Source organism: Camellia sinensis, chromosome 3 (assembly GCF_055761805.1).
Source record: "Camellia sinensis isolate YWXY chromosome 3, ASM5576180v1, whole genome shotgun sequence".
Lineage (NCBI taxonomy): Eukaryota > Viridiplantae > Streptophyta > Magnoliopsida > Ericales > Theaceae > Camellia > Camellia sinensis.
This window is the reverse complement of record NC_138963.1, coordinates 141,836,408-141,908,496: the sequence shown is the minus strand read 5'-3', so window position 1 is coordinate 141,908,496 and position 72,089 is coordinate 141,836,408. Positions and strand designations below refer to the sequence as shown.

At 35.5% G+C, this 72,089-nt stretch overlaps 2 protein-coding genes across 4 annotated transcripts in view; both read left to right on the top strand.

Annotated features, from left to right (window-relative positions):
• CCP2 (ubiquitin-fold modifier) overlaps nucleotides 1-974 on the top strand; it is a 5,781-nt gene extending 4,807 nt beyond the window's left edge. Inside the window, exon 4 of the mRNA XM_028215528.2 lies at nucleotides 706-974. Within this exon, the coding sequence (XP_028071329.1) occupies nucleotides 706-773 (68 nt within the window). The 3' untranslated portion in view covers nucleotides 774-974. The remainder of the gene's footprint in view (nucleotides 1-705) is intronic.
• Nucleotides 975-23,227: 22,253 nt separating this feature from the next.
• Nucleotides 23,228-46,211, top strand: LOC114273724 (O-fucosyltransferase 10). 3 transcript variants are annotated; one of them, XM_028215525.2, is made up of 10 exons: nucleotides 23,230-23,631; nucleotides 34,132-34,210; nucleotides 34,654-34,721; nucleotides 37,002-37,090; nucleotides 41,508-41,705; nucleotides 43,073-43,277; nucleotides 43,403-43,570; nucleotides 44,063-44,230; nucleotides 45,068-45,258; nucleotides 45,544-46,211. In XM_028215525.2, exons 1-10 carry the CDS (start codon nucleotides 23,314-23,316, stop codon nucleotides 45,737-45,739), a joined length of 1,680 nt encoding a protein of 559 aa, XP_028071326.2. In that variant the 5' UTR covers nucleotides 23,230-23,313; the 3' UTR covers nucleotides 45,740-46,211. The 3 variants fall into 3 exon arrangements, with proteins under 3 accessions (XP_028071328.2, XP_028071326.2, XP_028071327.2); XM_028215527.2 differs by lacking the exon at nucleotides 43,403-43,570 and having other exon boundaries at nucleotides 23,228-23,631; XM_028215526.2 differs by lacking the exons at nucleotides 34,132-34,210; nucleotides 34,654-34,721.
• The last annotated feature ends 25,878 nt before the right edge of the window (nucleotides 46,212-72,089 follow it).

Genomic DNA, 72,089 nt, shown 5'->3' with positions numbered 1-72,089 from the left:
GTTTTAGTATTTCATTATTTCCTTTTAGTATTTCATATTTAAAACAACAAAAAAAAATTCATCAACACTATTGGCATCTAAATCTGATGGATCTGCTTTAAATTTTGTTCATTTATGGAAGGAATTATTACAATGCCTGTTATGGCCATTGGGCAGCCTTGATATTTTTGTCTCTTTTAATTATTGGGTTCCATTTATCTAAAGTCCTTTTCAAGCAATTGACAATGCCTGCATTGTGTATTGGGTTTGCTTTTTCTTTGAACCGTGCTGTCCTATCGTTATCATTCAGTCCTTTCAAACAAGTCACAATGCACCAAATCGTGAGTCTCACTCCCTCCACTAATCATGCTCCATGCCTTGGGACCACCAAATAACTTCTCCCGTTGTGTATTGGGTTCACTTTTGCTTTGAACTCTTGTGATATTATGGCCTGCACAATGTTGTTCTTATTCATTTGTTGTTTGACTAATTTTTATTAGGCAATACGGAATAATGTCCAAAAGAATTTTACTGGTACTTGTTTCATACATCTAATACGACAAGGTGCTCTTATTAATATCGATATAAATTTTATGTGACTGCTCCAGAAGTTGGGGATAATGTTACTATGAGAATTTGTACTTGTGATACTGAGCATCAATATTGTTTGTCCATTGTTTACAATATAAATGATTAAATTTACTCAATTTTTATTGCTTTTCCCAGGCAATGTCTTCCTCAAACATGGTTCAGAGCTACGGCTGATTCCTCGTGATAGGGTTGGTGCTTCGTGAATAATATCTTAGATGTTGCATTACTTGCAGGATGAAGAGACATTTTTACTTTTGTATTTTTAATTTTATCCCATCTTTCAAGCATTTTCCTGTATCCCGTCTCAACAATATGTGGGTGAAATTATCCTCCACATTATAATACTAGGTACATAAAACTGGAATTAATAATGGTTAATAATAGATGAACTATCTTTCCCTAAATTATGAACTCATTGAAGATTGACTCGAGTCAAATGTCTGGCACATTGGAAACATGTGTATTAATAATGGTTAATAATAGATGAACTATCTTTCCCTAAATTATGAACTCATTGAAGATTGACTCGAGTCAAATGTCTGGCACATTGGAAACATGTGTGCCGTCAATGCTATATATACAATAATGGGTTAGAGGCTCCCCAATGTGTGGAAACTTTCATTTTTGGATGGTCTGTATATGAAGTTCTTATTTTGTCCCCAGGAAAAATAAAATAAAATAAAACAAAACAACATTGGATTAGAGGCTCCCGGATGGAAATTTTCATAGTTGGATGGTCTTTTGCAAGAGTTGCTTGTATATTATTTTGTACCCAGAAAATAAAAATAAAAATAAAAAATAAATAAATAATGGAAGGAGGAAAAAAAAAGGTATGCTATTGAATTATTGTTCTTGTTCTGTTAAAAATTCATATGATTTGGTTCCTTATTGTCAAGGCCTTGGATTTTTCAAGCCAACCGTGTAGCTTTAGATGCCCACTTGGTCGTACCTAAGTCAGCCTTCCCTATTCGACCACACTAACTAAAACACAAAGCTTTGCAAGGCTCTCACCCTTACAAGTGTTTTACTCTTAGAGCTCTCTTGGATCTCCTCTCTTCTTGTCCTCTACAAATGAGACTCCTCCCCTTATATAGCCATCCTCTTCCTCAATGGATGGCTAGGATCATTTTGATCCAAGCCATAAAAATATCTAGGACAATTATCCTTCTACTACCTTCTAGAATTCTCTATACTAGCCTAATACATGGTAGGCTTCTCTATGATATTCTAGGATGTTTTAGACCCATCCAGACTCTTCTAGACCCTCCAAGGTGCTTCCACCATATTTCGGAATCTTCTAGGCCACTCCGGACCCTTCCACCAGATTCTAGAGCCTTCCAGCATATTCTAGCTCGTTCTCACACCTTCCGGAACCTTCCAGCGCCTTTGGCACACCTCAAACGCTGCTCTTTGTGTCACAGAAATTCTCAGGGCGTGACATTATACTCCTCATGGAGTTGTTTAAAGCGTGCATGGAAGCTAGCTCTAGAGCGAGTTTGCTTGATGGTGACCTCTGTTATGAGCGGTGAAGATGATGAGTTCACTGCTCCATTTGGTACCAAATCTTCTTAAATCTGGAAAAGCTCATTTTCAGAAACTTGAAGGCCACTTTACCTATTTTGTTTTAGGGCATGTTTGATTGTATGTGCTATTTTCTTTTAGGGCATGTTTGATTGGAAAGATTAAAACATGGGATTGGGATTATTAATCCGTGGGCCAATAATGTTATGTTTGTTTTGACATTTTTGTTTAGAATTATTAATTTAATGGATAATTAATCCAATAAATTTGTAGGATTATTAGTAACGGGGTAGGGGAGGGATAATTAATACTATACTAATTTTATAGAATTATTAATACTTCACTATTAGTGTTGTGAATCAAACATGGCTTTAGAGTGTATATTCCTTTTGGCATGACCCCTGAGCATTTTTGTTTCCCAAAGGTTTAAATAGTTATAGATTCCACATTTAGTTTTGATTAGTCTGTATTTTGCCACACTATTGACAGTACGTATATTGTGGTGGTTGGCTAGGCCGGTTGTGATCTAGTAATCAAACACTGCTACAGAATTGTACGACCCTAGTAAATTATTGTATGCCACAAAAGACCACACTTCCAAGTCTTGAAATGCACATAATGTATACCAGAAAATGAGTGGAAACACTAATTAGTACTATCACTAATGATGTGGCAGTGAACTCCACCAGAAATGATTTGATGTTTTGGCCTTGGTGTTGTATTTTTTTTTCTTTTTTTATCGAGTGTCATGTCATTAGTGGTCTTTTTAAACCTCCAAAATTAATGATCTCTATCATTGTTGAATGTATAACCTTGCCATCAAACACTTCCAGGGGCTCACAGAGTAACTCTTTTCTGAAGAATCTGAGTCAAGTGAAGCACTGTGGCACTGACGCTGCAAGGGTGGCCCAAAATCAATTCGTCTGTAGTTTACATGTTTGGTAGGCAGCAGCTGTAATGAGGTGGAGGTCCACCATGGCATGGCCACCATCATTACTGCCAAAAGATTGGGTTGGTTTGGAAGAAAATAATGACAAAATACATTTCAATTTTTTGGAAAAGTTATCTGCAAATAAAATACATAATTCAGATTCATTTCAAGTATAGTTTTTATCATATTTAGAATGAATTTAAATTATACCCTAATTTTTCTGTGCACTTTTTCTGCATGTATAGTCAAACAAAGGGATTCAACCAATTCATGCCCCTCTCTTAACTATCTCTTGCTTGCTCCCTGGCTAGCAGAGGGATTCAACCACCAACACCTATCCATGTCTACCTAGCCACTTTAATGTAATTTAGCATCTACAACTACTTGTCAATCTTGCTTCGTTTGTTTTAGTTTAAAAATTAAAAAATTACTAAAAAAATTAAAAAATTTGTAACATGCAATAAAAAAATTAAAGATTTTTTTTCTCTTTATTTTTTATACATTTTTTCATAAAAAATTAAAAAATCATTCTAAACATATTAATTTTTTACCTTATATTTTAACTAAAAAATTATTAAAATAATTGGTTCCAAACGAAACCCAAATGGAAAGTAGATATTGTGAATTTTGAGAAAATTTCATTTTATTCCCAAATTTTGTTTTGATGATCAATTACATCCCGACTTTTAATAATTTTAATTTTATCCTAAATTTTTTTTACAATCATATCAATTTATCTTTTACCGCCGCATTAAAATAAAATAAAAAATTAAAAAAATTACGCTTTGACTCAAAATTATAGATTGAGACTCACCCTCTCTCTCTACAACTCCGCCGGCCACACCACCGGCGGGTAGCCCTCCTTCTTTCTCTGCCACTGCAACACCTCCCTCAACCTTCCCCTCCTGCCTCTAGTCACCCCCTTCCCGCGACGATGGCAAGATCGGAGGCTACGACGACTTCGTTATCATCGCAAGTTGCAGCGACGCTCACTCCAACGACCTCTGGATCTGCAAGCTCTTGAATCTGCTTAAGAAATTGGATTACATGAAGAAGAAAGTTCAAGGCGTTTGCTTTGGCCGCCAAGTATTGTATATATATATATATATATGTATTGAGCAATGCTAGGACATCAAATTTTCTACTAAATAAATGACCAAATGTCTCACATGCTGTGGGATCCGCAATTTTGTGCGCCTCACACCCATCTGAAACATTTGATCATTTATTTGGTAGAAAAATTGGGACCTCTAGCATTTTCCGTGTGTATTTCCTTTTTGTTCTTCTATACGAGGTTTAGTTAGATGTTGCAGCTGTCCGTTTTAGTTTGACGACACATTTCTCTACGAAGTATTTTGAGGGGTTGTTTGGGATAAATTAAATAAGTGTACTTTTTAATTTTTTATGAAATATGAGTTAAGTATAAGTTGGGTTTGAAGTGATATAGTAGAGAAGTGATATGATTTAAATAAAATAATGTGATTTAAATAGGATAATGACTTTATAACTTTTTTTAGTTATGTCAAACCAAGCCTTAGAGGGTGTTTGGGAAGTGGGTTTTTATGTAGGCTTTTTTAGTTGTAGGATATTATTGGATAAAAAAATTTTAGTGTTTGGAAAGATAGTTTGGTTTTTTTGTGATTGGATGTGATGTTTGTGAGAGAAAAAGTGAAATGATTATGGAGTTAGATGTGATATTTTGTTTGTATTTATTTTTTTTAGTTTTGCAAAACTTTTGTCTTTTAATGAAAAAAATGAGAAGAAAATTTGGGAACCAAGTTCCCAAACACCACCTTAGTTTGTTTTTATAGAAACTAGGTTTTTTAAGTATGGGAATGGCTTCCCAAGATTAGAGAGTATTGTTCTATCCGAAAAGGCCTATTATAGATTCTGTTTTGATAATTTAAATCGTTTAATATTAAAACTCGTCGAGTACTATATGTCTATAAAAAATTACGTTGATTAGATATTGATAACTATTTCATTGGATCAAATTTTTATCAACTGCTTATTTTTTCATTGTCCATTTTTTTTTATACAAAACTGATCCGATCACGTAGTTATCGATATCTGATCAAAATGTTTTTTTTAAAGGCATATAGTACTCAATGAGTTTTACACATTAAACGGTTCAGATTATCGAAACAGAACTTGTGGTAGGCCTCTACGAACCCAACAGTACCCATCTTTCAAATTATCGAAACGGAAACCTGTGGTAGGCCTTCATAGACCCAACAGTATCTTCTAGTTCGATCTGAGACTAGCCAAGCCCTTTAAGTATAAAATATTTTCCGTGAAAATAAAGTCACTATTTCAGATAAGTTTGATATCAGTATAAAAAAAGTGATTTATTTTTTTTAATTATTTTGTCTTTAATAATTTTCTTAAATAATAATTTTCTTTTTGATTTGTATTTAAAAAAATTATTTGAGATTCATGTAGTATTTTTTTATTTTAAAAATATAAACATTTTAAATTAATTCATTAAAGAAAAAAAATCTCAAAATAAATGCTCATTTAATGAAATTATGTCAAAAGTATAAAATTAATTGTATTTTCACCAAATCTCAAAGAGATGATATACACTACATAGTATAATTTACATATTAATAATCAGACCATGCAAAATCTCAATAACTATGTTAAAATTGAGCTCAATTATTAACTCATCCTAAAAATTTAAAACATAATTTATATCTATATTTATCTATCAATATCTATATATTATAATAGCATAAGACTCTATAAACTTGAAAGCATTAATCTAAACTTTCTAATGGTTTTTTTTTTATTTTATTTTTTTTATAAATTTTGAAAGTTAAGAAATATACCTAACATAAAAATATTGGCACGTATAACCATATCTATAATTTTGGAATTTAAAAATCTTTATATAAAAAGTCAAAAATAAAAAAAAAAAAGCCATAAACAACTCATATTTAATTTAAAATTTAAAATTTTTAAAAGAATTGTTTAAATGTAACTTTAGTTTTATATCATTTCATAATATAAATCAAAATTTTATTTATTTTTTATTTTTTAAAACCAAAAATTACATGTGTCATGTGAAATTTTTTTAAAAATTTAGAAGACTAAATATTTACAGCCAGTTTATTAATTAAAAAGAAAATTTCAAATGTACATGTCAGAAAAAATTTAATGTGTTATGCATATTTTTATGCAACGTCTAAATATACATGTATGGTGTTTAAAATTAGATTTGATTTTAACACTATCTTTTAACTATATTTACCACTTTTATACTAAACAAACTCATTAAATATTATTATTATTATTATCTTTCCATCACTTTTAACACTATAACCCTAAACAAACTCAGCCTCAGAATTTGAACTTGAGTCAATGATTATTGGCATAAAAGTTGACTCAAATTTAATTTTTCGGTTACTTTTAATGTTTAATCCAATGTTTGCACTTTCTCTCTAACTTATGTCCATCACAACTTGAGAAATTATGATATAATATAAATATAAATATAAATTTATTATTACCAAATGTTTTAACTAATTAACCATTCAGTTTTTTAAATTAGGTGTAAGACTTGGATTAGAACATTGCCCATGTAATAATTTTAAACATAAATATAAATTTTAATCAATATGTACAAACATATACATGTTTCTTATTTTATTATAAAAAAATAAGAGCTATGTATTTACTAATTTAATAAATAGGTCCATTGGTCTATGGGTTGAGTATGGACGAGTTACAATTTTTTAATGATTAGGTAAGAGTCAAGTGGGCGTAAAGATTTATCCCACTTTTAATGTCAAGCCCAATTTTAATTCTAGAAGCTAACTCCTATTTGTTTTTGTTTGAGAATTATAATCTAAGGTAAAGTATAATTTTTATGTTTTAGTAAACAAATTTTAAGTTTTACAAAATAAATGAGGGGTGATTAATACACTAACAAATATGATTTATTATATAAACTCTAACATAGGATAAACTAAAATTAAAAAACTCATAAGATAAAATATATTTATATTTAATCGTAAATATCATTTTTTAATTTAACTTATTTTGTTTAATACCAATTAAATTATGACATGTATTTCTTATTAAAAACTTAAAACACATTAATGACAAAACAATAAAACAAATTATATAAGTCGTGAAAATAGTTAAAATCTAATTCATTCTAAAATAAATAAGATCAGTAACTAATTTCATTATTATAATTTTACAGATAAAAAAAAAACAAAAATTATAAAAAGCACTACAAAAATTCCTAAAAATTAAGAGACATTTTTTGTTCATTTTTTTATTTATTAGTATTTATATATACAACGCATACAAAATTATTCATTATTTTATACGAGTTGAGTTCGAATTTATTTGAGAATCTATACCAACTCAACTAATCTATTATCAATTAATGGTTAATCAGAATTTTAATAGCCAAACAATGGGATGAAGGGTGGAAACAACGTTAGATTAGAGAAGAGAGGTTGCTTTGGTGCGAGTAGAAGTCAACTTGGGAAAAAGGTAAGGAAGGAAAGTTAAAAGTAGTGGTGGTCGCATAATAAAGGTATTTTAAATAAGAGTCAATGTGGTCAAAAGAGTGGAGATGAAAATTGGAGAGATAATGATTGGTGAAAGTAGTTAAAATTTAAATCATTCTAAAATAAATAAGATCAAAATAAGATCAATAACTAATTTCATTATTATGATTTTATAGATAAAAAAAAGGAACAATAATCATAAAAAAGCACTATAAAAATTCCTAAAATTAAGAGACATTTTTTGTTCATTTTTTATTTATTAGTATTTATATATACCACGCATATAAAATTATTCATTATTTTATACGAGTTGATTTCGAATTTATTTGAGAATTTATACCAACTTAACTAATCTATTATCAATTAATGGTTAATCAGAATTTTAATGGCCAAACAGTAGGATGAAGGGTGAAGACATTGTTACATTAGAGAAGAGAGGTTGTAGAGGGGAGTAGAAGTCGATTTGGAGGAAAGGTAAGGAAGGGAAGTCAAAAGTAGTGGTGGTTGCATAGTAGAGATTCTTAAAATAAGAGTCGATGTAGTCAAACGAGTAGAGATGAAAATTGGAGAGATGATGATTAGTGAAGGGTAGAGACTTGATAAGGGTTATCGAAGAAATTAGTATCATGCTCCTCTTAGAAAGGAATAGTTGACAAGTCTATAAATCAATGTATAAGATAGTGTGTTGGCACTTTTCCATAAAAATACAAGAAAAATATATAAGATGAATTAAATAGAAATGACAAAACAATTATTATTATTATTTTTTATTAAGAATGAAATATACAATAAACTATAGAACTAAAAAAACATAAGAATGAACTAGATTACGCCATGGAACATATTACAAGATGGATTCAATTGAATATAAAATAATATACGAGAAATTATTTAAATTTAAATCTTTGAAGAACAAAAGATAAAGATGCAAACCGAAACTTGTGTGATACCACAGTTTCCTTAAAACAGATTCACCGCCTCCCGATGGATGCTGGAGGTATGCCAGCATCTGTCTCCTAGGATACGACGATCGAAACCAACTAATGCAGAAGCACCTTCTGAATAGCTTCGACAAATTTGATAATGGATGCACTCTCTCTAATAAGAACCAAAGAAGTGGCTAGCAAAAGAAGATAAGAAAATTTTTCTTCAGTGTAAAAAATCATCTCCAACTTTTTATCTCAAAATACCATCTCCATTTTCCATCAAAAATCTCTCCAAAATTATCCTACCAAGTCGGAGGAGAAAAGCCTCTATTTATACTATTAGGGAAGAGTCTTAGCCATGAAGGCTAACATCAATGGGATCATCAAATGTCATCAACTCTAGCCATTAGGGCTAGAGCTACAAATGTTCAAAACTCCAAAACCATTATATAAATCATAATGTGTATATAATGTATAAGTTTTGAGAACTACACTAGATGGGTTGGAAAATGGATACGGGTGTTGGGTCACAACCAGATCCAAGCCCAATCTCAAACACATGAACAAACTAAGCCCAGGACAGCTTAGCCCAAAACTCAAGACTAGGTCCAAGTCCAAGTTTAAGACCAAACCCAGTACATGCACAAGTACAAGTCTAGGCCCAGTCCAAACCAAAACTAAGTCCAAATCTAAACCCAACTTTATTGATGCCTACTTTATGAGACAATTCTCATTCACAACTCAATGGTTTCGGCTCATTATTTTTGTATTGCAATCTTCTCACTTAAGATAATACAAAACCACTCAGACCCATCTCAACTGGCGGTTGGGTCCCACTTTAATTTCAAATTAAAGCTGTCGAAAAATAATTATTTTCCAACAATCTCCCATATGAATAAAATTGGCCGAATAAATAAAAACGGACAACACTTAATAACAAAGACTCTGAGAGAGAGCACACAGAATAACCTGCATCAGAAAAGGTAGCTGTTGGTCTTGTACCTTTTGTAGTGAAAGCCTATCGGATTTACTAGCTGACTAATGAACGTGATGTCTTAAATTGTTCTGTCGTTTGTGTAAACCGAGAAAATAGACCTCACACAGGAGTTACTCCGACCATTATTCTTGTTCTCACTGGTGTGTCCGGTTTAGTCCTGGAACACTAGTCTGGTTCAGTAAATGTTTTTAAAAAGTTCAGCCTTGTTAATTCTTAAAGAAGTGGTCCCACTTCACACTCACATAGGTGACCTACAAAGAGTATCTCTCTATACCATGGTTGACTATGCACAACACTTAGGTCATTAAAAGCATCAGCTTAACCTCCTACCCCACAAGGTATCACTGTATAAGGAATGGACATGAAGATTTACCTTCACAGTGACTCATCCGTTACACGCAATTAGGTTGTCCCTTTGAACCTAGATCTTGGGATCTCCGATCAATTAGGTTGGGTTTTCCATTCCGATAACATTTGTTAAAGGCCTTAACCCCATTCCTCTTAATGACTTCTTACTAACTCTCGATTTAACCCTTAGGTTAACGGATTCGTAATATCGTCTTTAGACTATATGTAGTCTATAGTGACAACACACGAGAGTAGTTGTCGTATGGAATTATGTCTTTGACGAAAATATCTAGACCTTTCCTTCTGTGCCTTACCAATACTTGATTGGTTGTCGCAAAATATAAATAATTGATAGCACAAGTTTTGATCAACATGGAATATCCTCAAGAAATCAGCAAAGCCATTCAATTGCTTTAGTAGCTTTATCTAAAGCACTAAATTCTGATTCCATCATTGATCTCGTGATACACATTTGCTTAGAAGATCTCCAAGACATAATTGCAACTTTAATTAGAAAAAACATATACACTAATGGATTCGTAGTCTTTATATCATATATCTAGTAAGCTCCTTTGTACCCTTCTAATACAACTAGATATCAAGTGTTATGCAACCCGTAATCCCGGGTGTAGTGTAAATAATCCAACACTCGCATAATGCCCTTCTAATGAGCAGCATTAGGATTACTCGTGTATCTACTAAGCCTGTTAACTGAGTAGGTTATACCCGACCTTGTATAACTCATTAGATACTTTAAACTTCCGATGACCCGAAAATATTCTAGTTGAAATACACTTTCACTATTATTCTTGGCAAAATGTAGACTTAGTCTACTAGTGTCCTCGACACACTTGTATTTTATTTACTAAATTTCTCAAGTATTTTATCAACATGCTGAGACTGAGAAAGTACAATACTACCAGATGTTCTAGTAATCTTAATACCCAGAATCATATCTGCGAGGCCCATATTTTTTATATCAAACTTAGTGTACAACATCCACTTGGTAGTATTGAATATCTTTTCATAACTACCAATAATGAGCATGTCACCTACACACAGATACAACACAATATATACTATTGTCAATGTCTTTGACATAAACACATTTGTCAATACCCACTTGACAACGTATTGTAGTCAAATTTCTCATGCTATTATTTCAGTAATTATTTCAAATTATAAAATGATTCTCAAGCTTACAATCTTTCATCCTGAAACCGATAAACCCTTCAGGGTGTTCCATAAAGATTTATTCAACTAAATCTTCATATAAGAAAGCTATCTAACTATCCATCTTGAAGTATCTCTAGACTTCGCACAATTGCAATCACACTCACCACAACCGATGATCATGTATCAAAGCAATTCAGGTATCCTTTGATAACAAGACTATCTCATTGGCTTTTATTCACTTGCATTCTATGGCTTACTACCTATGCAAGATAAAGTTAAATTAGTAACTTATTTATAGAGAAATTACAACTTCAAAGAAGTTTTTAGTCTCACTAGCCACCATATAGGTTTAAGAAGAGTGGACAGAGAAACTTTAAAGTCCTAGGCTTTTAACATTTTCTAGGCTCATATTTTTTTTCATGAAAATTGTTTCCTCAATTCCATGATGGTATTCTTGTGTAAATTTGAATATCAGATTTGTCCACAAGAAAACCAATATGCACTACTATATTGTGCATAACCGTTGAACACAAAGTCAATGGATTTTTAAGGTTATCCTACCTACTTGGGTTTAGGTATTGCCACCTTTTGCATGACACTCCCCACATTTGTAGAATTTATACAAAGGCTTTCAGCTATTCCAAAAATTCATGCAGGGTCTTTAAACAATTTCTTGTGTCACAATGTTATGAGACTCTCATAATCATGTCACAGAAAACACATTTCCAGATTGTTATCGACCGAATTAGGTCTTTTCCGAATTCAAGGCACCAAACAAATTTGGTCCAACCTGTCACTCTGAAGCCAATAGCCTTACTATTAGGAAACACAAATCTAGTGTTCAATAGTCTACTATTCGGAACTTCATAACATAGTCAGTAGTCTTATCATTAGGAATTACGAATTTCTTAGCATGTGGTCAGTAGACTTTCTACTACTAGGAATCACAATGTCTTGACATGTGATCAGTAGTCACTCTACTACTAGGAATCACAACGTCCTGACATAAGATCAGTAGACCATTTCATTACTAGGAATTATCATGTCTTAACATATGATCAATAGACTCTTTTACTACTAGAAACCATCATATCTTAACATATAATCAGTAATCTATTTACTATTAGGAACCACAATCTCATAACTGTGTAGCTAGTGGCCTAACACTTCCTAAGAACCTCCAGTTTTCTATCTCTATGATCAGTGATCTTACACTCACCAAGAGCAAGCAAAGTCACATAACAATCATACATGCTATAATTGACACAATGATAACATACTAATTGCCTCTAATAAATTCAGAGATATCATCATGTAATCTTATGATTTCTTTCAACCAAACTTGATCTTTCTTGATCTTCCTTTAAGAACCTCGCAAGGTTTAAGGTTGTCAGGTGGAACAACATTTCATGTTGTCACCTCTTGAAGCCATTTCTGAAAAATCACAACAGAATTTCACTACTTTGTTTTTCCATAAACTAAACTTAACACTAAAAAATTCCAAAGTCTGAAATTTAATTCAAAGCTAATCTCACCACTTATCCTAGAATCGAACATGGTTAGGGAAATTTCGAGGAAGACTGGAGGGGTCATACCGGTCCCACTTAAGACCCAGTTAACCTTAGACAAAACTTTCAAGAGCATGTTGACTCCTAATCCATGAGAAACAAATTTAGAATTAAGTTTTTCAGGGAATAAACTAGATTAAAACAAACCAAGTTTACAAAATTAATAAGTAATTAAAAATTGCTATTAGAATTACACCACTCATAAAAATTAACCGGTACTCCCAAAACGGAGCCCATTATTTCTAAATAATAATCATAAATATTTTAGCTAATGCTAAAATTTGGTTTTTTTTTTCCCACAACACTTTTGAAATAATCAAATTATAACCAAAGACTTTATCAAAACTTAGTTTGCTACCACTTTGGAAATAAAAAAAGATTTAAACCCAAAGATTCCCTCTAACCACAAAGGTTTGAAATCAAATCCATCTTAGTTTTTGGGAATAATCACTTTGCTTGGTTCTAGTTTTTCAAAAACACTTTTTAGAAAATCCTACTTTTTTGTTTTTCGTATTTTTTTGTTTTTACTGATTTTTTTTAATATTTTAAGCAATTTTTTTTTTTACTTTTTAGACATACCTAACATAAATATACCTAAAAAATAAAAAAACTGTGAAAAAAACCTTTTAAAAATTCACTAAATACCAAAAATACATAAAAAAAAAACAAAAACAAAAACAAAAATTCAGTACATTTTTTTTGTATTTTTATATATTTATTAATTTTTTAAAATATTTTTTCACAAATTTTTTACTTTTTAGATACATTTGAGTAAGATGCATCTAAAAAAGTAAAAAAAAATGTTTAAAGTTTTAAAAATATTCACTAAAAACAAAAAATACAAAAACAAAAAAACTCAATTTTCAAAAAACTTAATCAAAAAAACTCAAACCATACATTGAATAAAATTAATACCAAAAACTTTCTCTAAATCCGAAGATTTATAATTTCTTTCCTTCCCCATTTTCTTTCACTATGGTGAAACTATTACAAATTAGAAATTAAAGCTACTACAAAAGGAAATGCAGTTGTTACAATTACAAATTATCTAAATTTGCAAAATCAAAGTTCACGATTGCGTTCGAAATTGTTTGTTTAGCCAAGAACACACTCCTCCACTTGAAACCATCTTTTCGGATTGCCAGCTTATCTTTGTATAAAATACAATACAAAAAATAAGCTCAGTGCTTTATTCCATGTAAAGGGGGTGTGCACAAAACTTTATCCATGTTACTGCTAAATCTCCATGCTCACTGTTCATATACACACTTGGATACAAGATGAGTTAATGAACCAATAACTCACATAATGCAAATTACATAAGTAATTTAAACTATCACTCACATTATGTAATTCAAGCAGTTATAGATGTATTGCAGTTATAAGAATGTCATGAGTTTCATAGTTATGAAATAATTACACAGATAAGACGTATTGCAGTTATAAGAATGTCATGAGTTTCATAGTTATGAAATAATTACACAGATAAGACTATTATGGTCATAACACTAGCATTCCAATCACAGAGATAGAAAACTAGTGATTCTTAGGAGGTGTTAGACTGTTGGCTACACAGTTATGAGATTGTGGTTCCTAGTAGTAAATAGATTACTGATCATATGTTAAGACATGATGGTTTCTAATAGTAAAAAAGTCTACTGATCATATGTCAAGACATGATGATTCCTAGTAATGAAATGGTCTACTGATCCTATGTTAAGACGTTGTGATTCCTAGTAGCAGAGTAATTACTGATCACATGTCAAAACATTGTGATTCCTAATAGTGGAAAGTCTACTGACCACATGCTAAGAAATTAGTGATTCCTAGTCATAAAACTGTTGGCCATGTTATGAAGTTCCGAATAGTAGACTATTGAACACTAGATTTGTGTTTCCTAATAGTAAAACTATTGGCTTCAGAGTGACAGGTTAGACCAAATTTGTTTGGTGCCTTGAATTCGGAAAAAGACCTAATTCGGTTGATGACGGTCTGGGAATGTGTTTTCTGTGATATGCTTATGAGAGTCTCATAATCATTAAGTCACATAGCAATCATATATGCTATAATTGACACAAGGATAACATACTAATCACCTCTGATTAATTCAGAGATATTAGCATGCAATCATATGATTTAAACCCAAAGATTTCCTCTAACCACAAGGGTTTGAAACCAAATCCATCTTAGTTTTTAGGAATAATAAAATTAATCTCGAAGACTTTCTCAAAACCCAAAGGTTTATAATTTCTTTCCTTCCCTTTTTCCTTTCATGATGGTGAAACTATTACAAATTAGAAATTAAAACTACTACAAAAAGAAATGCAACTGTTACAATTACAAATTATCTAAATTTGCAAAATCAAAGTTCATGGCTATGTCCGAAATTGTCTGTTTAGCCAAGAACACACTTCTCCACTTGTAATGCTTATTTTTGTGTAAAAACACATCACAAAACTCCATCCTCATTGTCGCTAAATGTCCATGCTCACTGTTCATATACATACTTGGATACAAGACGAGTTAATAAATCAATAAAGTGAATATTACACAAGTAAATTCAATTATAACTCACAATGTATAATTCAAAAGCTATAGATACATTGCAGTTACAAGAATGTCATAAGTTTCATAGGTATGAAATAACTGCATATATAAGACTATTATGGTTATAACATTGGCATCCCAATCATCTAACTATGAGCAAATAATCTTATATACAATAGAGTTAAACTCCAACAATACACAATAATTTTTGGAGTAATTCACTTGATTGTACACATCAAGACATAGAAAAACTCACAATCGAAACAACAATTAGTTAATAAAATTATAATGCAAAATTATTCCACCATGCACTAATTCTCTCTTAGAATCCATCCACCTTATAATACAACATAATCGTAAGTTCATATATAACTCTAGTCAATTAAAATAATTATGTACATGTTTAATGTGTAATAAGTTTATATATAACTCTTGCCAATTAAAATTTTTAATTTTAATTGTGAAGTTATCAATTTTATTTTGTAACTCATCTAGCATTTTAATTCATTAATTAATTTTGTTATTAAATAGTTTGCTAGATAGTTTTAAGTTTCTTTATATTGTTTGACTTGTATTTTGTTGTGGTTTTCTGCTAACTTGCTTTACAGGAAGACCTACGCGAAAGGGATTGGAAAAACAAATACAAAACCAAATGACTAGTAGTTGGGATGTCAAAACGAAAAGTATGGATGACTAACCTTTGTGATGAACAAGAATTTCTAAGCGTGGAAAAGGTTTTGAACTATACAAACTCGTTATGGATTGGTTACTCTCTTTATAATTAAAGTAATTTTTTGCTTGGGTTTAGTTGGTTTTTTGCCATTATATAAAATCAAATTTTATTTTCTTGCATTGTTAGAAGCATTTTATTTGCTTAATCATTGTTGTAGCAATTTTTTATATTGCTTGTAATTTAGTTAGGAATTTTTTAATTGCTTATGAGTTTGGAACTTGGTTTGGTTCTTGGTTTGGTTTTCTGAAATAAAAACCAAAGTGTTTAGCCTTGGCTAAAGCGTAGTTCTTATTTGTTCAGAAATGACAACTAAGACGGATTTGGTTTCAAACATTTGGGGTTTGAGGAAGTCTTTGGGCTGAATCATTTTATTCTCAAAATGTTGGAGATGGTTTTTTACACCAAAGAAAATTTTTCTATTTTCTTTTGCTAGCTCCTTTTTTGATTCTTGTTAGAGAGAGTGCATCTATTGTCAAGTTTGCCAAAGCTATTCAGAAGGTGCTTCTACATTAGATGATTTCGATCGTTGTATCTTGGGAGACAGACACTGGCGTACCTCCAACATCTATCAGGAGGTAGTGAATCTGTTTTAAGGAAACTATAGTATCACACAGGTGTCAGTTTGCATCTTTATCTTTTGTTCTTCAAAGATTTAAATTTAAATAAGTTCTCGTATATTATTTTATATGTTAATTGAATCCATCTTGTAATATGTTCCATGGTGTAATCTATTTCATTCTTGTGTTTTTTTATTTTATAGTTTATTGTATATTTCATTATTTAATAAGAAAATAATAATAATAATTGTTTTGTCATTTCTATTTAATTCATTTTATATATTTTTCTTGTATTTTTATGGAAAAGTACCAACAATCTTAAAACGGATTCACCTCCTTTTGGTGGGTGCTAGAGGTACGCCGGCGTTTGTCTCCCAAGATACGACGATCAAAACCAGCTAATGTAGAAGCACCTTTTAAATAGTTTCGGTAAACTTGACAATGGATGCACTTTCTCTAATAAGAACCAAAGAAGGGGCTACTAAAAGAATATAGAAAAAATTTTCTTTGGTGTAAAAAATCATCTCTAACTTTTTATCTCAAAATACCATCTTCATTTTCTATCAAAAATCTCTCCAAAATTATCCTACCAAGTTGAAGGGGAAATGCCTCTATTTATACTAATGGAGAAGAGTCTTAGCCATGAAGGCTAACATTAATGAGGTCATCAAATGTCATCAACTCTAGCTATTAGGGTTAGAGCTACAATGGTTCAAAACTCCAAAACCATTATATAAATCAGAATGTGTATATAATGTATAAGTTTTGAGAATTAAACTAGATGAGTTGCAAAATGGATACGGGTGTTGGGTCTCAACCCGATCCAAGCCCAATCTCAAATACATGAACAAACTAAGCCCAACACAGTTTAGCCAAAAACTCAAGACTAAGTCCAAGTCCAAGTTTAAGACCAAACCTAGTACATGCACAAGTACAAGTCTAGACCCAGTCCAAACCAAAACTAATATTGATACCCACTTTATGAGATAATTCTTATTCACAACTCAATGGTTTCAACTCATTATTTTTGTAATGCAATCTTCTTACTTAAGATAATACAAAGCCACTCAGACCCATCTCAACTAGAAGTTGGGTCCCACTTTAATTTCGAATTAAAGTTGTCGAAAAATCATTCAGTGTGTTTGGTTTGAGTTTTTTGGATTAAGTTTTTTGAAAACTGATTTTTTTTGGTTTTTGTGTTTTTTTGTTTTTAGTGAATATTTTTTAAATTTTAAGCATTTTTTTATTTTTTTAGATGCACCTTGCTTGGATGTATCTAAAAAGTAAAAAATTTGTGAAAAAATATTTTAAAAAATTAATAAATACATAAAAATATAAAAAATGTATTGAATTCTTGTATTTTTTTTTGTATTTTTGGTATTTAGTGAATTTTTAAAATATTTTTTTACAATTTTTTTCTTTTTTAGGTGTATTTATGTTAGGTGTGTCTAAAAAGTAAAAAAATTGCTTAAAATATTAAAAAAATTCAGTAAAAACAAAAAAATAAGAAAAATAAAAAAGTAAAATTTTTTGAAAAGTGGAAACTAGCAAGGTAATTATTTTCCAACAAGTCATATTTAGAATCATTTGATAAGAAGGATCACTTACAAGTTTTTGAACAACGACTCATTTTGAAATCATAAAATCCTGTGTATAGCACGAATAATATGTTAGTTTACCCTTAAACAAAATAAAATTGTGCGATTAAGATTCATCTAGTGTGTATATTTTTTATGTTTTGATTTTTAACTCTTAACATTTTATGGTTGAGACGATCTTTCAAAAGAATGCCGTAATTGATGTAAAATTAATTATTTTAAGGTTCGTTTGGGATGTAAATTAGTTTTTTTGCTATTTTAGTTTGGAGCTAAAAAGTCTCGTTTGGGATAAATTATTTGACTTTTTTGAGAGAAAAAATGAAATAATTATAATTTAGATGTGATATTTTGCCTTATGGACTTTTTGAATCTATTTTGTCTTTTTATGATTAAAATAACCTTTTAACCCCAAATTTTACTATGCCAAACGAGTGCTAAGTCAATTATATCTAGGGCAATGCTATAGACCACTAATTTATCATCACTAACCCCACCACTAGTGAGGTGGCAATTGAAAAAAAAGAAAAAAAAAAAAAAACAAGGCACAAAACACATGTGGCACCCACTGCCATATCACTAGAGCCACCACTAATTAGTGGTCTAAAGCATTTTGGTTATATCTATGGATGATGGTTTTGATTGGTGGTACTGTTGGTTTAGGTATGGTTTATTTTTGATTATTTATTTATTTATTATGAAAATACTTAAAAAAAAAATAAAGAGATGATGTGTTTAAAATAAGTTAATAAATTACTTATTTTGTGTGTTGCCAAAACAAGTCGTGAAAATTGCAAATCAATGAAGTGCTCTCAAAATAATTATATATTTATGAAAAAATTCACGACTTTAATTATTAAAATTGATAAGATATTTCACTAAATTGTAATTATTTAAAAAAATCCCACTAAATTGTAATTTTCCCAAACAAGCCTGATGGTGACAGGGAGTTAGTGGGGGAAGGGTTATCGGGAGTGGGCGATAGGTGAATTTTTCCTTTGTTTAAGAGAGAGAGAAAGAGAGAAATTTTTGTTTACAGGGAATAAAGGAAGAGGAAAAGGTGCAACGATGCCTTTCTTGGCATTAGAGAAAAATATTTGGTTTGATTTAATTTTAAAATTATGATTTAAATATAGAGTTATATTTTAAAAAACAAAATTTTGAAATGAATTTTAAAAAGAAGAAATTTATTTGGTTATGATAAGAGTGATAAGATATTTCACTAAATTGTAATTATTTAAGAAAACCCCACTAAATTGTAATTTTCCCAAACAAGCCTAAGGGTGACAGGAAGTTAGTGGAGGCAGGGTTATTGGGAGTGGGCGGTAGGTGACAATTTTTCCTTTGTTTAAGAGAGAGCGAGAGAGAGAGATAGAGAGAGCGAGTGAGAAATTTTTGTTTGAAGGGAATAAAGGAAGAGGAAAAGGTGAAACGATGCCTTTCTTGGCATTAGAGAAAAATATTTGGTTTGATTTAATTTTAAAATTATGATTTAAATATGGAATTATATTTTAAAAGACAAATTTTTGAAATAAATTTTTTTAAAAAAAAATTTATTTGGTTATAAATTTTGAATTTTATTTTAAAATTGTTTTCGTTTAATTTTTTTTAAATATTTAAAAAATGTCTTGATTTTATATTTCTAAGATAACTATTTTTTTTTTGCAAATATTTATTTATTTTTAATGTGCGCTGTATTTACTATATTTGTGAGCTGTATTTATTTTTAATATATTATATTATCATTTTAAAATTTTAAAATATTTTTAAAATATTATTATTTTTTAATTTAAATTTTTTTGAATCGCCCATATATATATATATATATATATTCAAATCATAACAAATTATTTATCAGTACTTAAAAAAATAAGAAAATATTTTTTTTTTCTAAAAAATAAAAAAATTTCTTCAAAATAAAAAAAAATATTTTCTGAAAAAAATATTTTCAAAAAATAAAAAATAAAAAAATTTAAAGAACATAATAAAAAAATATTTTTAATTTTTTTTTAAATAGAGTTTTGAAAGAGTTTTGCTATGAGTTTTGAAAATAATTTTGAATTGAGTGTTTAGTTATGAGTTTTAAAAGAAATTTTGAAATTTTCTTTTATTAGAATCATGATTTTAAAATAAAACTAAACGTTAATTAGTTTCATATTTTTAATATAATTAAATTAACATTATTTTTAGTAAAGTTAAAGTGATTGAAAATTAATGTAGGTGGTAGATACTGAAATAAAAAAAAAATAAATATACATTTTAGTAAAAAAAAGGATGACTACTATTTTTTTATGGGACATTTACATACAAGTTTTAATTTATGAACTTATACTTTATTAAGTCCTAACTAAGATTTTTTAGGTTTTTAAGTTCCATTAAATTTTTAATAGTCGGAATTGCCCTTCAAATAATGATTATTTATCATTTATGATTATCTATAAAAGAATATGATAATTTGACGTTTATTTTGATTTTCAAAACTTTAAAATATCAACTTTTAAATTAAAAAAACTAAAAAAAATTATGTGCAAAAAAAAAAAAAAATTTGAAAAAATTGAATTATTTTTTTGTGCAAAATTAAAATTTTTGTATCTATACATGATGATATAACATTGATGTGCAAAACTAAAAAAAAAAAAAAACTTTAAAAATGAAAAATTTGATAATGTTTTCAAACTGGAAAAAACTGTTAATATTCTTGGTTTTTGTTAGATAATTGAATCAAATCAATAAGTATAAGGGCAAAAACGTCTCATGCTTTGTTTTTTTTCATCAGTTAATAAAATAATTATCTAAAATATTAATATGCAAAATTAATAATTTTCTTAGTTTTAAAAATTGGTAAAAATTGATAATATTCTCAAATTTACTAAACATGATTTATTAGTTCAAAAAAATCTTAAATATGACCTGAGCTATTGTAACATTTGTAAATATAATTTTTAGGTAATTAACTCTTTTTTTATTTATAAGATTAATGAATTATTGAATAGTTTTATGTGAAAGGGGTGATAGTGTAATTTTAGAATTATACAACGGGCTTAAGAGAAACTTACCCAAATATGTGTGTTTGGTTTGAGTTTTTTGAATTAAGTTTTTTGAAAATTGAGTTTTTTGGTTTTCGTATTTTTTTGTTTTTAGTGAATATTTTTAAAATTTTAAACATTTTTAAAAAAATTTTTAGATGCACCTTACTTAAATGTATCTAAAAAGTAAAAAATTTGTGAAAAAATATTTTTAAAAATTAATAAATACATAAAAATATAAAAAATGTATTGAATTCTCGTATTTTTTTTTATATTTTTGGTATTTAGTGAATTTTTAAAAGGTTTTTTTCAATTTTTTTTTACTTTTTAGGTATATTTACGTTAGGTATGTTTAAAAATTAAAAAAATTGCTCAAAATATTAAAAAAATTCAGTAAAAATAAAAAAAATATAAAAAATAAGAAAATAAAATTTTCTGAAAAGTATTTTTAAAAAATGATAACCAAGCATGGTATTAGTCACAAGCATGGTATCAGTTTAATTTAGGATTTGCTCCTCACTCTTCCTAAATTGGATTGGAGATGGTATTGTTGGGCTTATTGAGCCACTTTTTGGAAAGATGGATTTGGGGTTTTTTTTGGTTAAAATAGTCACAAAAAATAAAATAAGTTTTTTGATTCAATAAGATAAAACATCATATCTAATTCATAATCATTACATTCTTTCTCCCACAAAAAAATAAAAAAATTCAAAAGTCCTTCATAAACTAGACTTTTTAACCATAGGTTAAAATAGCCAAAAAAAAAAGAGTCAACCCACTTCCCAAACGAAGCCTGAGTTTATTTTTGAATCTCGTTTTAATAATTTAAATTGTTTACATTTTAAAATTTATTGAATATATCATTTCTATAAAAAGTTAAGTTAATCAAATAACGACAAGTACTTGTTGGGATCAATTTTATATGAAAAAAATGAAAAGTAAAAAATAAACGATCCATATAAAATTAATATAAATACGTAATTTTTATTATTCGATTGACTTAAGTTTTTACAAAGTAATATATTCTATAAATCCTAAAATATAAATCATTCAAATTATTAAAATAGACCAAAAAGTGAATTCAATGAACTCAACTGGTCCAATCCGATGAATCACTCGAGAGAGTCCAGTCCCTTTAGATGGTGTTTGTTTGGAAGAATTCAATAATAAGATATGACTAATAGTCCATCTAGATTAATAGTTTGTTGTTTGATATAGTTCATCCGGACTATGAATCTCAAATCTATGGAATTGTTATATTCTATGGGGAGACACAATCATAGGATAACTCATCCCAAGAAATTAGGTAGTGAAATTACATTTTGACTCTCTACTATTTAATATCTTTTTAAAAATAAAATTTATTCATTAAATTATTTATACTTAATAAAATTTATTTATTAAATTATTTATACCTTATTAAATTATTTATTTTAATAATATGGTATTAATTATACTTTAGTAAAGTATAGTAAAGTAAAAGAAAATTTAAAAATCTCAATTAAAATAAAAATAAATTTATGTAATTTTTATTAATATCCTATTTATTTAATTTTTTAAAAGTTCTAGTAAAAAAGTAAAATAAAATTTATAATTCAGATTTAATATTTCTATTATTTAGTAAATAATTCAAAAGAGTAAAATAATCTTTTGAGCATGTATTATTCTTCATAATATTCCAAACAAACATAAGATTTAATATAATAATTTAATTTAAACATCTAATTTCATGATGAAACAAATATAAAGTATAAATCTAATCTAACTAAATAATCAAAAAATAATGGGTATGTTTGGTTTGTGTTTGAGAGATGTGTTTTAGAGATAAAAAGTACGAAAAGTTATTTGGTTTGGTTTTTTTCAAAAGATGTTTTGGAAAATTATTTTGAGAGAGAGTTTTGGAAAAAATGATTGATTTGATGTGTGAGAAAGAGAGATTTGTTTGGAAAACTTGTTTGGTTTACAAGTTTTGAGAAATTTTTTTGGGAAAATTTGTTTGATTTAATTACTTTTAAAAACTTATTTGTAGAAAAAATTTTCCAAAAACTTTTCAGAAATACAAACCAAACGAACCCAATATAACTCAAAATCAACAATTCAATAAATTATAACCCCGTATCCAGTTCATCAAAACAAACGTACCCTTACTTCAATTTTAGAGGATCTTAGCACTAGACGTATTATACGTACAACTCCGACATTCTCGGCTCCACCTTCTAGCGCGCTCTATCTAGTTTTTTTTTTTTTTCTCTCTCTCTCTCTCTCTCCTGCATGGCCTGAAACAGCAAGCCAATGCCACCCATGAAACCCAAGACCCACCACTACAGCGCCGCCGTCAATGATTACTCCGGCGACATCAGCCGTCGACGCCTTCCCCAAAAAGCTCATTCGGTGTCCCGCCGGGATAGCTTTGTCGCCGGAATATTCCCCCGGCGAGGCCTCCTTCGGTACTTCTTGCCTCTTCTGTACGTCTCGGGATTGATCATGTACGTCGCTCCCTTTTCCTTTATGATGCACCCGAATCCTTCACCTGGGTCGGTCTACCGCAGCGCCGAGATTTTCCAGAAGCTTTGGAATGATATTCGGACTGACAATTCGTCCGTAATTGAGGTTTGCCTATTGGGTTTCCTCAATTTTACTTTCTTGTTTCTTTGTTTGTCTGTCTACTCTGTGTTTGGTCGGTGAGAAAATGCAAGGAAAAGAAAAAGGCCTTAGTAAGATTTTGGAATTTTGGGTCTCCTTGGTTAATGGGCTTTCGACTTGTCATTTGATCTTACATTTTCTTCTTCATTTTCTTTTTATTTTCCCCCATTTTCTGTTTGGTTGCTGAGAAAACATGGTAAAAAGAAAATTATTTAAATTTTCTGCCACTTTCTAGAAATTGGCAACAAAGAACCTCCAGAGTGATCCTATTTTCTTTGCTTTCTTCATTTATTTTTTTCATATAAAGCAACATAAGCTTCTACCAAGATTGAGGATGTGGGTTAGAACATGAAGGCAGCCACTTGTGTATAAATTATGTCAAAGATTAGGTCTATATTCAATTAAGTGTGCTTCTCCTACACCACCCCCAACCAATGGGGGACTAAATTGGGCATACTTGTTACGAACGCTCTGTCTATTTGGGCGGAAATTTTTTTTTGGAAAATGTTTTATGTATTTTCTAGTGTTTAGTATAATTGAAAATGAAAGTCAACTGAAAATAGTTTTCATCCTCAACAAAAACAAGCCTATTTGGACAGAAAATATTTTTTACGTTTAAAAGTAGAAAACATTTTTCGGATTAAAGTCATACCAATATCACCACACTAACACCGCCACTCTCACCTCCACCACCATGCCACCACCTCCACCACTACCACCAAAGATAGAAAAATGTTTTCTTTGGAAAACATTTTTTGAAAAATGTTTTCTATAGAAAATATTTTCCGTCCAAACAAACGAGTGTAAGCAAATTTTAGTTTATACGAGACACTTGTAACTTATAAAAAGGCTGGCTGTTGGAGTTTTCAAATATGTTTGTTAATTGTTACATAATTTTAATATGCCTATGCAAACCTAGTCTAACTCTAAGCTGTTTGGTCAATCATAAATTGAAGTACTGTCAACACTTAGTTTTATTTCCCTTTCTCGATTAATAATTAGTAACATACAGGAGTAGTCTATTTTGTTTTATTTTCCAAGAGGAATGTGGCAGTTTAAAGTATTCAGAAACTTAAATAAAAATTGTACTTATTTATCAAAAAAAAAAAAAAAGAAGCAAAAAAACAAAAATAAAAATTGTACACTTAGTTTAATCGGAACCATTTGTTTGGAATACAAAGGGATATAATTGTTTTTGGGGTTTATTTGCCCATGGAGTTGGTGATTGTGGTATAGGATGCATATTGTGGGTGAGAGGTGTGGTTAGAGGTAGTCCGGGAAAATGGCGGGCACTTCAATGGCTTGGGATCACCGAAGGTGGAGAGGAAGAGATCAAGGCAAGCTTGGAGAGGGAGAGGTTGGCAGTGATAGACCTTGAACACTAATGTAAAGTGAAAGAGGGTGTTTAAGCATGAGACTTGGTTGTATTGTTGTTGTTGTGTCTCGCTGCATATACGATACGTTATATAGGCCACAAGAGTATTGGAGCCCAAGCAAACTGTTGGACAGGTGGCTCGTTCTCCTCAACTCTGCCACAAGTGATATAAGCCCTTCTGCCGTCTGTGGCTTGACGGCAGGCGGAGAGCAACGTTTCATGGCTGGCAGAAAATAACGTTTCGTATATGCATCGGATGACATGAACGTAAGGTCATTGTTGCCTTTTCTCCAAGCCTGGTCGAGATGGAGTTGTCTTAGCAAGAAGACAACCATCTCAACGATCCCATGACCTCAGCCGCCAGTCCAGTATCCTCTGATGATCCCGAGCAGTAGTGCTTGGGTCCTCCTCCCAATCTAGGCATCCAAGTAGATAAATGGGCCAGGGCCCACCTTAGTGTTTAAGAGAGCTAGGGGCTCGCTTCCAAGCGACCAAGTAGGAGAATGGGCCGCGGGCTTATCTCAATGTTTAGGAGAGCCATTGTTTATCAATCTAAGTCCAAGTGAGCCGGGGGCTGATTGTATTGTTGTTTGGTCTTGGAGCGAGGTATGAAGGACCATGGGCCTTGCGGGGCCATGGTGCTGCCTATTGCAGGGCTCTTCATATCTAGATATATTTAGGCTTGTATATATGCTCTCGCTTAGGCTAAGCATATAGTTTTGGTAGCCTTGGCACATGGCGCCCATAGGGCTCGCCATGTATCAAACATACGATATGCCTGACGTGGTGCCTTATTGGTCTGCCATGTGGGTGGGGTTTTGGTGATGTGGCACCTGTAGGGCTTGCCACGTATTGAGCTTGATACAAGTACCCACAATAATGCCCCCTGTACAGATGCTCTTATAGCTAATGAGAGTATTTGTACATGACTATGTTAAAAAGTTTTGAAAAATATTAACTCATGCAGACAAGTATTCAGATAGAGGTTTTTGATACAATGGAGGCATTTGGATTGCTCATGGAGAGTTTACATATTAAATTTCATCCGGTGCAAGCCGGTCGGATAAAGATGTGGGCTTGTTGGGCGATGGCTTGATTCCGTGGAATTTCCATTACTTCACAGGAGATTTCGGTTTCGTTCCATAGGCACCAGATTCCGTCCCTCACCCTTTCCATGCCGCTAGGAGGGGGGGCAATGGTCTTGGTGTTAGGAAAGCCCATGATTTGGCTCATGAACTGGGCCTCACTTCCCTCTTTTTTTGTGTTTGTGATGATGACGAGGTGGAACCGTCCGTTAGAATGTAGGTGATGTAGTGTTGGAGGAAGTTAGGGCGAGCGACGCCCTCAGTGTTGAAGAAGAGGATGTTAAGCGGAATGTTTGGCTGAGCACTGCGGGAAGCGCTCTCTTCACCCATGTTGAGATCTGCAAAGCTCTCTATGTCCCACCCAAGTCCCAAATCTTCATTTGGATTTTCCAGTGGTGCTGACATGATGGAGATGTGGTGGTCTAGATCTCTCTCTGTCGGTCTTTGCGAGAGGATGTTGATGCGGATCCTCTCGAAATGTGGGACTAACACCTGATTTGCCTGGCAGGTGGATCCCTGGAGAGTGAGGTTGATTTCTTGGTTTAGCAAAAACCAAGTATGGGACAGTGGTATTGTGTAAAGTTCTAGAATGGTTAGTGCCTTGTACCGTCCTCTTATTTTACCCCGGAATTCTTCCGGCACCTCTACGACTGTATGAGCAGATATTGGGTGTTGGATCCAAGGGGATTCAAATAACTGATCTTGGAATTGCCATGGAGGCATGGAGAGCATCTTTCGAAAGAATTCACACACCGGGCGGCGGCGGTGAGTAGGAGTGGAGCTTGAAGCTCTAGAGTTGGAGCTTGAAGCTCTGTAGATTGGACCTCTTGGGTTTGGAGCCTTGTTCACCGGCCGCCAAACGGTGTTATCTCGGTGCCCCTCTCTTCCGGAAGCCGTTTAGAGAGAATGGGTTGTTAAAGTTAAGAGAAGAGTGTTGGCGAGTGAATATGAATTTGCTTGTGTTTTTTTGTTGGTGTCCCGTATTTGCTCTCTTATAAAGATGAGATTGCATTGGGAAAGAGGATGTGAATTTACTAACTTTTGTAGCTTTACATTGGGAATGGGCGATCCATGGAGAAGACAACTCATGAATTGAAGTTATAGGTTTAGAGCAGACCTACTGATTTTGGAGTTGCTCATAGTATAATGTGATAGCTTGTGCAGCTATTAGTAAAGTGACTTTTTGAAGACTTCAAGGTATTTGCAGTCTGTAGCAAAGAGTTTGATTGGTTTAAGGATTCATCTTTGGAAAGGTGCAATCCTGAATATGTGTGTATATATATACATTATTTTATTTATTTATTTATATATATATTTTATTTTTTTTATTTTTTATTTTAGCGCCTCCCTCTACTTGAACATTACCTTATTGCGTCCAATATTTTATATTGGTATGAATTCAAAGAAGTTTGTGTACATTCTGGATATAGTTTCAACTTGTTCGAAATTGTTTGAATGGGGAGCTCGCCTTTGATACATAAGAGACTTACTCCTAGATGGAGTGCTGCCAAAAGCCCCAGTATCAGGGCTTCATACTCTGCCTCATTGTTAGAGCATCGAAAATCCAGTTTATATGACAAATTGACTTCGGTTAGGTTTGGGAAAGTAAGAACTATTCTAGCTCCTCCCCCTTTGGAGGTGGATGATCCATCGAAACGCAGACTCCATTCTCCTTTAGCGTTTACTTCAGCAGCTTGGAACTCATTTCCTTGTAGCTCATCTGAGGGCGGCTCATGTTCTCCGCTGGGGAAATGAGCCAGGAGGTCGGCTAGCGCTTGGCTCTTAATGGCCTTGGGAGCTTTGCAAGTAATGTCATATTCTGCTAAAGATAGGAGCCAACGGGCTGGCCCGCCGGAGAGCGCTGGTCTAGTGAGGAGAAATCGGATAGGATCGCTTCTGGTCATGATATGGATAGGGTAAGAAAGAAGGTAATGGCGGAGCTTTTTGGCAGCAAACACTAGGGCGAGGCAGTGCCCTTCAATGGGGGAATATCGGATCTCAGCCCCTTGGATGACTCTGCTTATGTAGTACACGGGCCGTTCAAGTCCGTCAATTTCCTGGGCGAGCAGAGCTCCGACTGATTTCGGCGTGGAAGTGATGTAGAGGAGTAAGGGCCTTGCCGGTTGAGGAGGAGTCATGGAGAGAGGGGATGTTAAAGCTAACTTCACTCATTCGAATGCTTGTTGGTGTTCCTCATTCCAAATGAACCTGACATCCTTTTTTAGTAATGAATTGAATGGTTGTGTTATTTCAGCCATAGCAGGGATAAATCTTCTCAGATAAGATGCCCAACCAAGGAAGGTTCTCAGCTCGTCTATATTCGTTGGTCGTGGCATATTTCTGATGGCGGCGACCTTTGCTGGGCCAGGGTCTGTCCCATGGCGGTGAACAATGGAGCTAAGGAACTTGTCGGCAGTGATTCCGAATGCGCATTTAAGCGGGTTCATTCTGAGTCTGTATTTCTTGCAACGTTCAAAGACTCTTTGGAGGTCTTTGAGGTGACTAGTCTCTTCTTTGGATTTCATTACCAAATCATCAATGTAACATTCCAAGGACTTGTGCAACATATCGTGAAAAATGGCTGTCATAGCTCTCTAGTATGTTGCTCCCGCGTTTTTCAACCCAAAAGGCATTACGGTATGGAAAAAGTTACCTATAGGAGTGCGAAATGCCGTCTTTAGGGCATCCTCTGGAGCCATCTTGATCTAGTTGTAACCGCTAAAGCCATCCATGATTGAGAACATATGGTGCCCCACCGCTGAATCAATCAAGGTATCTATGTTTGGAAGTGAGAACTTATCTTTGGGGCAAGATTTGTTTAGATCTCTGAAATCAACGCATACTCGAATTTGACCATTCTTTTTGATAACTAGGACGATACTAGAAAGCCAGGTGGGATGTTGGATGGGTTTGATAAACCCTGCTCCAAGCAGCTTTACCACTTCGTCCTTGATGTTGAGCTCCACTTCGGGCTTATAAAATCTTACCCCTTGCTTGACTGGGTGAGCCAGGGGGATGACGTTCAAACGGTGCATGGTAACATCTTTGTCTAATCCTGGCATTTCTTCATATGTCCACGTGAAAACGTCCGAGTACTTCTTGATCAACTTGATGAGGGGCCCCCTTTGTTCTGCTGGAAGATCTTTGCAAATGAAGATAGGACGCCTGGGTTCCCCTTCAGGGGCTATGTTGATTTCTTCTAGTTCTTGCTTTTGGGGCCGAGGGCCGTCTTGTAAACACTCCGGAGCAGGTCGAACATCTTGCAATTCATCTTGCTTTAGGATTGCAACTGAGTTGGCGGGGACTTGGTTAGGAGATGAAATGGTTGCCTTGGCGGGGGGGTTTAACTTTTGAGCCTTTGGCTCCATCCAAATGAGTTATCGCAGGACAATAGGATCTGTCAAAGTGTTTATCTGTTGCTGGAAAAGCCGCGACTTTTTTTCTACTTCTACTCTTCTTGTCTCTATTTTTTTTATTCTTTTCTATTGGCGGGTGTTGGGTCAGCGCAGACAAGGTGTAGCAACAGTGATCTTCTCCACTTAGTTCACGATGGGCGATTGCTACGTCGTCTAGCTGGGGGTCGGCATTGGTAACATTTGCCAACCCCTCGCACCGTCATAAATAGTATACCACTCTGCCATCTTTTGTTTGAAACCTGGTGACTTTAGGGAGCTTTCTTGAAGGCTCTGATTTGGTGAATGTCTTTCTGCGAGGTGGTGATGAATCTTCTTCAGAGAGGTCGTCCTAGTTGGGTATAGGAGTTCCTCGAAGTGGCAGGGGAGGTTCATCTTCATCGACATGATTGTAAAATACCGCATCTGCCATGTGAGCTTCATCTACTCGAAAAGGCTTTTGAGAGCCAGCTATGGCTACTACCTCATTGTTGTAGATTGCTTTGACACATTGATGGTAGGTAGACGGAATCACAGCATATCTGTGAAGCCAAGTTCTCCCTAGGAGAGCCTGATAGGTCGTCTCTGCTTCTATAACATGGAACTTAGTAGTGGAACGAATTGGTCCCACTGCTAAGTCTAACTGGACATGACCTATGGTTTTAATTTTTTGGCTTCCAAAACCGGTGATGGAGATGGGTTGTCTGACTAAGTGCTTTGGTGGGATCCCGGTTGCCTGGAAAGTAGAATAAGGCATTACATTGAGTGAAGCTCCTCCATCCATGAATCCTCTTTGAAACTCCATCCCATTGATGAATACTGGGACGTAGAGGGGACGGTTATGTGGAAACAGTACTTGTTTGTCAGCCTCAGTAAAGGTTATTGCCAAGGAGTTGTCTCGAAATACTTTCCTCACTGATCCGCTTACACTCATGCATGTTTCACCGTTTTGCTCCACAAGTCTTAAAAAGGCCTTGGTGGCTTCAAAGCGTGTTGCTTCAGACAGGCCGAATTGGTCAAAGAACCATTTGAACTTTGTCGATTTCTTAAGCGCTATCACACGTTTGGTCTTGAAGTCGGGATAAGTGGGAGCTGCGGGTTCAGAGAACTCGCACACCATCGGCTCTTCCATCTCGTCATAATGCGACAGCATCATGACCATCTTGCCATTATCCTTGTGGCGCGGGAGGGGATCTTTCAAGACATCTTCTGTTTGGCGGGGTAGCTCTAAAGCGTCGTCAGACATCATTTTTCGTACTAGGGATCTGAGTGCCCAACATTCCGTAGTAGGATGTTTAACGGAATGGTGGTATATGCAATAGTCTGCCCGCGCTTGATCCTTTTTGGTGACAGGTCGCCTTGGCTCGGGGAGGTGAACTTTTCCATCTTCTACCTAAGCGTTGAGGAGTGCTTGTGCCTCATCCACTGATATAGGTAACGATGGGGGAATTTGATCAAACTTTCTCTTTTTTGCCTGGGAGTCTCCTCTTCCTCTAAAGGGGCCGTCGGCTGCATATACAGCGTGATTGCGTCGGTTAGGCCTCCATGAGGAAGGTTGAGGTGCCGTTGGTCGCTACGAGTGGGGTTGTGGTGTTGTCATTCGTGCCCTTGATCTTACTGTTTCACTTATGTTTCGGGCCGCAGCACATAAAGCGGAAAAGTCAGGAAAGTGGTGGTTAACCAACTGGAGTTTATAAGTCGTGAGCATTCCTTCAATGCACAATGACACCAGTTGGTGTTCTTCCATTGGGTCTTGAATATCTACTGCTTTTTCCCTGAAACGGCAGACGTAAACGAGGATGTCCTCCCCAAGTCGGTGTGTTTCCCTCATAAGATGAAGGGTGGTTAACCTTTCTTCAACGTAGAAGAACTTGATGTAAAACTTTTTTACCAAGTCTTCCCATGAGGAAATAGAGCCAGCAACGAGGTTAGCATACCACGAGAATGCTCGATCTGTGAGGGATTTGGAGAATTCCCTCATGCGGAGGTTTCGGTCCTCTTGGTGAGCTCCAAGGGCGTCAAGAAAGCGTTAAACATGCTCCCTGGCGTTCCCTTTTCGTCCGTCGAAGCGAACAAACTTGGGTACTGTATATCCCACCGGATATGGAAGACTTGCAATGTGAATAGGGTAAGGGGGACGGAGGTCCAATTCTGGGGAGGCAGGGATGTGACCTTTGTTTGTCTGAAGTAGACTGTGTATGTGTTCTCTTACTACTTCCAATGTTAATGGCTGGGAAGGGTTCTGATCCACTGGGAGAGCTGGAGAGCTGGTCGAAGTCACTGCGGTGGGAGCTCCGCCAATGGATCCAACTTGCGGTGGAGGTATTTGGCTGGGAGCTGACGGAGGGAGCGGGGCAACTGTTTGTTCTCCCATCTGGGTTCGCAAGTTGTTTTGTGTAGCGAGGTTGGCTTCCGAGCCATTCTGGGCTAATGGCGGAACGCCATTTTGTGATGTTGAAAGAGGGTTAGATGATGATGGAAGTGTAGGTACCCTTTGTAAGGCTAGTAGGGCATCCATTAAGAGTTGTTGGTTCTGTTGAAGAGAGGTGACGCTCTCAATCAACGCACGTAGTTGATCTGTTATGACCGGTTGGGAAGATTGTTCTTCTGGAGAGCCGCCGAAGTTGTGTTCCGAGGTCTTTGCCAGGGTCTCCCTACTGCCACCTTGGGATGTTGCTATTCCAGTTCCAGTGTTCTTTTTGGGTGCCATGTGAAGCGAACACCACTCTTCCCTAGTAGAGTATAATGTGGCTGAGAGGTGTGGTTAGAGGTAGTCCGAGAAGATGGCAGGCACTTCAATGGCTTGGGATCATCGGAGGTGGAGAGGAGAAGATCAAGGTAAGCTTGGAGAGGGAGAGGTTGGTAGTGATAGATCTTGAACACTAATGTAAACTGAAAGAGGGTGTTTAAGCATGAGACTTGGTTATATTGTTGTTGTTGTGTCTCGCTACATATACGATACGTTACATAGGCCACAGGAGTATTGGAGCCCAAGCAAACTGTTAGACAGGTGGCTCGTTCTCCTCAACTCTGCCAGAAGTGATATAAGCCCTTCTGCCGTCTGTGGCTTGACGGCAGGCAGAGAGCAATGTTTCATGGCAGGCGGAAAGTAACGTTTCGTATATGCATCGGATGACATGAACGTAAGGTCATTGTTGCCTCTTCTCCAAGCCTGGTCGAGATAGAGTTGTCTTAGCAAGAAGACAACCATCTCAACGAACCCATGACCTCAGCCGCCAGTCCAGTATCCTCTGATGATCCCGAGCAGTAGTGCCCGGGTCCTGCTCTCAACCCAGGCATCCAAGTAGATAAATGGGCCAGGGCCCACCTTAGTGTTTAAGAGAGCCAGGGGCTCGCTTCCAAGCGACCAAGTAGGAGAATGGGCCGCGGGCTTATCTCAATGTTTAGGAGAGCCATTGTTTATCAATCCAAGTCTAAGTGAGCCGGGGGCTGATTGTATTGTTGTTTGGTCTTGGAGCGAGGTATGAAGGACCATGGGCCCTGCGGGGGGGGGGGGGGGGGGGCCATGGTGCTGCCTATTGCAGGGCTCTTCATATCTAGATATATTTGGGCTTGTATATATGCTCCTAATTAGGCTAAGCATATAGTTTTGGTAGCCTTGGCACATGGCGCCCATAGGGCTCGCCATGTATCAAACATACGACATGCCTGACGTGGTGCCTTATTGGTCTGCCATGTGGGTGGGGTTTTGGTGATGTGGCACCGGTAGGACTTGCCACATATTGACCTTGATACAAGTACCCACAAATATCAATGGAGCAATCTCATTAGCAGAATTCCTAAAGGAATTAGTCATCATAAGCTATATATTTTTGTGTCCGCTCGAATTTGAACCTTCTTGTCCACCTTACTCTGCCATCAGTGGGCTTGTCATTCCCTACTTGCGATGATGGGAAGCAGAAATGGGGTTGATATGAGCAATGGAATGGGAAATTATAATAGTTCAAATAATTCGAAGAGGAATGACAAATCTAATGAAATATCATGTTGTTTTGGACAGAAGGCCTTTGTGGTCAAGAATATGCAAAAAAAAAAAAACAATTAGATAATACTTCTTTGTTTTTTAAAGTTTCCAAAATGATTCCTGTATAATATCATATTTCCCACTGTGTTTCCAGAAGTATTTGAAATGTTCTCAGGGAAAGGAAAGGAAATGAAATCAGAGTTTTCTGCATCCTAATTACTTTGAGAAGCAGACTTGCTAAAATTTGTTTGTAAATGTGGTTTCTCTTCTGTACTAAGACATGCAGTCCTCTGTGTGTGTGTGTGTGGAAACATCACCTCCCTGTTCCAGTTATGGTTTAACACGCGTTTCTTGATATTGAAGTAAAAAGGAAAAAAAAAAAACCAAATATGATAATCAACTGTGAGAATTCAATAATCTTTGGTGAATATTTTTTTTGTTGTTGTTAAAGGAAAGTATTTGCAGAATACCTTCTCATCAACGTTGTTTAATTACCTCCAATTTTAAGATCTTAATCCCAGAATCATGCCTAATTTCAGAAGGAATAGGCAGTGTAAGCTTGGTTTATCTTATTTAAATGTGATGATACATATGTAATTGGCTGAGTTGATGCGTCTTTTATTGTTGTAGTTGTCCTCTGTATGGAGATATAAGAGGAAGCTGAAAGAGCAGAAGCCCTGCCCAAAAACAACTTCTGGACAAAAATTTGGTATAAATATTTTAATTTTGATCTGGTCCTTAATTTGTTTTTTCATCTTGCAAAAATGGATTTGATGATTTTAGCAAGCAACTGCGCAATTTGTCCCATGTGGTAAACTAATATTTGATAGTCAGGTGAATATTGGCCTTGTTTGGAAAATTGGCTATTTGGCTTTTTTGGCTATTTCAGCCTGGCTAAATAGTTGTGTTCGGAAAATTGGTTGCCTTTTTTGTAGTTGATTTGATGGTTGTGAGAGAAAAAGTGAAATAATTATGGGTTGGATGTGACATTTTGTCTTATTAGCTATTTTAGCTTATTTTGTCTTTTGGTGAGCTATTTTAGCCTAACCCTCTTCCCAAACACCCCCATTATAGGACATAACCGTTTTGGTATAAAGAAAGTTAAACATAAGTTTGTCTTTATGTACTGATGAAAATTGGTTTTCATTTTAGGGCCCTCTATGCTTGCTCGTTACTTGGTTGTTGAAGCTAATGGTGGCCTTAATCAACAACGCTCATCAGTATGTGATTTTTCTTGTAATTAATCACCAATGTGGTTCTCATCAACTTTTGCAAATTTTTTTATATTCATTGTGTCTATCATTCTTCTTATACTCGAGTCCATCTTGAAAATGCTCATTAACACTGGGCCTTAACACCCCCCCAAAACACACAAACAGAGACAGAACCAACAGTTAAAAAAGGAAAAGAACAACCCAATTGCATACATGTTCACCACAACACTTCGAAATTCTAAGATTTGATTTTATGTGATTGGTGAGGATATGCATAATACTTTTACTTTTAAAACCAGTATTCAATCATGAGACCGCTTCTCAACAAACATAAATAACATAACACAAGTCCAAAACATTTATATAGAAGGTTTTGAGCTCTGACTCTCCCCCCCCCCCCCATGAGGTTTCATTTGGATGGATGGAATGCAAATGAACGAATTTGGGTTCAAATGTGCTCCAATAGGTAGCCACTTCCTTCTCAGGAACTGTACATGAGACTTTTGCATCATATGGCCCTTTCAGATACTTCCTTTTGAAAAATGCAGTCCAAACCTACTGGAGCTTTCACAAATGTAAGAGGGAGTAGGCTACTAGTTTGGATTGTGATGCCTAAGGTGTAAGAAAGAGTAGAGGTAAGGGACTATATTTGTTTGAACTCAATCTAAGATATTTAATCTAGATCAGATGCTTGAAAGTCATAAAATCTAAATATATAATTTCAAATGTGAGCTTATATAGTTTTAGGGAAAAAATCATTTTATAGTGGTTTGAGCCCACAGACTTTACTCAAATATAGGTGGAGAGACTCTTGTAGTTTTGTACTAAACTGCAACTTTTACATTTTCCGTTCAAACTGACGGAAGGTGTAATACGTTTTCCATTTTTGAGAGTGGCCATAAATTTTTATTGAAATTAAAGTGAAATCAAAATCCAAAAAGTCATTTATGCCCTTCATCTTCGTCATCATCTTTCAAACTCTAAAAACCCCTACCCCTAAGTTGCCCCACCCTTCCTCCCAACCACCTAATCTACCCTCTCCTCTCCAACCACCATCGCAGCCCCCTCTCCCCGACCTCCCCAACCACCGCCTCCCTCCTCCTCCTCTACCTTCCTCATCACTTCCTGACCTCCTTCCCCAGATTGACTGGTTCACAGTCACAGTTTGCACACAGTTGCATACACAATCATAGTTTGCAACCTATTGGTTCACACCAATGGTTCACACCAATGGTTCACACATAGATCCACTGTTAGGTCTTTTGTGATTCCTTCATATGTATAATTTAAATGGCTGGTTGGATCTCTAATCATGGCGTTTGCACCCCACTGGTTCATACTCACCGTGGGCAGCATGTGATTCATTCATTCCTTCCCCAGATTCAATGCTTGGGTCCCTTGTTACCAAAAAATTGCATCTTTCAATTACTGGGTTTAGTTATATTATAGCTTCTATGTAGAGTTTCAATTACTAGAGATATATATATATATATATATTATAGCTTTTATGCAATATTTTTAGTTTTTTTCAATGATATTATTTTGTGTATATTATTTTATCCATTGAAATTTATAGTGGTGGTGGTTAAGTTGAATGCAATGGTTATGATTGTTTTATTTAGGTTGAATACAATGGTGATGTTGGTTTTGTTTTCTCTTAACAGAGAAAGAGAACAAGGAAGACAAGGATGAGGGTATAAAGGTTGAAAGAGAGGAAGGAAGATAGGGATGAGAGTATAAAGGTCTTTTTGCATTTTTCATTGATAGAGTTAATTGCGCACTTTAGTCCGAAATCACATGGGGGCATTTGCACATTTTTAAAAGACGGGGGAAGAGAAGGGGGGGGGGGGGGGGTGTTTGGGGCTATACCACAAAGGGGTAAAGTTAATTTTGCCCTAATTTTATAAAGAGCTCCAATGCCAATGAACAATTTCTAAAGAGGAAGAAGCAAAGAAAAAAAAAAATTGATGGAAAAAGAAAAAAAAAAATTGCACAACTATATCTAGATCACAATGTCAAAGTCTTTGCCAAAAGTTGTAGAATGTGATATGTATGCTTCTATTATAGGTTCTTTTATTTATGCTTCATTTGGTTGCTAGGAAGATGAAGGAAACCGAAGAAAAGTTTGAAATCTTACAACTATGCGGCCTTTCCCCCAGCTTTCCTTAGTCCACTGACTTCTCAAAATTATAAGTTGGCCATCTATGCATGTGACAGCCCACTTTATCCTGCATATGTGCTTTCATAGTTTGTTACTATTTTAACTCTCTCTGTCTCTCCTGGTAGATCTGCAATGCTGTGGCTGTGGCTGGGCTTTTGAATGTGACACTGGTCATCCCTTACTTTGAATTGCACAGTGTTTGGAGGGATCCAAGGCAAGAAACTATCTTAGTTTCCTTTCCATATTGTTGTTCTCGCCAAAATTCAAATCATGTTCGAATAAAATTGCGCGATCTTTCATTTATCCCTACTTAAGTTTCTTTTCTTGAGCAAATCAAACATGTTTGATGCTTTATACATTCATGCCCCTTGAAGGAGGTGGTAAGATAATATAGTGGGAATATTCTCTAGGTGGTGGTATTAAAAGAATATAGGTGGCATTATTATATTAATATAAGTGAGATAGACTAAACAATTTTTATGTGCATTTTGTGATGAAAAATGATTAATATATTATATATACATGTACCACTTGGTTTTTTTGTGTTGGCATTTTATTACAAAAAGAATTTGCAATTTGTAATTTTTAGTTTAGGTGAGTTGTGGGCAAGTTCTGTAGTTGAAGATCGAAATTGGATACTCAAGCTATGGTTGGAACAAGTAGACAAATAGATTTTGTGTGAAAGATAAAACAATCATGCATTGTATGACCATGCTTTTGTCTAGGTGTTTTCTTAGTTGGGCTGGTTTTCATTAAGTTCTTGACTATGGATAATTTAGTTTTGGACTATAGGCTTTATTATTCCTACTTCAAACATTGGATCTCCTGTGTCAATTAAGAGGGATCATGGAAAGAACAAGTTCAAAATCACGATAACTTCCTTTTTCAAATCTGCTGCAGCTGCACGAGCCCGTCCTGCGTGCCATCTTATGGGCTTGACCTTTAGAATCGATAGAATTGAACGTTGGACTTTGTGCGTTTGGGCTCATAGTTGACTAGACAGTATGTAAACTTTCAAACACCAACCAAAGTTGGTGCATATTCGAATGAATTGTAGTGTGTTCTAAGAAACATGGACACTTCTAAGTAGGTGGTGTATCCGTGTTGTGTCCATGTTGGACACTTCTCGACACGTGTCTGAGACTCGTAATGTGTCATTTATTTATTATTATTATACAAAAAATAGAACGAGACACTCTTCGGACACTTGAAGGACACACGTGTCCATTGCTTCAACACACGTGTCAACCGATTAGACACACATGAAACTAATTGTAAGTTTAAACTAAATAACTTAGGATATAATAAAAGGAAAAACAATGTAAATTTATAAAATAAGTGTTATATCACATTTTTTAATTATCTTTGAGTCATATATTCATCTATAGGACATATAATAAATATATAAAATTCTATATTTCGTCTGTGTCCTCCACGCGTTGTGTCTTGCATTTTTGAAAATTGGTGTATCGGCATATTTGTGTCGTGTCACGTGTCCATGTTTGTGCTTCTTAGAGTGTGTTCTTGTTGTAGTTATGTAGAACATCAGTATCTTCTATGTTCGAAACTAGGTTGGTTTGTTCAAACACACAACATTGTGGTTGTGTATTTTAAAGCACTATGAGTAAAACAGTAGCTTCACTGGACGAACGAGATTGCACCGTTCGATCACGTGTTGCCAATATGTGTTTTCCTACCGCATCTTGGTTATAATTCGTTGGATTTCTTATTCCTTGTTCTCAAATGTTTTTTTTCTTTTTCTATAAATTCCAGTCTTGGCTTATTTGTTGGGGTTACATAGAGAGTTCAACACACATTGAGCATTGGGAGAAATTGAGTGGGCATCATATAGTCTAATATTATTTCTTCTTTCATATTCTTGAGAGAGGGTTATTGAGTTTAGGGCACATATACTTAGTGTTTGTACATGTATTAATCGAGCTTGGTGATGGTTGGAGCATATGTGGTTGACGTGGCTAATGGTGGTCTAGAGGTACAAACGTGGTTGGACATATGTGGTGGAAAATTGGACTACAAAATTACTTTGGGGTCGAGTAAGTAGATTCTTAGTAGTAGGAAACTCTTATTGAGGTGGCGTTTCTTATTTGAAAACTCAATTCTGTGCTTTTCAATAAGAAACTTGTAAAAAAATTGCCTCTATCGAGGAAGAAACTTTCCACCAACTGAAATAGAACCTCTCAACCATACAAATCTCAAAGAAATAAAAGAAAAACGACTCAACTTATTCCAATTGTGGGGACATATTTTTTGGGTTGTCCACGTGGCCGAGGTTGTTAGCTGAGGTGCCACGTGGATGGACCAAGTTGCTGAGATATGAATCCGAGATATTCGGATAGAGGACAAGAGTCGTAGATGTTAGACTACTTATTTGGGTAAGGTTGGACTCTTAAGAGAGTTGATCCTAATCTAAATAAGAGAAGCTTTGGATAAGTGATATCCTTGTAAAGGATAAAGCCCCATGAAGTAAGATTTTTAGGAAAAGTTGGACACTAATCATTACATAAAGAGGGCACTCCCGTAGGTCTAAGGTATGTTCTAAACTAGAGTTATTTTGTGTTGATATCTTGTGAGATAAGTTACTGACTTGATCGTCGGAGTGTCTCCGGTTGGACGAGCCACCATGGTGTTTTATGTCTTCTTGTGTGCATATGTTGGGCTTAATCTATTCTTCCATGTGACTCCAATTAAGTTCCTTAGATCTTGGCCAAAAGATCTAGTATGGTTATGGGGTCGAAAATCAACACTCACATTTATATTTAACAAAATAATTTGTAGTTGAATAAATATTTATTTATATATATATTACAACTAAGCAAAAAAAAAAAAAAAAAAAAAAAATTTAATATAGAAAACATAGATATGCTCCCATAGGTGCTCTCAATCTTAGAAACTTCTATATGCCCTCTATTCTTGCTTTCGTCCCCGTACCCGTCCCCGTCCCCGTCCCCGTCCCCGTCTCTGCCCTTGCCCCTGCTGCCACTTCAGCAACTAAGGTTAGGATTTGTGTGTCTAGATGTTGGTAGTTATTGTACTTGATCTTGACTTTGGTTTGGTGGATGCATTGTTGTCTGAAGTTTTTTCCTGAGTTTTGGTTTTCATGTAAACCTCCTCTCTATGACTGATTGATTTATATTTCTGGACAGTTATTTTTTCTTAAATAACTTGGAATTGATATAATTAAATCAACTTGGATTAAAGGTTTTTTCAATTTTGCTAGACTAAAAAATAACTAACATTATTTTGCTCGTTCTGATTGAAACTTGTTTTTCAGGTGGAGGCTTACTATTTGTAGCGATATTGGGCCATAGGGACCAGATTGGTTGAGTGTACTAGAGTGCGTGTGCCTGATTGGGTTAGAAGGGGTAGGTGCTTCGCTTTGCGTGGCGTGAGAATCAGTTGGTAAAGACTACAACTTATAGTAGTGTTGAATTACTTAGAGAGGCCACAAAGGTTGTCGGGCATGCTTCTTATGCATAGGGTAGTGCAAATCATGCCATGTGTTTTCTTGTGGAGGTCTTTCTCTTTATGATTGACTAAGGTGCAAGTCCCCTTGAGGAGGATGGGATGAGCACCTCAATGAACCTCAACTGTAGTCATCGAGCAAAGCAACCCTAAATATTCATGCAGAGGTTACAGGGTAGCCCTTAACTGCCCCATGATTGCAATTCCACTCCTAGGCTAGTTCTTGTTCTCGATCTAGACAGGCATAGGAGTATCAATGTGCCATTAGAGAACCATTTGCAAGTCATGTAATTCTACTTGGGTAGAGGATCACTGGGCTGAACTGCGGGTATTCTGAGTATATTAGCACAAGTGGAGATGGGTATACTCGGGGAGTAGAGTTCGCTTGGCATGGAAGGGTTATAGGGTAGCCCTTAACTGCCCCATGACTGCAATTCCACTCCAAGGCTAGTCCTTGTTCTCAACCTAGACTGGCATAGGAGCATCAATATGCCATTAGAGAACCATTTGCAAGTCATGAGATTGTCCTTGGGTAGAGGACCACTGAGCTGAACCGGGGGTATTCTGAGTATATTCGCACAAGCGGAGATGGATATACTCGGGGTGTAGAGTTTGCTTGGTCGAGGAGGAAAGTTGAGCATGTTTAGGAGACTCCTTGTTGATTGCCTTTGAATGCCTTGGCTCGACGCTAAGGCACCACATGAGTTAGCCTTGGCTGGTAGAGCTCTACTATGGAGGGAGGATTAACATGTGGCGAGATCGCATTGACACATGGGACCAAGGAACATGGAAGAAGTGAGGTAGTGATGACATGGCTTTCGTGGATTGCCATGTAACTATATTCTTCAACGAGGATTTGGATGACGCAATTTGGCATATATTTGTATTTTCTTGTGTTCCATCTATTCTTTCAGATATTTGTGATGAGGAGTTTTAATTTCTTTTTCTCCTTTTAAATGTAGTATCTTTCTTGCCAAGAATATTTTCTTATTCAATTCTTCAGCGATTTTTTGACATATAACTGTCTTTCTGTTGCGTCTTGTTTCTTAGGCCATATATTCTGTGTACATTCAATCATAAGAGCTTAAGAAAACTTGTGCAGGCTTTACTTTTTTTCTTTTACTAATTTCTTTTTGGTTGCTTTACAGTCAGTTTAGTGATATTTATGATGAGGGGCATTTCATAACCACCCTTGAGGATTATGTGAAAGTGTCTCGCATGCTACCTGAGGAATTGATGGAAGTATATGATTTCAACATCAGCAATATACCAAATTTTCGAGTCCAAGCTTGGGCTACGGCCAAATATTACTTGGAAGAAGTGTATCCTGTCTTAACGAAGCAGCGGTAGGCACTTAATCATTGTTTCTTTCTTTTCCCTTTCTAATTTGTATCTTTGTGTACCCTGATGATTGGGGCTGGTATAGAATACATATGTTACTGATAATTGGGGATGTCAACAAATTGAATCTTGGAGCTAAGTAGTATTTGTATAATAAAAGTAAAAAAATGTCTAGATTGATAGTCGATATGCACAATACCATCCCTAGTTTTGGCTTCTAAAATTGACAACCCTAGATTTTCTGCTCAGTTTCAGAAAATAGTGATGAGTAAAGGGTGAAGTTATGGATGTTGCTGTTGGGATCAATGATTGCATGGCAGTAGATTTGAGTGGTTCCTCCATATATTGTATGGCAACCTTCTGAACTACAGGAATAAACCAAGGCTGAAATTCTGTGCTGCTGTATTATCTTAGTTACTATTTTGATCTAATTAAATGCTTGAGGTTGATGTGCTTAATTTTGAGTTAACAATACCAAGCCTGGGAATAAGCAAGAGAATTTCTGTTGCATTGCTGTTGGATTTGATTCAAAGCAAAATTTTCAGTTATCAATATATTAGGTTAGGTGAGTCTAACGGAAGTTTGATAAGGAATCCAAGGTGACTTTGGTTGGCTCTTTTAAACACATATAGATATATTTTGTAAGATGAAGAAATACCAATGGAAAAAGACTCAAAAGGTTGTGCAACTTAATATTTTCATGTGAACACCTTTAAGATTGTGAAGTACAGCTGCTGGATGAGTTTGAACTTCTTAGGTAACTTCCATTTATTTGAATCAAATTTTTATATCTAGATGGATGTTCCTGTCTTTAAATTCCTTGATGATAATGAGGGCAAGAAACAAAATTGTCTTTTGTTTCCATTGAAAAGGTTGATAATTTTCCATTTCTTAGGAGACCGAAATGAAACAGCGGCAGAATAATGAAATTTGAGTGTTCTCTTATGTGTCTGAATGTGCAACCCTAAATGCATTCAATTGCTCAATTATTAGATTTCTATGTATTACATTTATAATGTTCAATGTATTTTTAAATTCATTTTTTTTACTTAATCTTTCCGAAATGTTTCCAGAAACATTTCCCTTACCGTGCTAACCAAAACAACATGTTGAAACAAAATTCCAATGATGGCGATAACTTTCCTGTGGCCCAAGAACAGATGCTGTCCCTATTCTATATGGAGATGAATTTGAATTAAGAAACAAAATTAGTATTCCATACATCTCATTTAAATTGCTTCATAGATTGGGATCTGCATATGGATCACTCTATCATTTGTTAAATTGATAACCCTAAAATGCCAAGACTTGAAGTTGGTGTAAAATATTGTGGCAGACACTTATTCTTTCTAATTATTAGCTGTTGATGCAGAGTTATTCGCATTGCTCCGTTTGCAAACAGATTGGCAATGTATATTCCACCTAATATTCAATTCTTGAGATGCCTAACCAATTATGAAGCATTGAGATTCTCTCTTCCAATCTCTACTCTAGCAAACAAATTAGTCAATCAAATGATTGACAAGAGCTCAAGTACTGGTGGGAAGTATGTTTCTGTCCATCTTCGATTTGAGGAGGTACTGACTTGTTTTTATAATTTAGCTTTTGAGGACATTATCTATAATTAAGTAATTTTGGTTGATTAGGAATTTGGGATTTATAATCTGATAAAAATCAACGGGTTGTTGATCTTCAATTTAAGGACATGGTGGCCTTCTCATGCTGTTTGTATGATGGAGGAATGGCTGAGAAATTTGAAATGGACTCAATAAGGGAAAAGGGTTGGGGAGAGAAGTTCAAACGTAAAGCTCATGTTATTGCACCTGGTCTCAATCGGATCAATGGAAAGTGCCCTATGACCCCTTTGGAGGTTAGTTCTAGAACTCAAACATAGCGGGTGTGTTTGGTTTGTTTTGGGAGATAAATTTTCAAAAAAAATCTTGGGAAAAGAGTTTAGAAATTTTTTTAGTTTGTTTAGTAGTATATTTTAGAAATAGTTTTGGAGTATGAGAGTTTGGGATGATTTGATATTTTGTTGTAGTTGAGTAGATATGTGTGAGAAAAGTGGTTGGGAATGAGAGAGGAGAGAGAAAAAGTAATTGATTGATGTGTAGGAGAGAGAATAATTTTGGAAATTTTTTTCAAAAAATTTTCAACCAAACAAGATTTTAGAATTTTTTTTTTTTCAAAAATTGTGTTTTGAGAGTCAAACCAAACAAGGCCACCATCTTTCAGTTTTTCTTTCTAGTAGATGATATTTGGAGATAGGTATATGGGAGCTTAGTCTCAGTAATCGTGTTGGCTCAATTTTTAGTTTGATAATAACTCTTTTTGTTGCATATGTTTTTCTTTGTCAGCATAGGTTGGGATGATGTTGAGGGGTATGGGATTTGGCAACAACACTCCAATTTATTTGGCCTCCGGTAAAATTTACCAGGCTGAGAGAAATTTAGCTCCTCTACTGAAGATGTTTCCGCTTCTGCAGACTAAGGAGTCCCTTGCAGCCCCAGATGAGCTCGCTCCATTTGAGGTAAAAAAAATTAGTTCTTTGTGTTTCAAAATGTTATTCCCATCATTTTTAAGTACTCTGATCTAGAGTTTACTCTGGGAGCTTGTTGGATTGAGACTGAAGACTAAGCAAATCAACTTGTCTGACTAAAAGTTGATTCTCATTCAACTCAAAGCTGATTTGAGCTATCTTTTTCTTCAACTCAAAGCTGTAAGCTGCAATCCTGGCTGATGAAGTTCATATTAAATTTATAATGCACCATTCAACACAAAACTGATTAGCTGATTCAATACTATATTTGTCAAATTTGATCTGTTCCAGTGGGTCTTTTCTTCAGTGTGCATTCACACTTGTGTTTCGGTGTTTTGATGGACAATGGATGGTGATCAAACTGTAAGGCCAAAAAATTACAAAAAAAGTGATAATGGATGGTGAATGGTGATCAAACTGCAAGACTGGAAAAACTAAACTGCAATTATGATATCATGTAGCTGTGAAATATAGCAATGTTTACATGCTTAATGACAATCAAAAGATTTCACAAAATTTCCCCTCTTGTAAACTCGTAGAAAGTAGAAAATCATAATTAGGATTTTGTCTAGATCCAATCACAAGGCAACCTAGGTTACAGGTATAGTGTGTTTGTTAAGCAAACACAAGCACTTGACTTCCAAGCTACATTACTGAGTGAATACCATACTGGTGGTAAAATATTTTAATAAAATTGGTCTTTAAGTCAAGTTGCCTAAAAAAATAGATTCATTGTAATCTTGTCATAGCAATCTGATTTCTGGTAGAAGTAAAGCCAGTTAGTCCTACAAATTTGGTTAGCTCCTTTACTTGTCTTTTTGTTAATAGGACTATTCTTCGAGATTGGCTGCTTTGGACTACATGGTATGCTTGTTTAGTGAGGTGTTCGTTACAACTCAAGGCGGAAACTTCCCGCATTTTCTGATGGGCCATCGAAGATTTCTGTACAAAGGGCATTCTAAAACTATCAAGCCAGACAAAAGCCAGCTTGCTGTTTTATTGCAGGACATGAACATCAGGTAATCTCCCATATACCTTATGCAAGAGAACTGCCATAAAAGATTCTGTATTGGAGCATTTGTGAAATTACTGAATCAAAGAATAGAATCAATTCATTCTTGGGGTGTCTTACAACTACCAAAACATTATACAAACTCTCTTTTAAGTTGCCAAAGATTGTATAATCTCCTAGATAACAATGGAACTATGCTTGATAAATATTTGTAGTACTTGAATATCTAGCATTTTGAAAAATCCCAGATAACTAGTAACTGAAACGAAACTGTTCTTTCAATGGTTTGCAGTTGGAAGGCTTTCAAGGATAAAATGGAAGCAATGCTAGCTGAAAGTGATCGCAAGGGGGCAATGGTACCTAGAGTTACAAAAAGCAACAGAAAGAGTTCTATTTTCTCACACCCTTCGCCAGAATGCAAGTGTCTTTGGGAATCAAAGAACTCGACACTAAAATGGACCCTGATTTCTCAAATCCCCATTCACTGACTCTATCCATTTTTATGAAAGAAGGCTCATGCGTGAACACGGTTATTCATATGCTTCCAAGTACAGTTTTACTGGAGCTTCTCAGTTGCCTTTGCTTGCTGATGTGCTCTTTACCAAAAAATATGCCATGCATGAGCAGAGAGGCATAGTAAAGTGATGTGGGTTATGAAATTTGACCATTAATCGTGGACATCTCTGCTTCACCTGTCATTGTTTAGCTATGAAGATACTCATATCCTTTCGAGGTATGTACATTGCTTTCAAGTCTAGATCCAAAGGATGTTCATATTCTATGTGATGATAGGAATTGGACAAATGAGATATTGATGAGTTTGACCTACCGGCAATGGTATCTGAACATTTTTTTTTTGTGTTCCTTGGTAGGGAAAAATTCAAGTATAGCAATTTGTTTTAGCTGATATTTATGTTTTTAAATTGTGAAGAAATTAATGACATAACAATTTTTGGGTTAGTGGTGCTCCAAAGGATCCCATAACATTTGCATTGCTATTTGTGTTATTGATGTGAGATTGAATTGAAGATAGGAGTTACTCTTGGTTTGGTAGCAATCTCCTTTATTCTTTTGATTATGAAAGAAATCTAGAATTTAAAGTTGCATGCTGTTGGGAATTGGAAACAATTTATTTTTGTTTTCATAATACTGGTAAGTTATACTCTATTTAGAAGATGTAGACACCCCATTTTTGATCATCCTTAAGACTTGGGTGCTTTATTCCAAACACCCAATGATGAAAGTTACATTGTGCAATCTTTTGAATTCTTAGCGAAGAAATTTGGATTCAGGCTCTAATCCCAAACCTTATACCCCATTTTGACCAAAACTATTTTAAACCTTAAAACCCTTTTTTTCAAAATATTTTTCCAAATGTTTCTACGATGTTTCAAGGCTCGCATTTCATTTAAAATATTACACTTTTCGATAAATCGAATAAGGACAAAGTGGAGATATACGTAAGGGAGGTGAACTCTTTGAAAAATATTTAAAAATATCTTATCTATAGGTTTGGAGTTGAAAGAAATAGGAGGGGATGGGAGAAAACTAGTTTAGGAAAAGATTGGACATCAATCCGTTAAGATAGAAATAAGCAGCCTTCACTAAATTAGGCATATCTCTTTGTACATTTAGAATTTAGATGTGAGGCCACCACCATTGGAAAGTAGACTTCTGGGGTTTCAATTTAGACTTAAGAATTACATAAACCGAGTCCAGATGAGGGAGATATGCCCGTTTGAAGTCGGGCCTAGAATGTAAATTTTTGGAGCCGGCCGTGTCCATTTAGATCCGGTCGTGGCTCATTTAGAGCCGGCCGGCTTTTAATGAAAAATAGTGAATTTATGCCTTTTAGAATCGGCCTTTCATTTTTGGGTCCGGTTAGCTCTCAATAGCGCCAAACAGACAGTTGGCGGGAATTGGACAGTTGGCTTTGTTTGAAGATATTTTTGACCAAATTGGCTCAAATTCTATAAATAAGACCTCCCACTTCAGATTTTCAGGTTAGAAAAACCTTCCAAAAGGCTTAAACATTGATAGAACATCCATCTTCCTTCCAAAAGCTTCCTTGACTTCATATCACCTTTTTAGCTTTACATACACAATACATACATCATTAGTGCTTGTTCTTGGAACTTTTTGTTGAGATTTCAAACTAAATTTCAAAAACTTGAGGGTGTTGGAATCAAGCTTGTTAACTAAGAGCTTACCTCTCTTTTCAAAAGGTATAATTTTGCACCTTCTCCTTTAATCTTCTTCTACTCTTTTTCCCAATTTTCCTTGTCTTTATATACTAATTTTCAGAGTTTGAAAAGGCTGAAAAATGTGATTTAAAAATTCAAAAGTGGTGGGGTTAGCCACCCCTCCTGAGTCTTGCTTACTAGTTTTGTATCTCTTTGTTTTTCCCTATTTTTTGTGCTATTTTAACATGATTTTGGCCACTGTTTTTGGGCTATTTTTGGACTGTTGTTGGACTATTTTTAGAGGCTAAAATATGTGATTTGAAGTTGTAAAAAGTGGAGGGGTTAGCCACCATTTCTTAGGCTTGCTTACTAGCTTTGTTCTCTTTAATCTTTGCTTACTTTTTCTAGCTTTTCAAACTATTTTCAGCTTGTTTTTGGGGTAGTTTTGTCACTGTTTTTTTTTTTTTTGGTTTTAGGGGCTGTTTGACTCATTTAATTAATTTATGTTTTGTATATCATGTTTGTAGTGCAAGCTTGCTTGTCTAGCTTGTCCTCTCCTATTTGTGTTCACTTTCTTCCCCTTTTTGAAGTAATTTTGTCATTGTTTTTACACTTTAGGGGCTGTTTTAATTTATTTAATTAGCTTATGCTTTGAATATCTAGCTTGTTATGTTGTAAGTTCTCATGGCTTCGGTTGTTTAGGCCTTAGATACCGAGTCATTTGAGTTGATGGCTTTTCTTTGCTTAGTTTTCATATCAAGAGTCTCATCCTAATAATCAAGTTCGCAGGATCATTCTACGCTCTCCCTTCTTTCTTCTTTTCTTTCGTTTGAGAGTCATTTCAAGCGATCGATTGTTATTTAAGGCATGAGAAAGAGACATATGCTCAATGGCTTAATCTCTTCAGAGGTTCATCGTCAAGGCACAATCTCTCTTTCATGCTATGGATCACTTCTCGTTTGACGTTTCTCTTTATTTAGTGGACTTAAACATCACTTTGGACAAATTGATTAAAGAATAGAAAGGATTAATAAAATTGGTTTAAAATGAATGAAATTGACATAAAGAAAATGTTTAGATGGTTGGATTTGACCGGACGTTATGCCAAGTCCATCGCTTCGAGAATTGTCACATATCAATCCATGATATGTTGATAAGATTTGGTGCGTGTCTACTTTCCTCTTTGAGCCTTCATGATAGGAGGGAAGGGTGCTTTTCCATTGCATTTACTAAATTTTGTCCAAACGTGCTCGAAATCATCAAGCCATCAAATTGTTCTTATTGGTGGTTTTGGACTCGAAATCGTTCTTCTCTTGAGTTCCCCATGACAGAGAAGTGTATACGGGATAAACAGAGCCTAGAAGAGCTCTATCTGCATTGTTCTCACCTCAGAGCACACAAACAGTTTTGACATAAAATTAGGACACGGCCGACTCTTTTTGGACTCGGCCGGATCTCATTTGGGGCTGATCGGCTCCCAATGTTTGGCAAGCAGCGAGCTTTTTTGCAAAAATAGAGGACAGTGGCTGAGGGTGAGGCAGAGCAGTCTGGGCTGACAGAGCAACTTCTAGAAACTGTGAATGCAATCATTGTGCCTCATTGTTACTTATATTCGTATTATTATCTTATTATTCTAATTATTGTTGTTGTAAATATTAATTGTTGTTGCAATTACATTGGATATTATTACTGTGTAATTAGTATTGATATAATATCTTTATTGTAATAAATTAGATAGTTAGCTTAGTGACCCTTGAATTTGTAATAAGTAGTTAATTAACTTAGCTAGTTAGTAATGTAATTCATTTATTTGAATTTGTAATAGTTAGTTTATTCAGACACTTGGACACCCATCTAAACCCTCTTACATGAGGGCAAATATGTAATAACGGTGTATGTCTTTTAACCCCATTTCTTTCTCCAACTTATTAACCTGCTTATAATGGTAGTGTCACTGTAGGAAAATTAGCTTTTACTGGCGTTTCAAAAATATCGCTAAAGCTATCAAAAACGTCGGCAAAACATATACCGGCGTTTTAAAATTACGTTGAAGATACGACCGTCGCTATAACTTAGCGACGTTTTATAAATGCCGTACAAGACTTTTGCGGTGTTTATTTAAACGCCAGCATAAAAATTGTCCCAACCACAAATGACGTCATATACTAACTTACAGTGGCGTTTTTATTGAAACGTTGCTAAAAGCTTTTTTTCCAAAAAAAAAAAAAAAATATCTGAACCTAATCAGAATTTTTTCCAAATATTGAATTCCTTCCTTGAAGAAAAAAAAAAAAAAAAAAACACCAACAAAAGCAAAATTCAAATTATACAATTCACAATAACTCAAACATTTGATCACCTTTAACATTCAAAATAAATTGGAACCAATTAAGCCATAAATATTTTTAGAAAAATACAAATTTGACCAATGAAAATTTATGACATAACAAAAAATTAAAAATATTTACAGATCATGGCACACTACTACTACTTCATGACATTAAGTTCACTCTGCCATGGCTGCTAAGGTGGTACTCCAAATGCTTGCACTTAAAACAAAATAAGACATTTATGAGAATTGGACAAGTTGTTTGGATATAATGCAAAGTGAAAGTGATTAAGGATTGATGGGAATATCTATATCCATCTACTAATAGCAAATATATACTTACAGCTTTAATCTGGTTATTTTTCACCCAATCCACAAACACATTAGAACCATCCTCTTCCATTGAACCCAGATATCCATCGTAGCAATCTTTTCGCCTTATCATTACATTTGGTTCCTTCTCCAACCATTTCAGTGTTGCACATGAGAGAGAGAGAGAGAGAGAGAGAGAGAGAGAGAGAGAGAGCTTGAGAATTGAATTATAGAATGAATAGATAAAAAAAACAGAGAAAATAAAGCAAACTTATACCAGGAACCAAATTAGATTCATCAGTGCCAATGATGCAATGAGGATAGGGATGTTCGAGTTTTCCAAGATAGTGGGAATCAAGAAATGCAAGAACTGGCCATTTCTTGTTGCAAAACACTTTTGTCAGTCTTGCCAATTCATCGATCATTTCATTGATCTAACTGTTGGGCTCTGTGGGTGCCTGAAAAAAACACTTAACCAAACACAAACTCAACAATCATAACATAACAACTCAGTTTCAGACCACAAAGAGAACCAAAAATTTATGTCGTGTTAAAAACTCATTTGAGATTAGTTGGTTTTGTGAACAAGCTAAACTTGAATAGATTTTAAAATCGCTAAGCTTTTTAAGCCAAGTTTAAACAATCTGCTGTGCAAGTGGGTTAGCAGATGGGGACAATCTAATCCATATTAATTTCAAGTAAAGAAAAATCTATCCATTACAAAATAATTGAAATTGGGTAATAATGAAAAGATAGAGAGGGGAGATTTCCAGCTCCAATGGTACAGAAGCCATTGATGATGTCGATGAGAACTAAACTAGTCTTGACATCTTCAGATAAAACTACTGATTCTTCCTCAAATGGAATTTCATTCTTCAAAAGATCTACTGTCTTCAATACCATCTTTCAAAAACCCAAAAAAGAGAACCACAAAACAATTCACAGAGCAATTTAATAATTCAACTGTCTTCAATACCATCTTCCAACTGTTATATCAATAACAAAAGGTGAACATCATACGACAACACAGGTCCAAAAATATTCCCTGAGATTTTGGGGTATGTCAACTGCATGTAGATTCCCAACTCCCAGTTGACCTTTCCGTGACAATTTTAAAGCATTCATCATCAAAACGTGATATCGTGTTGTTGAGAATTGCATTTTTGAAATGTATTTATAAATTATAGCTAATCCAATTCATAGGCAGCTCTTTTGCTAATTGGGGCAACAAAAATTTGTAGTTTTAACAAAAACTTGGAGTTTCCTCTTTGGCTGTTGTAATCTAACATCAACTGTTACCTTTCTTTTCACTTTGCTACCTCGTGTGTTTTTCTTTAGGCATTCCCTTCTCTCTACTTGATAGATTCCAACTCCTTCTCCCTATTCTTTTCTTTTTAATGTACAAATTCATCTAGCTAAAAATAAAGCATATAGAAAGGAGAACTGTACCAGTTCACCAGAACAAGGCTAGAATATATATAGGGCTCTAGAAAATGCTGAGAATCACGTAAATTTTATCAAGCATTAGATCTTACCAGTTAATAATTCATGCTGTTCCAAATAAGCCTCAACTTCCCATATCCTCCAACTATGGATCTGATCACATTATTACAAAGACAACCATTAAGCAGAAAATAACACAAAAGTGTTTTAGTTTCATTTCAATTTAAGTATAATTGTGAAGTCCTTGTCTTCCATAAATTTGACTACGATGCTGTAATGAATACATGACAAATTCAACTTGAACAACACATTATTCATCCTAATGTCAAAAGGATGTATGTGTTGAGTTCAAAGGATGTATGTGTTGCAGATTAATCACTACAATAAATTTTTAAAAAAATTGCAAAATCTCAGTAAAGCATGTACACTTAATGTCACTAACACTAGAGCATAACCTCAAACCAGCAGAGCAACAAGAAGAAAAAACCTACTCAACACAGTTTTCTGCAAATTTGCAAGCAGTAGAACCATATCGACAATACAAGGACCAATTAGCACAACTTACATGGTCTGTGATGTATAATTGGTAGCATGACCCACAAAAATAAATGTTACAAATGACCTATAGTAATCACTATATCATCAATTTTGTAGAAGGTATAATCCAGATCATTCTGCTTTATCCATCCCAAATGAGTGTTATGTTTGAAAAAGCATAAAGTTTATGAAAAGTTGATAAATTTTGTAAGGATTGACATAGAAATTTATACCAAATACCTTCTTTCATTTTCTCTATAGCTTCGAACAAAGGTTTTCGATTTGTTTTCCGCAACCACTAGAATAAAAGAAAAAATATAAGCTCATCAGAACAAGCCCAAAGCAATTCATACTGATATTTTATTGCTACCGCAATGGAACAAATTCAACTAACTTTGCAATGAAAATATGCAGAAAAGCTTAGGTTGATATCACAAATTGTATCAATTGAAAAATAATAGTCCAATTTCCAACAAAAATCATAATAAATGGCAAACAATCAATAGTGAATCTAGACTTACATTGCTTAGGCGGTGAATTGATCGCTCCACAAGCAAATAAACAACAACAAAGATTGTCATTACAGTAGCAACAGACCATGTTGGCGTTAACGCCAAAGATCGCATTTCTGTTCTATTTTGTTCCATTACTTTCTAATAAAATTTCTTTTGTTGCCAATCAAAAAAAACAAAAAACAAGAAATTACCAACTAAAACAGACACCATAAGCATAAGTAGCCCAAAAATACTATTACTGAATCAAATTCTATTACAATCAAAGAAACTGAAAAAACAGTGTCAGTAACAGTGATGCAGCACAGCTAAGCGGGTTTGTGCCAAACTAGGACGGAGTGAACTAACTAATTTCTTCAATCAAGAAGAATTGCAACAAAATCCCTCTAAAATTGACAAATAAAAAGGAAACCCAATGACATATTGTTATGTATATTTGAATTTGAATCAAATAAAAAGGAAACCCAATGACATATTTGAATTTGAATTTAATTGAGCAGAAGATATTGTCCCTATTTAAGAGAAATGAAGATAGAGGGAAATAAAAAATAAATCAAATCTTGCCGAGCAAATATGCCTACATCCCAATTCCTGCATCCAACCCAACCAAACAAATTTATTATATTATCAATATCTAGAGGGAGAAAATAGTTAAAGATATGAATCAAGAAAATACCTTTCTTTTCTTGGCTCTCTGCACAAGTAGTCAATAACAGGACCACCCATGTGTAGTAGCTTGAAAAAGAAGGAAACTCAGAGAACATACCAAGATGCAAGTTTATCAATTTACATGGGAACTACACCGAAATGATTATTAGGAGAGTTAGAAAGCAAGACGTGCCAAAATGAGATTCCAAAAAAAGGCAAAATAATGGACTAGAGAGAGACAAAGCAGATCTGATATTACCATGTTAGCAGATCAAAGAGAGAGAGAGAGAGAGAGAGAGAGAGAGAGAGTGAAGAGAGCAGATTTGCATCTCTTTATCAGCTTCTACTCACTATTTCCAATGATCCACATCCAACGCCACTTGCTTGTCCCGTACATGATCAGAGACACTAACACCACACTCAAAACCCTAGATAAATCGATTCACCATTGCTGCTGCTCAATCTAATGAAAGAGAAGAGTTTTCGACACAAGGACTAGAAAGAGTAAAGGAACAAAAACGAAAGGAGAAAACACAAAACAAAAGCAAAAAAAAAGCTGGAAATTAACTAAATCGAGAGAAAACAATTCCAAATCGTTAGTTTTAGCCATGAAATTTTATAGATCTTGTGTAAATGTAGCAAATCTATATCAGAAAACCCCAACCTTGAGCCCTAGATCGATTCGAACAATCAGGAAGATATACGCTCAAATCACGAGTAGAACAAGATTTTTCTGATCAAACAACCGAAGAATTGATGGAGATCGAAGATCCGATGCCTCGAAGATCCAACACCTCGATTTCTCTCTCTTTCTAAAGTCACGCCTCTGTTCAATCAGAATAGAAGAACATCATAGCCTTGTTGAGCCACTGTTTAAAAGAAATAAACGGCGCACAAAACGAGATGTTTAGTTTAATTTTTTTGGAATTTGAAAAATTTGAACAGATTTCATGACGTTTTTGAAAAACGTCATAAAAAAAAACGTCGCTGTATATCCTTTTTCTTGTAGTGTGTAGAGCATCATGTTTCTTTAGCATTTCTCATGTTCGCATACACTCGTCTCACATGCATTTGGGTTCGGCTTATCATACTAACCAATGTCGATTTCAAATTCATTGCTTGAATACGTGATTTATCGCATTTCTTGAATTGAATCATATACCATGCTAGTAGCTATTAATTGCATGATTGTATTGCGTCCCATTAGTCATTTTGCATTGGTTAGAAGCATGCATGCTTTCTAATCATTTTGCTTTATTTTGGCTTGCCTTGGAGTACTAGGTGAGTGTTTATTGTTTTAGCATACCGCATTGTATGTTCTTGTTGCCATATCGAGCATGCTTCCATTAGGTTAATTGATTAAGTGATATACCTGTTTGAATGCCCGTAGATAAAGGCTAATTGCTAAAATTGAGAGGTATTGATTAATGTACATACGAGTCCACTTTTTCAAGTGACGCGTATTCAAAACACTTTTCAAACAAACATGAAATCAAATGTTCCAATTTTTACAAATTAGTTTATACTTGTATGCAACACATAGTAAAGTTAACCTAATAATCGGAACAAAAGCATATAATGTAAATAAAAATCACATCATAATTAGTAGAGGCCGATTTTTGATCGGGTGAGTGGGGTGCTCAATTCATAACCTTCCTCTCTCATACCGAAGTTCCTGAGCCGAGATCCTTTGGTGATGACAGACTAATGGCCTTTGGCACGAATCACGGGTTTCCTAAATTTCTCAAAAATATTTAGGTGGCGAATCTGAAATTTGGCAATACAGTCCATTTTTGACATTTTTGATTAAAATCGATTTTCCAAAAGAATTGCTGGATTTGGACTTATTTGCGATTATCTATTTTCACATTGCACTTGTGAAATCAAATTCAGAACCACAGGAGTCTGAACTGTAGGGCTAGTCATATCCGAAAGGAGCACGAAAAGCAAGTTACAGAAGGATGCATAAAATTGAAAGATGTTAACCTAGGATTTAACTAGTAAGGTCACAAATTCGATTCCTCATCCAATGTACTTTGAAAAATAAAAATAAAAAATACAATGGCAAAATATTTTTGTAATTGTAAGTCATTTTGGTTGATGTTTTGCTTTAAAATGATAGAATGCAATTTGATTACACAATTCTATACATAATTTTTATATATGTATAATTTTTTTTTATGTTTATATAACACTAGTTGACTTTTTATATAGTCAAAATAGCTTGGTTCACAGGTCCCTTAATTGAATAGATCATAGTAAAATGCTTATTTAAATAATAATTTATTAGCATATGACCCGTGCTATAAACATAGGAAAATTTACCCATAAGTCCTAGTTTCTGAAAAGTTGAACCATTTAGTTCTAAAAGTTTTCTTATGCTCCATTTAGTCCCATTTGCACATCAATCTAATGTTTGAAACATTAATCTGATGTTCGAATTCTAATATTCGAAACATTAATCTGATGTTCGAAATCTAATGTTCGAAACATTAATCTGATGTTTGAAACATTGTAATGAGACCTTTCAGTCTATAAAAAAAACTTTTAGGACTAAACAGTGTATAAGTTATTAATTTGGGATTTATTGGTGCATCCCCCATAAACATATAATTTTAAATTATATAATAACATAAAATTTATTTAAAATGTATAGAAAAATAATTTCTAATGAATTAAATTTTAATCATTTCATTAGAATATTTGAATTAAGATATAATCTTAATTAAGGTATACATATGTAATATATATATATATAGATATTGCCGTTACGTCATTAATTATATATTTTAAGTTTTTAATAAAAAATAGATGTCATAATTCAATTGGTAAAGATGAAAAAAATAGAATAAATTACAAAAACTATATTTATGAAAAAATTAAAATATATTTCGTTCTATAAGTTTTTCAATTTTAGTTTATTTAAGGTTAAAATTTGTCCAATTATATATATCAAAAAATTCATTCATATTTGTAGTTCGGCTTTTTCGCGCCTCTTTTCGGAAGGTTTGAAAGAAAGGCCTCACAGTTCGGACTCCCGTGGTTCTGAATCTAATTTCACAAGTGCAATATGAATCTGATAAACACCAAAGAGTCCAAATCTGGCAAATCGTTTTGGAAAATTGATTTTAGGATCTAAAATGCCAAAATTGGACTACTTTGCTAGATATAGAGTCGCCACTTAAATATTTTATGTTTTGGGGAAATTTAGAAAACCTTGGCCTATGCCGAAAGCCACGTATCCATCATCACCAAAGTTGTTTCAGCTCGGAAACTTAGGTATGAGAGGGAAATGTCATGAATTGAGCACCTCTGCTCGCCCGATCAAAGATCGATCTCTACTAATCATGATATGATTTTTTATAAACATTATGTGTTCTTATTTCAGTTATTAAACTAGCTTTACTATGTGACATGCACAAGTAAGTATAGACTAGTTTGCTCGATTTGGAACAATTCAATTCATGTTTGTTTGCGAAAATGGTTTGAATTTGCCACCTCAAGTGGGCTTAAAGGTTTGCGGATTTACCACCAAACATAGTGGGCTTAAAACATGCTTTGCCACTCAACTAAGTAGGCTTAAAATTTACATTCGTTGAATCGTTCCAATTCAAACAATAAGCCTTCATCCATAAGCCCTCAAGCAGCCTAGCTTTTAAGCACATAGCCTTATGGTGAGCATGCTTAATCATGACAACATTCACACTTATGCAAGTATGCTAAAGCGTAAAACTCACCAAATAATCCAAGCTAGGAAAACATGAGTTAGTGAAATATGCATGATTCCTAATTATGTTAAGATGCCTAATGCAACACATGCGATAATGCAATTTAATAGGCTCGGCTACTAATATGGCATATGATTTGATTTGATCAACATGCGATTAATACGTATTCAAAGAAGTATTGAAACAACAATGCAGTTTGAATGATGCGCCGAGCCTTGGTGCATGCAAGACAAATGAATGGATGCAAGCATAAGGTATGCTAATTGAAATATGTCCCTAATCTAACCATTAAAAGTGATTAAATAAAAGGGAGAAAGACGTGGGGTTGGAAGACATACACACACACGCATACTTATTACAACATTACACCCTCGCGAAGGAGGATCCGAATGAATAAGCTAACCAACTAGCTACGCTAATTAATACAAAACTTGAAACTAATTAACTATTCTAGTTAATTAACTATTACAAACCGAAATCGAATAACTAGTTAAACTGACTAATTATTTACAACACTTAATTAGCTACAATTAATTAATTACAACACATTTTTGAATTATTGCTAATTAAACTAATTAGCTAATCTCGGGAAGCGAGGGAGGCATGCATGCTCGATTCTTTACCCGAAAAGCCACTGCCTTGCTGGTGAATGCCTCTGTTTGCACATATGAACACTGAAAATGCTGCCCACTGTAGCTCGGCTTTTTGTGCTCCCTTTCGGAAGAATAAATAGCCCGTACAGTTCGGACTCTACTTGTGTTGGTTCTAAATCTGATTTCACAAGTGCAATGTGAAACAGTGGAAACACAAAAAGAGTCAAAATCCGGCAATTTCTTTTAGAAAATTGATGTTTTGAATCAAATGCCAAAAATGGACTGCTTTGCTAGATATCAGAGTCGCCACCTAAATATTTATTTTGAAAAATTTAGGAAACTCGTGACTTATGCCAAAGGCCATTAGTTCGTCATTACCAAAGTGTCTTGGTCTAGGAACTTAGGTATGAGAGGGGAAGGTCAATAATGAGCACCCCACTCACTCGATCAAAGATCGGCCTCTATTAATTATGATGTGATTCTTATGTACAGTATATGTTCTTATTATATTTTTAACATACAAGTATAGACTAATTTCACTAGAAGTTGGAACGTTTGATTTTATGTTTGTTTTGAAAAAGTGTTTTGAATATGTGCCACTTGAAAAAGTGATCTCATATATATAAATTTAATTAAAGTATCCCAATTTCAGTGAATAGCCTTCATCTACAGGCATTCAAACAGGTATATCAAGTAAGCATTTAGCTTCATGGTAGTATGTTTGATATAGTAGCAATCATATTTATGCAATGTGCTAAAGCAAAAAATGCTTACCTTATGTCTGAAGGCGAGTAAAACGAAAGCAAATAGTTAGAAAAAAATGAATGATCCTAATTAATGCAACATGACTAATGTAACACATATAATGTGCAATTAATAAGCTCGGCTACTAGCATGGCATGCGAGTCAATTCAAGGCATGTGATAGCGCATGTATTCAAGTAAAGAGTTTGAATTTGACATTTGAACAATATGATGAGCCGAACTTTATGCATGCAAAATGAATGAATGCACGTCATGGAAATGATAATTTGAAAATATGATGTCTCTATGCTAACCATCATAAGCAGATAAATAAAAGGGAGAAAGAATGGGGGTTGGAAGACATACAACTTATTACATATTTGTTCTCGCGAAGGAGGATCCGAATGTCCAAGTGTTCGAATAAACAATTATTACAAACCGAATGAATAATAATAACTAAAAGGGAGGGGGGGTGTCTAATTTATAACAATAATGATATGTAATGATTGCTCGATGCTCCTTAGGAATCACTCTGTCAGCCTTGTTGGGATTTGTTCTGTTTCACCCCTAGTCATTGTTTTTAACCAAAAGTGTATCATTTTGCAATTTATTGGAGCCTTGTCGACCCAAAACGCGACTCAGTCAAGCCCCAAATAAATCCAATACCTTGTTTTCTTGTGGAAATCGATTTTTTGTACCTGAGGTGAAACAGTGCAGATAGGGTATTTCTAGCCATGGTTGTCTCTTCCATCCTTCTCTATCATAAAAAATACTCAAGAGAGGAACAAACTTGGTTCCGAAACCATCTATGGTTGCAAGTTGATTTGAAAGATAATTTTGGACACGATAGGACAAAGATCAATAAATGCAATGCATAATAACCACCCTTCCCTTCTATCATGAGCGAATTCAAGAAGGGAAGTAGAGACGCTTCAAGGTTCATCAAAATATCATGAATTGTTGTAAGACAAGCCTTGACACAATAGACTCTGGCATAACGTCTGGCCGTAAAGACGCTTCAAGATTCATCAAAACATCATGAATTGATGTAAGACAAGCCTTGACACAATAAACTCGGTATACCGTCCGACTGAATTCAATCAATCATATTGGTTCTTTATGTCGGTTGATTCATTTTAAACTCAATTTTATTAGCCTATTTTATATTACCTTCCCATTTTCTTTAATCCATTAAGTCCACGGTGATATTTACATCCACTAAGTTTGAAATACAATAAAGGAAACAAGTGTCGACTTAATCTGAGAAAATAAACCTTATTTTCTTCAAGGGAAATTGCAAAGGAAGAGTCAAACTTATTTACAAGTTAGGGATTTCAAGTCAAACCCAATATGCGCAACAAGGACTAGTCAAACTCAAAAGAGTGATAATAACTTAGAAAAACCCAAAGTGAGCGATAATGACTTGAAATCCAAGAGGTAAGCACACTGGTGATAAAAAGAAATAAAAAATAAAAGATTGGCTTTAGTATAAGAAGGATGTATGCCTTTGGTAATGAACCTTCGAAGAGATTAAACCATTAAGTATGAAAAAAGTTTTATGCCTTTTGTAATGAACCTCGGAAGAGATTAAACCATTACGTATGGAAAAATTTCTTTCTTATACTTGAATAACAACCTTAATTTTTCACAACTTTTTTAATCAAAATAATCATAGAATGGAAGGAGGTTGCAGAGCTGATTATGAAAAGTTGATTAATTGGTTATTATAAAAAAAACATAATATGTAAAACAAAATTATTAAAATAGATTAAACCGCCCCTAAATAACATAAAATAGTGCTGAAATTAAGCTATAGAAGGTGCACAATCATAAAGAGATTAAAGTGAGTAAAAAAGTATAAGGAAGGGTGGCTAACCCCTCCATTTGTACAACTTCAAATTACATAGTTTAGATGTTGAAAAACAGCCCCAAAACAGCCCCAAATCAGTGGCAAAAGTTGGCGAAAAGAAGTGGGACACACAAGGATTTAAGCTAGGAGTGCGGTTCAAGCAAAGGGGATTAACCCTTCCACCTTTGGGTAGCTTTCAATCACAAGTTTCAGCCCTCAAAACAGTCCAAAAATAATATGAAAACACAAGGAAAAGATGAACAAAGATTGAAATAAAAGCAAGAAAGCTTTACCTCTTATAGAGTAGGTGTTCTTGTTGTAAACCAAACTTGATTCCAAAGCACCCTCAAGTTTGAGTTATGATTTTCAATCCTCAAATCAAGTTCCAAGTTCAAGCTCTTGTATGGTATATAGGGATGATATAAGAGCTTCAAGGCTTATGGAAGAACAAGAAGGATGATAGCTTTGATCTTTTCTAACTTTTGATATTTCTAACTCACTCTTGATATTTCTAACTCACTTGATATTTATTTGATCTCTCTAACCAAATTCTATATATGTTTTTCAACCTCCTTACAGCAGTTTGAACCCTGCTATTTATAGGCCCCGAGCAAGTTTGATCAAAATATCTGCAGAATTGGGCAGCTGGTAGAACACTGCTGATACTGCCTGAAAAGTCAAGAGGTCCGACCGGACCTTGGTGTCTCCGGCTGGATGTCACTGAGGTCTGGCCGGACTTCAATGTATTTCCATTATTTCTTACTTTTAGGTTCAATACAGGTTATTATATGGTGCAATACTGAAAGTCTGGGGTAGAAATACAATGGGTATAGCAGGTTGGAATTGTTTAGAGCTTGAACTCGGATTCCTTTATTGAGAATTCAAACCACTGACTCAATGTAATCGTCATCATCGAGTGCTCGGAATAAAGCACCTAAGTCTTATGAGTGATCAAAATTGGGGTGTCTACAGTTGTCCCTCTTTCACAGAGCTCGAAGTCATTTCGCGACGTGAGTGAATGTTAAAGCCTGAAGATGACCCATTTGATGAGATTGTAAGACTTTGGAAAAAACAAACAAATGCACACACAATTGGTAGAACCCAAGGGTTACCTACGTATCCCGTTGCAAGGAATCAAACCTGCGTAGTTCAGGGGCAAGATGCAAAATGATATGTAAAACATAACTTATGATCATGCGATGAAATGCAATACATAACTTATGATCATGCAATGAAATGCAATCAAGACAATGATGTGACACTGAACGAAAGCATAAACCAGAGCAAAACAAATCCAACCGTGTTTCTCACGGAATAGTGAAATTTGAAATCCAATCGCTCTATTCGCGAGAGGAGGAATATTTGAAATTCAATCGCTCCGTTCGCGAGAGGAGGAATATTTGAAGTCCAATCGCTCCGTTCGCAAGAGGAGGAATATTTGAAGTCCAATCGCGTCTTTTCGCGAGAGGAGAAATAGTGAAATTCAATCGCTCCATTCGCGAGAAGAGAAATAGTGAAATCCAATCGCTCTGTTCGCAAGAGGAGGAATAGTGAAATCCAAACGCGTCTTTTTGTGAGAGGAGGAATAGTGAAGTCCAAACGCGTCTTTTCGCGAGAGGAGGAATAGTGAAATTGAACTTGAGATGCACAAAACAGTGCGATGTGAGAAATTGGGGTGCACAAGACAGTGCGATGTGAGAAATTGCACAGTCATACCTAGTCGTAGTTCATACGAAGAGGACGAAGGTTTTAACCACATGATCTCTTAAATGTGAAGTCCAAACGCGTCTTATGCGAATGGAAGAAGGTATGGTAGAATGATTTCTTTGTTTTTGTTTGATTTGATTGATTAATGAATTTTTTTTCCTTTTATTTTCTCTTTTTTTGTTTTTTGTTTTATTATTTTTTATTCCTATTTTTCTTTTATTTTTTTCTATTATTAATTTTTTTTCTGTTTTTTATATTTTTTTATATTTTTTGTATATATTTTGTACAAATGTGATCAATAAAACAAGTTTTTATTTTTATTTTTATGCAACTCCGAATAACAAATCCGAATAATGGACATAAAATAGACACTTTTTATGCAACTCCGAATTCCGAATAAGAAATCCGAATAATGAACATAAATGGACACAAAACTTGATAAATAGACCCTAAACTAGACACAAAATGGACCCAAACAGAGCAACATGTACATGACAGAATACCAACTTTATGGATTATTGGAACAAAATAAAATAAACAAAATTCTTTCTCTTATTTATTTACTTATTTATTTAGTATTATTATTATCATTATTTATTACTATTATTATTCAACTCCAAATAAAACAAACTGATTACATATATATATATATATATATATATCTTATAGTATTTATTTATTTATATACCCAAAATAAAATAAAAACACATTTTATATGAATAAAAGAAAATAACCGCCTTCTTTTTTTTTTTTAAATTTTTTTTATAGTATATATGTTTACTCAAAATGAAATAAAACTATACAACAAAAGGATTTGATTTTCCCCCCCCCTTTTTTTTTTTGTAAAATAATAAAACAACACAAACAAAATGCTTTGATTTGATGATTTTATTTATTTATTTATTATTTTTTTTGCTCAGAGCAAAAACCTATTATTTATTATTATTATTTTGTTTTTTTTTTAAAAAAAAAATTCGGCCGGATATACGGACATTCGACCAGACTTCGATGGCGGCAGGGGCAGATTCGTGAAGCCCTCGACTTTTCTTGTTTTAAAACAAAACAAACCCTTCGTTTCCTCACACCTTCATATCCGAAAATCATCCCTCTCTCTCTCTCTGGCATCCCCCTCTCTCTAGATTTCTCCTTTTTTTCGCAAACCAAACAACCCTCGCCATTTTTTCTTCAAAACCTCCTCTACCTTTTGAACCGATTGGAATTTGCTTTGGTGGAGTTTGGGTTTTTCTCTTTGTTTTTCTCACTTTTACCCACATTTCCTCTTTTCCTCCCTTTGATTTTTCATCCTCTCTATATTTCTCTCTCTTAGGGTTTGAGATTTTGGGATTTTTACCCATTTTCACTTAGTTCCCCATTTTTTCTTCATTCTTCCCTTCCTTTCCTCATGGCTAGTGACGAGGTTCCAATTCCATATCCGATCATAGATATTGGCGCCGTCCTTGGTGCAGATATGGAGGCCGAGGATGCTTTCGCTTTGCTTCCCCTTGCGGATAGGCCATTTGATGCGACCACTTACCAGCCACGCACTCACATTATCCCATCAAGTGGGATTTTACGATTTGTGGGCTTCATTCCTGGGTTGGAGGAGGACACACTTTTGCGCGAGCCCACGAAGCACCTATCCGCCGACGCCTCCACGGTAAGCAACTTTCCTTTGTTTTGTACATATGTTTGAAACTTATGAACAAACCATTTATCTTTGTTGTACATACATTGATACATTCCCCATTTACAGGTTGTAGCCAGGACAATTATTGGCTATGGGACCATATCGGGTCCTCGACGCTGGTATGAGCGGCTTCCCGCCGAGGTTCGCACAGTAGTCGATGTTGCTGGCTTTGGGCCTTTCTGTTCCGGGCTCATCCAGATGCGGGCTGAGTCAGTGCTATATGGAGCTTTAGCGGAGAGGTAGTGGGACACCACAGACTAGTTCCACTTCTCTTCGACCATGGAGATGACGTTGACGCCATGTGACTTTTCCATGCTGACTGGCCTACGAGTCAGAGATGGTGGCCCTATCCCATTTGACCTAGATATGGCGCAGTGGAGAGCTGCACAACTCCAGCTTCTTGGAGCGATCCCAGACATCAACAGGCAGGGGATGGTGCGCTACAGCTGGTTCTACGATCACTTTATTGACATTCAGCCAGCTACTGTAGATGAGATTGCCCAGTACGCTCGTGGCTTCCTTATGTATCTTCTCAGTACTACCCTGTTTGCGAACAGGGAGAATACTGTGGGGATATATCTTCTTGGAGCACTGGTGCATCTATCGCGGCTGGCAGAGTATGATTGGGGTGGCGCCAGCTTGGCCACCTTGTACTGCTGCATGAGCTCCGTGTCCTGCCGCAAGGCGGATTTATTCGATGGCTACTGGAGAGTTTGGGAGGTACGCGTCTCACCCTTTTACTTTTCTATTCAACTTTGCATTCTGTGCTTTGCATTTCCTGTTCATCTTTACTCTGCATTTTATATCTGCTCATCTGCTTTATTCATGCTCATCTGTTTACAGCTCTAGGTTTACACATATTTCACCACTCTAGCTCCGGTCCTAGTGAGGCCGATTGAGTTATCAGTACCCCGTTCTCGGTACTACAACTCACGGTTCAGACACCGCCACCTAGTAGACCGGACCTACCTATACTTCCGCCGCTTCTTTGATACGATCACTGCGGGCCAGGTAACACAATATCATTTTTTTCATTACATATCACTATTCCCATATTGTACTAGCATCCTCATACTGTTGACATCTGCCACTGCACTGTTTTGCTCATTATACACTGATTTGTTGACACTGCACTGATTTCTGACACTGAATGATATCTGACACTACACTGTCGCTGCACTGATAACTAACATTACACTGACATCTGACACTGTATGGATTCATAGGTTGATTGGCATCCCTGGGCGGGTATCTCCCCAGCGTCCAGAGCGACTTATGCTGCTACTTGGTATGCCTCTACCATGTGGATTCTGTTCGAGGGCCCCTTTGGTCGGGCCTAGTATTTGGGAGAGAGGTTCATTCGCCAGACCCGAGGCGTTGCCCACTCAGACGTTTCGCATCCTCCTCCTCCAGGCATGAAGACAGTTGATGAGATACATGATTGACCTACGATCAACCTCTTGATGGAGGGAGAGGATGACGATAAATATCATATGGCTGGCGACTTCACTACCTTCTTGCACACTCAGGTGATGGCGCTTCTCACCCCGGGCGTGGACCATGCTGTTCCGGAGGTCGTGGCTATTGCAGCTGGTGCTGGGGATGCCCCCTGCTAAAGGTGCCCCTGCCGTTGCTCCTATTCCTGGGTTTCTTGTGATTCCCACGGAGATTACATACATGCGCCCAAATGGGGTGCCCAAGCAGATTCTGATTGATGAGATCAAGGAGAGGGACCGCCGGATAGTTTTTTCTCCAGGCATCGAGTAGGTACACATTTCCTTATTGTTTCCACTCACTGTATGTCATCTTGTTTTATTGCTTCTGTTTATGGCCATATTTCTTAAACTCCGCTCTTTCTTTTGCAGGTATCCCGGGTATTTGCAGATGACCTTGCTCGGACAATCGATCGGCTACTCCTCATGGTGCGACGGAGTCAAACTAATCTAGCTGCTCACGGGCATCAGGTAAGCTTTGCCCCTAGTTTACAGTCATTTCATTTCGACTCTGTTTGTCATTTTATAACTATCTGCACTATCCTTTCCTTTTTTCTTTTAAGCTTGGACCAGCACCGGTGGCACTTGCAGGACCTCCTTTAGCTAGGAGACAAAGGCAGGGCCCAGTGAAGGGTAGAGGAGGAGTTGATCGAGGGAGAGGCCGAGTGAGGCAACGCTTACCTTCTGAGGAGTCCTTTGAGGGCTCTCCGACCCCTGAGGAGGAGGGAGAGGAGTTTGACGTACAGTTTGTGAGTGCCAGCGATGATAGCAATGCATCTCCTGTGTAATTGAGGAGGAGGAGAGCTAGGACAGACTATTGACGACGATGATGACTTTCTCTCTTTTATTTTGCTTTTGTTTGCTTTTGTTGTTTTTATTTATTTATTTATTTCTCTTTTATTATTTCCTCCCTTTTTTTTTATTATTTATAATTTCTATGTCTTTGCTTTGTAGTTTTGAACACTAGCTTCAGGTAGACTCATTATTTTTGAAAACCTTTCTTTTGTTTTATATTTTATTTTGTAAAACAATGATCGGTGTTGGACCCACCAGTTTATAAAAACAAGTTTTTTGGGGATGATCTTTTCTTGCGAATTTCTTGTATTGTGTTTGCATAGGATGAATGGACAACAATTTGCATGATAATCTTCCCGATACTTGTGCTTGATTCATGAATCAGATAACAACTTTCAACTGGACAAAATGTACAAGACAACTCGATAACAAGAAAACATAATGGAAACAACTCAAAACCATTACAACAGACTTAGTATAAGCAAAACAAGACTCAAAATACATCCACAACACAAGAGGACAAAAAGCTACATTGTCTGGCCCACCATTGAGGTACAACTGGACCTCAGTAGGCATGGCCGAACCCCACTGAGGTACGGCCGGACCATTACAAGAAGCTTTGGTAGGTATCCAACTATCACCCACTACTCCATACAAAATTCTATAAGTGGTGTTCCCATACTATTGTTTTTGGCAGAAGAGCAAGTCTTTTACATTTTGCTCTCAAAATGGAGATGTTGCTCATCCATAGGCTCTAAGACTGGATAACCACTTTGGATGGTTCGAAAAAGGTGAACTTTTGTAGTTTCGGCCTAAACGCTCTTTTTCCATTGGGCCGCACTTCACTTTGTTTTCCATTTCTCCATGCCACTGCTCAGTACTAGAATCCAATCACGCATGTATTCCGCTTTGGTTCACAAGAGATGTGTTCGACACTTGAAGAATTTCAAGCATTGATGGAATCTCAACGTAATAAGGAAATCATGCTTCAACCCCGTTTTGGTCATGCTTAAGCTTTAGGACAGATGTGTGGTCTTACTTTGCACGAGGCTCGATCCTTGGCTCACAATGGGGAATTAGACATTCCGGATTTGATTTGTCAATTTTCCCCTACCGGTGATAAAGAAAACCTCCTTTGGCGGGGTTATCATCAGCATGCTCTCTGCTTATGCTTACTTGCACACTTCCTTCTTGCCCCTAGTCACGGTGGAGCTAGTATTAAATTGATTGAAGTAGCCCAATACCTTAAGGAGGGTAAGAGTTGTATGGGCTTAGTGTTGGTCGAGACTTTGACAGGTTTAGATGCTTTTCATCAACTAGAGACTACTCGATTTGCGGGGAGTCCATTACTTCTCTAAGTATTATTTCCTACCCTTCTTATTTATGTTCCTCACATCACTTGGCACACAATCTCTGTTTTTCTCTCGAAATCCTTTTCTTATTTTTCCCTCAATGTACATCTCTCTATTCTTTTGTTCTCTCTTATTTTCCTTCTCTCCCCAGATATGGCTAATGGATAAGCTGAAAGTAATAGACCCCTGCCCCGAGTACTCGGCCAGAACTTACTCTCTTCGTCCACAGCTAGTGGAGTTCTCCTCAGAGGGAATGTGGTATGACTGGATACGCAGCAGGTCCGCGGTTGACATTGCTTGGTGTGGCCCATAGCTTAGTTTGGCTAAGATGAGTTACAACATGTTCCGGAAACCAGGCATACAGTCGATTGGCCTTATACACTGTGTGTTCTATTTTCCATTCAGGCTCAGACGGCAATTTCGACATGATTAGACTTGTCCAGATAAAGGGATAAAGTACCCAGCTTCATTTCCTATTCGTAGTTCGTACTTGCCTCGATACCTCACTGCTTGGAGCACAAGAGAATTTCTAACTCCGGCCCTGAATTTCAGTTGCATCCTTCCTAGCGAGTACTTAGTTTGGCTCGAGGACGAGGAACAAGTTAGGTCGACTTTAATTACAAAGACTTCCACGGGTACGAGAAAGAGACAGAGAATTGACATTTGACTCATCTATGCCCCTAGTTTATTGTCTTTTCTTTTCAAGTGTGTGTGTGTTTTTTTTTTTTAATGTAAAAGCAACTTTGTTTTGGAGAATGTACCTGTGTTCAAATCAATAAAATTAAAGTGAGTATTGAAAAGTTTCCTTTTGTGTTATAAAAAGTAAAATTGTGAGAAACTTTTCAAACCCATTTTCGGAAATAGTCACCACTGGATACACACAGAATCAATCCTAAACTGTACAACCCCAAATCGAAAAATCATAACTACCCCTCAAATTGCATTGATCATTATTGCTTCATCTTGTGATTGACCTTTCTGCCCGAATGGAAGCAACACAACTAAGCTGACAAACGATGAAAAATGATGGATTGATTAAACCAAATGAACAGGACAGTTGAGTTGAAAATGGTTATGGCCGAACTTCACGAGGAAGTTGCCTATGTATCCCAAAGATAAGAATCAGGCCTTATGTAGTTCGGTAAGGGTTCACTCGAGTATTTATTCTCTCATTTTGTGCTCTAATTTTTGATAAGGTTGCCCTTTCGGGTTTTCAGCCTTGCGAGTTCAATTTTTCTTTATCTCTAATTTTTCATGCTCTAACTTTTGCCTAGGTCACCCTTTCAGGTTTTCGGCCTAGCGAGCCTCTCAGGGATAATATTTTTTCAACTTGTCCATGTTGATTGGTTGTGAAAACTCCAGACCATCCAAATCCATAAGAATAATTGCTCCTCCGGACCATATTGACTTGATGATAAGGGCCAGTCTAATTGGGTTTGAACTTGCCCCTAGGGTCATGGATGGGGCTTGGTTATCTTTGAGTACCATGTCTCCTTCCTTGAGATTTCTGGACTTGACTTTCTTGTTAAAAGCCCAAGTAATTCTACGCTGGTAGCCTTGGATGTGATACAATGCCTTCAACCTTCTTTCGTCGAACAACATCAATTCTTTAAATCTGCTCTGTTGCCAATCTACCTTTGCTATCTGACATTCGGCCATAATTCTTAGTGACGATATTTCAATCTCGATTGGCAGAATAGTTTCCATCCCATAGACTAGAGAATAGGGGGTTGCCCCTGTAGATGTTCGGATTGACGTCCTGTAGCCCTAGAGTGCAAATGGCAAATTCTCCAACCAGTCTTTGTAGGTTTCCACTATCTTTTGTAGGATTCTCTTGATATTTTTGTTTGCAGCCTCAACGGCTCCATTGGTCTGCGGTCTATATGTTGATGACTTACAAAAAGTAACGTTATATTTCTCAAGCAGGTCTATCACCTCTTTCTTGAAATCTGAGCCGTTATCTGAGATGGTCTCGTTGGGCACCCTGTACCTACAGATGATGTTGTTTTTGATGAACTTGGCTACATGCGATGCTTTTAGCACAGAATAGGACTGGGCCTCCACCCACTTTGTGAAGTAGTCGATTGCTACTAAAATGAACTTGTGCCCATTTGACCCCTTTGGCGTGACTTCACCGATAACGTTGATTCCCCAAACTGAGAAAGGCCATGGCGCAGTCATATTGTAGAGCTTCAACAGCGGAATGTTCACGCGATTAGCATGGATCTGACATTTGTGGCATCGTCGTATAAAGCCAATACAGTCCTCTTCCATGGTTGACCACTAGTAGCCTTGTCTAAGGATTTTTCGAGCTAGCATTACACCATTTATGTAAGCTCCGCACTCTCTTCCGTGAATAGCTTTCATAAGGTGCCTTGATTCTTCTTCGTCAACACACAACTTATGCATTCCCAAATGGCCTTTTTTGTAAAACTTGTTTCCGCAGATGATAAATTGGATGGCTAGCCGCTGTATTCCCCGTTTGTCCTTGGCATTTGCCCCTGGTGGATACACCTCTTTTTTCAAGAAATTCCAAATGTCGTAATACCAGGGGTTTGTATCTTGAACCTCATTTATCGCGGCAATGGTCTCATAAGCCGGCGTATACTTCTGTTCAATAATAATCAGACACATCTTTACTTCAAGCGGGATGTCCACCATGGAAGATAGAGTTGCTAAAGCGTCAACAAACTGATTGTTCTCTTTTAGTAGATGTGTGAATGTTAATTTTTCAAACCTCGGAATTAGCACATCCAGGGCCTGATGATAAACCTTAATTTTCTCTTCTTTAACCCGCCAATCTCCATTGGCTTGAGAGACAACCAAATTCGAATCCCCAATGATGTCCAACCTTATTGCCCCTAGTTCTAGGGCAGTTTCCAAGCCAACAATACATGCCTCGTATTCTACTTCATTGTTGGACACTTTAAACCGGAGTTCGAAGGCTAGAGGCATATGCGAATCATCAGGTGCTATGAGCAATACACCTATCCCATAACCATATTGATTTGATGCTTCGTCAAAGTACATCGTCCATGTTTTCTCTTCTATCTGTAGGATGTCTTCATCTGGGAATAGATACTCCACTGCTTCATCATCTCCTTTTACCAGATGTTCTGCCAGAATTCCACTACGGCCCTCCCTTTGACTGATGTGTGCATGACATACTTGACGTCAAATTCGGAGAGAAGAAGAAACTAACGAGCTGGCTTACCCGTAAGTGCTAGTTTTTTAAAGAGATATTTGATGGGATCTAATCTTGAAACCAAAATTATGGAATGTGCTAACAGGTAGTGTCTCAACTTCCTCGTTGCCCAAACCAAAGCTAAGGAAGCTTTCTCGAGGGGGGTGTAGCGAGTTTCATAATCCAGCATCTTCTTGCTTAGATAGTAGATGGCCTTCTCCACCTTAGCTTCTGATTCTTGCGCTAGCATGCACCCAATGGTTGAATCTGTCACTAACAAATACAAAATCAGTGGTTTCCCTGGTTCTGGTGGCAACAATACAGGTGGATTTTGAGGGTACTACTTGACCTGTTCAAAGGCAAATTGATATCGATCATCCCATTGGAACTTCTTTCCTTTCTTCAACAGACCAAATAGTGGTTCATAAATCAAGGTTAATTTTGAGATGAACCATCTTATGAATTGCACCTTGCCTAGAAAGCCGCGCATCTCCTTTTTAGTCCTCAGTGGTGGCATTTCTACGATGGCCTTGATTTTGGAGGGATCTACTTTAATTCCCTTTTGTATGATAAAAAATCCCAACAATTTTCCTGTAGTCATGTCAAAGGTGCATTTCTGCGGGTTTAACCTTAATCTGTACTCCCTAATCCGCTCAAAGAATTTTTCCAATGCGGTGTAGTGGCCTTTTCGCTCTTTAGACTTGACAATCATATTGTCAACATGCATCTCGACCTTCTTGTGGATCATGTTGTGCAAGATGGTGGTCGTAACCCTCTGATATGTAGCCCCGGCATTTTTCAATCCAAAAGGCATAACTCTATAGCAGTAGGTACCCCACGGCGTGGTGAAAACAGTTTTCTCTCTGCCCTCTGGTGCCATCAAATTCTGATTATACCTGAAAAACCCATCCATGAATGAAAGCAGAGCATGGCCACCTGTAAGGTCTACTAGTTTATCAATATGGAGTAATGGAAAGTCATCTTTTGGGCTAGCTCTATTCAGATCCCGGAAGTCGACGCAGACTCTGATTCTGCTATCCTTCTTTGGAACCAGAATGATATTAGCCAACCAAGTCGGGTACTCATATACCATTAAGAAACTCGCATCAATCTATTTGCTGACCTCCTCTTTAATCTTTAATGCCCAATCTGGGCAAACTCTACGCAGTTTTTGTTTGACGGGTCGGGCTTCAAGGTTAAGAGGGATTCGGTGTTGTACAATCTCAGGATCGATTCCAGGCATGTCTTTGTAGGACCACGTGAAAACATCTTTGAATGTTTTTAAATAAAGCGATTAAACACTCGCGTTCTTCTAAAGACAACATAGATCCAATCTGGACCAAACGGGGATCCTCCTCAGTACCCACGTTAATTGCAATGATTTCATTTGTGCAGGGCTTAACACGCCTTTCCTCCTCTTGGTCAACCAAAATTTTCAAAGCCTGAGGAATTTTTTCCTCTTCGTTTAAGTCAAAATTTTGAAAATCAAGATCAGTGCAACAAACTAAAGGCATAGAGAAGTAAGAAATCTCTATGACATTCCCATTAGTAAATTCTGGGTCCTCATTACAATTGACTCAAAAGAAAAACTAAAAGACAACTTCGACATGACTTTGGTATCCGGGTTACCACCCCCAGAGGTACCAAACTTAGAAGAACTCGAATCTAACTTTGACTCTACAGACTTAGTGGAATCAGATTCGGACACGTCATCCGATTCAGAATTACTAATGATGATCCATT

What these genes read in the sequence shown, in the direction of transcription:
- LOC114273724 (XM_028215525.2), top strand. Translation starts at nt 23,314, where the DNA reads ATGCCACCCATGAAACCCAAGACCCACCACTACAGCGCCGCCGTCAAT. An exon ending in TTAATCAACAACGCTCATCA is followed by an intron (nt 34,722 to 37,001) that starts GTATGTGATTTT and finishes CTCTCCTGGTAG; the next exon opens with ATCTGCAATGCTGTGGCTGT. An exon ending in AGTGTTTGGAGGGATCCAAG is followed by an intron (nt 37,091 to 41,507) that starts GCAAGAAACTAT and finishes GTTGCTTTACAG; the next exon opens with TCAGTTTAGTGATATTTATG.